The 72,089-nt window shown below is 35.2% G+C and overlaps 1 long non-coding RNA gene and 1 pseudogene across 1 annotated transcript; one reads left to right on the top strand and one right to left on the bottom strand.

Moving 5' to 3' along the window:
• Nucleotides 1–33,569: 33,569 nt before the first annotated feature.
• On the bottom strand, nt 33,570–54,778 carry LOC129035091 (uncharacterized). The gene is made up of 3 exons (XR_008502103.1): nt 54,703–54,778; nt 53,727–54,175; nt 33,570–33,902 (listed from the first exon to the last, which is right to left on the bottom strand). It is a non-coding gene; the product is annotated as an uncharacterized LOC129035091 (long non-coding RNA).
• Nucleotides 38,228–38,785, top strand: LOC129035090 (large ribosomal subunit protein uL11-like; annotated as a pseudogene).
• Nucleotides 54,779–72,089: the final 17,311 nt, after the last annotated feature.

Genomic DNA, 72,089 nt, shown 5'->3' with positions numbered 1-72,089 from the left:
AATTATTTTATACAATTTTTAAATTTAAAGACTGACACAATGCAGTTAAGGGGGAAGACAAAGCCCAAATAAAGAAGAATATATGTATGCAATCAACTTCTCCACCAAAGGCAGGCATTCTTAACATTTTAGTGTAGGTCTTTCCAGTATCTTTTTTGTTCATTATACTTTTTCTTTGAATCAAATGGTAGCACTTTTTAATATTATTTAATAGCAATATTCAGTATGTATTTTCTTATGATAAAACACACTTTCATTCACAGACATCTACAAATTCAACTAACATTTACTGAACTCTTTCTATGTATCAGGCACTGGGTTAAGCACTGGGTCTATGAGGATGAGTGAGAAAAACAGGCCTAGGCATAGCCTTCATGGTGCCTAAAATTCATGGAGAGAGAGACATTAAATAAGTAAACAAACAAACAAATTAATCAACAAATACCCTGTGAGCCAACATGCTATTATATATGGTATGTTCTTATTTTATTTTCTTATTGTTTATTGAGAAATACAATTTATTTTTACATATATCAATTATTGGTGAGTTCAAGATCTACATGTAATAAACAAAACAATAACTACCTGGTAAATGGAGTAAGTACAGTCTACCCTATCTCTTCTACTGAATACAGCTATGAAACTTGGACAGAATATGTGAAGATGAGAACTCTGAAAAGTAAATAATATAAGGCAGATGAGAAAGATGACCAGAATTTGAAATATCAAACTGGCAGTGGGTTTTACCCAGAAGGCACTGGATCACAGATCATAGTATGGAAATCACAGAGAGGGAAAAGTTTAGGAAAATAACCATAAAGTTGCTTATGGATGCCTGGGCTCACTCTCCATCTGTGCATGAATGGATCTAAGCTTAAGCATACCAAAAACCTTGAGAATTAAACTAACAGATAGTCCACTGCCCAGATTCCAGACTGGCCACTGGGGCAGTGCACATAGAAGGAAACATCAAAATGGGGCATTACTGTTTGTATTTAATCTCACAGTTAATATCGGAATGATACTGCAAAGGCTTTGAAACTGAATTGACAAGCGAACAGAAAGTGTGTCAGAACTGGTGAACTGACAAATCCGAATAGCTTGCCAATACAAAAATTATCAACATTCTCTATATAATTCAAACAAGACTCAGAGTCTCACATCATATGCAATGTATCCAGAATACAATCCACAATTACTCAGCATTTGAAGATCCAAGAAAAGCTCACAGAAGCCAGAAGAAAAATAGAACAAACTGCAAGAAAAGAGGTGTCAGCCAGGCGTGGTGACTCACACCTCTAATCCCAGCACTTTGGAAGGCCAAGGCAGGTGGATCACTTGAGCTCAGGAGTTTGAGACCAGCCTGGGTGACATAGTGAAACCCTGTCTCTACAATTTTTTTTTAAAAAGATAGCTGGGTGTGGTGGCACATGCCTGTAGTCCCAGCTACTCAGGAGGCTGAGGTGGGAGGATAGCTTGAGCCTGGGAGTTTGAGATTACAGTGAGCCAAATGGTGCTACTGCACTCCAGCCTGGGTGACAGAGCAAGACCCTGTCTCGGGGAGAAAAAAAAAAAGAATAGAGGAGAAAAAGAAAAAATCTATCAACTCAAAATTCCACATTCAGTAAAATCACTCTAGCTGAAATTAAGACACACTCAGATGAAGGACAAATAAGAGAATGTATTGCCATAACACCTTCTCACAATGAAGTACTAAAGGAATTTGTTTAAACAAAAGAGAAATAGTGCCAGAAGAAACTTAGAACATCAGGAATAAAGAAGGGGTAGATGTTCAATATATTGACAAATATAATAGCTTATCCTTCTCTTTTTGAATTTGAAAAATATATTTGATGATCAACTTCTAGCAAGACTTAAAAAGAAAATTCTGATGTACAAAGAAAAAACAGAGAAGACAAAAATTACTAATATAAGGCATAAAACAGGGGATGGCACTATAGGCACATCAGACTTTAAAGGAATACAAAGGGAATACTATAACCAATTTGTCCATATAAATTTAACAACGTAAACGAAACTGACCAGTTCATCATAAACCACAAACTGCAACAGATAACATAGATAATCTGAATAAACTTATTTGTTTAATATCTTTCCCCCAAATATCTTTAGACCTAGAGTATTATAAGTAAATTGTATGAAACATGTAGAAAAGAAATAAAAAAATAAAAAGTAGAAATAATAACAAAACTACACAATGTGTTTCAGGAAACAGAAGAAGGAAAAACACCTACTACTAATCTTCTTTTTTTTTTTTTTTTTTTTGAGACAGAGTTTCGCTCTTGTTGCCCAGGCTGGAGTGCAATGACGTGATCTTAGCTCACCACAACCTCCTCCTCCTGGGTTCAAGTGATTCTCCTGCCTCAGCCTCCCAAGTAGCTGGGATTACAGGCATGCACCATGCCCGGCTAATTTTGCATTTTTAGTAGAGATGGGGTTTCACCATGTTGGTCAGGCTGGTCTCGAACTCCTGACCTCAGTTGATCCGCCTGCCTCGGCCTCCCAAAGTACTGGGATTACAGGCGTGAGCCACCATGCCTGGCCAACATCTGCTAGCCTATTTTATGAAGTCAGCACTACCCTGAGAGGAAAACCAAAGATAGTACATATTTTTTCATGAACATATATACAACAATTTTTGAAAAAAAAATCTAATTCAGCAATATAGAAAAAGCATTATACACTATAAGCAAGTGAAGTTTATCCATATTATGGATTACTAGTTCAATATTCAAAAATTAGTTAATGTAATCCACCATTTTAACAATCTGAAGAAGATATGATATCATAATGGTGAAAGACTGAGTCCTTTGCCTCTAAGATCAGAAACAAGGGAAGGATGTCCACTCTTACCATTCATATTCAATGTTAGATTGAAAGCACTTTCAAGTTTAACAAAGCAAGAAGAGAAATAAGTCATACAGATTGGAGAGGAAGACAATGTCAAGGAACCTGAAAGCAAACAAACAAAACTCCTAGGAATAAGAAATGATTTTAGTAAAGTCAGAGGACACAATGTGAACACACTAAGATCTATGGTATTTCTGTGCAAAATATTAAAAGAACACTTAAAACTCAACAATAAGAAAACAACCCCATTAAAAATGGGCCAAAGACCCTAACAGACAACTTATTGAAGAAGACATAGAGATGGCAAAGTATATGGAAAGATGGTCAATATCATATATCATTAAGGAATTGCATATTAAAACAATAAGACACCACACACCTTTTAGAATGGAAAAGAAATGTAAACACCAATGACACCAAATGTTGGCAAGGATGTGAAGCAACAGGAACTCTAGTCCATTGCTTACCTTGTGATCCAGCAATCATGCTCCTTAGTATTTACTCAAATGAGTTGAAAACTTATGTTTACACAAAAACTTGCACACAGATATTTATAGCAGCTTTATCTGTAACTGCCAAAATTTGAAAGCAACCAAAGTATCCCTCAATAAGTGAATGAATAAGTAAATGGTGGTTCATTCAGACAATGGAATATTATTCAGTGTTAAAAGGAAATGAGCAATCATACCATTTCCATGTAAAGACATGGAAGAAACTTAAATGCATATTAGTAAATGAAAAACAATCTGAAAAGACTATAAAATTGTATGAGTTCAACTGTGTGACATTCTACAAAAGGCAAAGCTACGGAGACAGTGAAAATATCAGTGGTTGCCAGGGGTTGGGAGGAGGGAATGATGAATAGGCACACCCCAGAGGTTTTTAGGGTAGGGAAACTATTCTGTATGATACTTTAGTGATGGATACATGTCATTATAAGTTTTTTTCAAACCCATAGAATGTACAAAAAGAAGAGTGAACCCCAATATAAACTATGAACTTTGGGTGGAAATTATGTATAAATGTAGGTTCATCAGTCATCACAAATGAATCACTCTGGTGTGGAATGTCAATAGTTGGTAAGCTGTGCATATGTGGGGACAGAGAGTACTGTATATGGGAACTCTTCTACTGTTTTTTCAGTTTTGTATGGACTTAAAACTGTTTTAAGAAATAAAGCATATTAACAAAAAAACTCAATGGTCACATTAAGATTAAAAATGTCTACTCTTTGAAAGACATAATTAAGAAAATAAAGATGCAAGTCACAGAATAAGATAACATATTCACAGTTTATATATACTTCTGTCAAATATATATATATAACTATATATATTTCTGTCAAATATATATATATATATTTGGCAGAAGACATATTCAGAACAGATAAAAAAACTCTTAAAAGACAATAATGAGAAAAGCAAACCTATAAAATGGGCAAGGGCTGGGCATGGTGACTCTTGCCTGCAATCCCAACACTTTGGGAGGCCAAGGCGGGAGGATCACTTGAGGCCAGGAGTTTGAGACTGGCCTAGGCAACATAGCGAGACCCTGTCTCCACAAGAAAAAATAAAAAACTAGCTAGGCATGGTGATGCATGCCTGTAGTCCTAGATTCTTGGGAGGCTGAGGCAGGAGGATCACTTGAGCCCAGGAATTTGAGGCTACAGTGAGCTGTAATTGTGCCACTGCGCTCTAGCCTGGAAAATAGAGTGAGACCCCATCTCAATAAAATAAAATAAATAAAATGGGCAAAACATTTGAACAAACACATTATAAAAGAAGATAAAGTGCCCAATAAGCACATAAAAAGAGGCTGAACATCATTAGTCATCAGGATATGAAAATTAAAACCACAATAAAATATACCCCAGAATGGCTAAAATTTAAAAGGCTGACAATATAAAGTGTTTGCAATTATGAGGAAAAATACTCTTATACATTGCTACCGGAAATGTAAAATGGTGCAGCTGCTTTGAAAATAGGTTAGCAGTTTCTTATAAAGTTAATCATTTATGTATGACCGAGCAATTTTATTTCTAGATATTTACTCACAAAGACTTAAAAACAAATTTTCATAGCAGCTTGACTCAGAAGAGCTAATAAATGGAAATAATCCAATGTTCATTAACAAGTAAACAGATAAACAAATTATGGTATGTAACAAAATGGAATATTACTTAGCAATAAAAATAAATGAACTAACAATATATAGAGAGCAACAGAGATGAGTGCCAAAAACATTATGCTATGAGCAAGAGACCAAACACAAAAGAGTACTTATTGTATGGTTTCATTTATGTGAAGCTCTAGAAGAGATAAATCTAATTTGTAGTGATACAAAGTGAATCAGTGGTTGCCTATGGCTGAAAGTTGGGGGCAATAACAGGATAGGGGAGCAGGGGAATTTTGGGATATCAGATATCTTCTATGTTTCAATTGTGATAAGAGTTACATCAGTATATAAACTGGTTAAATTCATTGGAAATATACAAAGTGTATGCATTTTATTGTATTTAAATCATTCTGCAACAAAGTTAATATTTAAAAACTCAATGGTTTTACTGAGACTCTTGCTTTCATGATACTAAATACACCTTAAATTTGAGCAACAAAATAATTTATTGGCTTACATAGCCAAATATATACTTTATATACTCATACTATAGGAAAGGCAGGCGGGAAGCCTACCTCAAATAAAACAAGAATCAGGAACTCAAGTATTGACAAAACTCTCTCCATTTCTCTTCACAGGACTATCTCTATCGCTGGCCTTGATTGCTCAAGATGGCAGAAACTAGGACAGCTGACAACTCCTGGACTTACATTCTCATGGATTCATCAACCAGATAAAGATCTTTCTTTGGGGGTCAAATTTGAAAAATCTGGAGAAGGACTTCAACTGGCTCCACTTGAGTCATGTGGCTATCTCTGGATGGACCACTGTAAGGGTTTAGGGTACTATGATTGGCTCAGATTGAGGTAACTGGTGACTTCCTAACCAAGCATTCTGATGAGAAAGACCAAGTTATATAAGAAGAAAGAGGATGCTTTTAGAATATAAATTAAAACCAGAAGCAAAAGAGACTTTTTATAAATAGAAAGAAATAGTATAAACAAGGCTACTGAATCATTTAAAACTAAAAATCCATTCTTATTTATTTTTCCGACAGTGAATATTACAGAAAAATATTTTAAATTCTCGAAGCCAGTGTCTAGCTGAGACAACAAATTCATAAAGCATTTATTTCCATCTCTAAACTTCTTATTTACTAAGAATCTGGATATTTTATACCACCAGAAGTTGATCAGGCTTTTTTACTCGTGTTATGAAGGAAGAAAACAGTTGTTCCTATAATCATAAAATTGCTCAGTTCAAATAGAGAGATGAACCCACTGGGAACATCACTAAGTCCCTTCTTATGTGCATATTGTAACATTGTTACACTGTTGGATTCCTCTTCATAAGTTGGGTTACATTCACTGCAGATGGTACATCTGACTTTAGAGCAGGTGTTGTAGCAGGCCTGGCCCACAGCATCCTGATGCTTATCACCTGGACAGTTTCCAGCCACAGATTGGTCTTTGAGTTGTTGAGGAGATTGTCAGAGAGATTGATAGTGTGAGCCATATTGGAATTACCCATGATAAATGACACGATTTCCTCCACTCTTCTCAAAAGACAAGTTGTGAATCACAAGACTGTTCAGCTAAACTTGATGAGTACCTCTTTCCACGTGGAAGTTGCCTAAAAACACATTTACAACCAGACTTGGGTCACCTGCACAAATCAGAGCATTTAAGATCCAATGACTCACTCTTGGAATATGGAAATCAACTAACTGAGTATAAGATTTGTAGACCTAAAAGATAGTTTTGGTAATTTTTTTGTTATTTATTTTGCCAACTATTACCTGTTTTATGTTTAGTACTGTGCCAGTTAGGTTAAGCTAAGCTGAAGTAACACATAAAGCCTGAAATATCAGTGTTTAAACATAATGCAATTTGTTTACTCATTTAACAGTCAGATGATATTGCTGAAGTGGGAGGGAAGGACCAGTAGTAGAATCTACACCAATTAGTCATTCAGAGACATGTTTCTTTTAATCCTAATGCCTCTGAATTCAATACGTCCCTTGAATAACTATCGGAAGAGGAAGAAGATGACAGATTATATGGGAGAGATTTTTATGGGGCAGATCTGGAAGTAATATTTATCATTTCTACCATATTCATTGTCTAAATCTGGATTACACATTCCAAATTTAACTGCAAAGGAACAGAAAATGTGGTTTAGCTGTTTAACCAGGAAGATGAAGAATAGGGAAATGGATATTGGTGATTATTAGCAATCTTTGCTACACAGGCACTGCAGCAATGCAAATGGGAAAACAGCAAGTTGATTGAAAACTGAAATTTACTGGAATGAAGTCAGTGATTTTTCATCTACAAGGAAGTCTCATACTTTTATTTATTTCTTTATTACTACTGGATAAAATTCTCTTCTTAGAATGGGTAAAACTATTTCTCAAACCACAAAAGTAAAGTATGTAAAAATCTCCAAAGTTTCAATATTGTCAGCTCAGCTATCATAGAGAATGATATGTAATTTACCCACTTAAAACATTCTTTAAACAGAAGGCAAACTAAAATTCAGTTAATAGACTTAACAAGAGAGAAAAGGTGCATTTAGAAAATTCTCAATTAGGCCGGGCATGTTGGCTCACACTTATAATCCCAGCACTTTGGGAGGTGGGGGAGGGGAGATTATTTGAGGTCAGGAGTTTGAGACCAGCCTGGCCAACATGGTGAAACCCTATCTCTACTAAAAACTAAAAAAAAATTAGCCAGGTGCTGTGGCCCACACCTGTAATCCCAGCTACTGGGGAGGATGAGACATGAGAATCACTTTAGCCTGAGAGATGGAGGTTGCAGTGAATTAAAAAACCCAGAGAAACCAGTAATACTATTTTTTTATAATAGCTAAATTACACATAAATTTAAAAAATATTAAAAATAATCCACAATCAAGAAAAAATATCTGTATTCTTTACTTCTGTTCTCTTTGTTGTCCCCTACCCCAACCCTCTGAAAGTAGGAGCATAGGCCGGGCGCAGTGGCTCACGCCTGTAATCCCAGCACTTTGGGAGGCCGAGGCGGGCGAATCACGAGGTCAGGAGATCGAGACCATCCTGGCTAACACAATGAAACCCCGTCTCTACTAAAAATACGAAAAATTAGCCGGGCGCGGTGGCGGGCGCCTGTAGTCCCAGCTACTCCAGAGGCTGAGGCAGGAGGATGACATGAACCCAGGAGGCGGAGCTTGTAGTGAGCCGAGATAGCGCCACTGCACTCCGGCCCGAGCGAAAGAGTTAGACTCCGTCTCAAAAAAAAAAAATAAATAAATAAATAAATAAAAAATAAAAAAAAAAAATCAAAGTAGGAGCATAAGTGATTTACTTATGGCTAAATATGGTGAGAAGCTGGGAGAGCAGTTTACTTCTGAAATGTCGGAGGAGACCTCGATCATGATTGCTGGGGCCTTGATAATTACATGGCAGTAATGTCCATCCTAGCCCAGACTTTATCCACCGTGGTCTTCCTGGACTCAGGAGCTAAATGGCTCCACTCATCATCCCCATATCAAACCTTGTAGTGATGTACTTTTCCTGGCCTGATAGGTAATTTACCAACTTTCGTTCATTCATTCATTCATGGTAAGTTGTGGGGTTTGTTTTTAAAAATTCTATTTTAGGAAAAAGAGAGAAACAGGGAAAAAGAGACAGAGATACCAAAGAGAGATATCATTCAAGAAGTGTATATATGAATACATTACAGACTTAGATTTCTTATGCAAATTCAATCCACTACTAACAAAATACAATAGAGTATTATGCCATATTTACCAAGTGCTCATTTTTCAAGAAGCATTATTCTAAATGCTTTAGAACAGCAGTCCCCAACATTTTTGGCACCAGGGACTGGTTTTGTGGAAAACAGTTTTTCCAGGACCAGGTGGTGGGGGATGGTTTTGGAATGATTCAAGCGCATTACATTTATTGTGCACTTTATTTCTATTATTATTACATTGTAATATACAATGAAATAATTAGACAACTCACCATAATATAGAATCTGTGGGAGTCCTGAGTTTGTTTCCTGCAACTAGATGGTCCCATCTGGGGTTAATGGCAGATAGTGACCGATGATCAGGCATTAGATTCTCTTAAGGAGCATGCAACCTAGTTCGCTCGCATGTGCAGTTCACAACAGGGTTTCCCCCACTATGAGAATCTAATGCTGCTGCTGATCTGACAGGAGGCGGAGCTCGGACAGTAATGTGAGTGATGGGGAGTGGCTGTAAATACAGATGATGAAGCTTTGCTTGCTTTCCCGCCACTCACTTCCTGCTGTGCAGCCTGGTTCCTAACAGGCCATGGACTGGTACTGATCTGCAGTCTGGGTGCTGGGGACCCCTACTTTAGAATGTCTAACGTGTGTCTAACATTACTTGGCATCACTATTATCTCCTTCCAAGGCCTCCCCTGAATGGCAGAAATGAAGCTGGGAGATGTGTTTCCCAGAATCCTCCTTTCTGTAAGATTCCTGGTTAGAGTTTGTAAATTATAGGAAACTGAAACCAATTAGGAAGATGTAGGTGAAGGAGCTCTTAGTCTCCAAAGGCTGATCTACCCAGACTCATAGACTTCCTGATGAATCCTTGACAGCCACCTGCTTTGCTGCTACAGACAGAAAAATTGATAAAATATTCTCAAAGATTCTGAAGAATTGCAGCAACTTCTCTTAGAAGTTTTATGAGAACTACACTATTTGTTGCTTTAATATGAGATCTTCAATGATTGCTTCCCTGACATTGGAAGCAGCTTCTTGCACTTCTAGTGTGGGTTTGAGGGTCAATAATCATGAAAGTCTCTATTTTGATATTAAGCACTTATTATCCAGAAAACATGTGATGACTTCTGTTTTACTGACCACACATTACTTTGATATAAGTAATCAAAATCATTTTGTAAGATAGACATATTAGCACATCACCTACATTTTTTCATATGAAACAAAAGCTTAGAAATGTAAATATCTTGTTAAAGTTTTCACAGCCAGAATTCAAACTCAATATGTTAACTCCAGAAATTATGCTTTTCCTTGTAATGTTCTCTCAATAAAGTCAGCACCGATGACAGATAGAATTTTATAATAAAAGAATAACTCAACAACATTAAACATGTACCTTCCTAATCAGCCACCATTCCTCTCCTTTTTCCTTAAAAAAAATTAAACCCCTTCTAGAGCTTCTTTTCCACAGTATCAGTATTAATGGTTTGCATTAGCTTTCTCATTAATCAGCCACCATTCCTCTCCTTTTTCCAAAAAAAAAAAAACAAGAACTTTCTAGAGCTTCTCTCCTACAATATCAATATTAATGGTTTGCATTAGCTTCCTCATCATGTCTACAATCTATCAAATTTATTGGTAAATGTTGAACTTTCTAGACTCCTAGATTTGCTCATAATCACCTTAAACTATTGAATGCTAAAGCATTGTAGTTTCTGCTTAGTTAGTAGTTACAACTCTGAATGCAAATAAAGAATCTTACTTTTTTCAATAGTTGTTTCTCACAGGAAATTGCAATGAGCAATTAAGCATGGCAGAATCACAAACTAAGCTGGAAGATTTCATGAGAAGAATGTTTCAAAATTTAAAAAAAAATAAAAAGACAAAATAGAAAAATTTTATCATGTAAAGTAATCAGGACAAAAAACAGAGTTCTCAACTTAGGAGAGGTATTAATAATTTGGGGGTCACTTTAAATTACCATTCCTTTAGAACATTATTCTTCACTTTTCCATTTCCTGGAAGAATGAAAAATAAAACACATGCAAACTTGAATTGTATGCAAGAAAACCTGTTCATTACAAGCCATTGATCATGTGTTTGTGGATATAATTTATTATAACAAGATTGTATCCTAGCTCTTCTAGAAGAAATAGACACAGAGTTGAAGAACTTTTTTCTCTGAGTCCCATAATCGGAACCTTTAAACAAAGTTATAATTTTAAATTTAAATATTTAAGTTTAAAATATTATTAAATATTTATTTAAATATTTAATTATGTAAGTTATTTTAAATGAAAATTTCAAATTTAAATGTAAACTTATTTTAAATTAAATTATTAAAATTATTAAAATATTTAATTGTTTAAATTATTTAATATTTAAATATCATTAAATAAAATTTAATATTACTCCTTAAATATTATGAATAGAAGCTTCTAGGATGCTTATGACTGCAGTTATAGATAGGATAAAATCCTTCCTTCCAGATGAGATGAATCCGTTATTCTAATTTATTTTCTTGTGCTTTATGATTTTTTCCTTGAAGTCTCCTGGCAGACTTTCATTATTCTCCTCATTTTAAAAAATGAGGACATTGAAACCCATACAAGTTTGCTCAGAATGACTGAGAATCCAAGGTAAAAGTACACCCAATTCCATTTCTCTCACTAAATCCTCATCAATAATGCCATAGGAATACTGAACTAATGGAAAATAGCCGTACACAAGTGGAATACAGAGAAAATATTTGCCATACAACTTGAACCAAAAAAAAAATGTATTTATTCATCAGTTTATTTCTTATTTGTCACATGCAATCATTTATTCAGTTTTCAGCTCTTTCAAAAATAAATTTGAAGTGGCTTATGCCAACATCACTCCATTAAAGAAGTCCTAGATGAGTTGATGTTAATACCATCCCACGTTCATTAGATTACTATTATTGCCTTTTCCTAAAATTGATTTTGATGGCAAATGTATTAAAGCACTTGCAATGTGAATCTAAAATTCCAAATGTTAGTATTTACATGTTACACTTGAACTAAGCCTCCTATTTCCTCATCCCGATAAAGGAATGAGGCTAGTTCATATTGTGCCTTTGGGAGAACAAGAAAAATTCTTCCTCTCTGGAGAGAGGCAGGCATATGTTTGGAAGGCTGGGCAGGCAGTCAAAGTCATGGTGAGTATTAAGAAAAATGTGCCTCTTCTTCCTGGTGGATATAGGCCCACATCAGGTGTTTGGCTTGGCAAGCAGACTATGAGCTGTGTTGTAGCTCCCACTCACCCCGACACTGGGTGCTTCAGTGCAAGGTATTAATACAACCAACACAGATACAAGTAGTAATTACATAAGCACCCTTCTTAGCCCTCAGATCTCTGATTCTGCATTACAAAATATCACGTTTTTTTTTTTTTTTTTTTTAAGAATGGAATAGATTGTTAACTTTTTTCTTGTTTTGTCAACTACTTACTTGTAATATTTTAAATTTTACATTCTCTTACCATTTAGAGGACAATTTCTTTGCAAATGAGCCCTTTTCTGAGCCCTTTGATAGTCATTGGGAGTGTTATTCGTTTGTTCACTTTTTGCTCCCTCTCTCTACCTGATTTCCTTAGATAATTATCCCAAGTCGTACCTACTTTCCATTTCCTCTCAAACCCAAATTCTTCCATCTTCGTCACTAATAGCCTCTCATTTTACTTAAGTGAAACAATAGTACAATCATAAATGAATCTTAATTTCCTTCTCTTCTAATTTAGAATATCTCTACATTAGTATTCTAAACATTCCTTTTCTGTGTCAGAATTTTTGAAGTTTACTTTTGAAAACTGAACCACCATGTTTATTATTTGTTTTGTGTTTTTTCCCCAGGTTTATTATTTGAATACAAATGTATTAAGTGCTCATGTTTGCAGGGTCCTGTGCTACCTGCTGGGGGAACATTGGTGAAAGATACTCATGTGTTCCTTCATAAATACACAATCAGATGGGGAAGTAAACAAGGACTAGGCAATTGATGATCATATAGTGTAAAAATTTTCTCTGACAGAGGGATGGAGTATTGTGTAAGGACAAATCAGAGACATCCACACCAGATTTGGAATCAGTAGTAGTTTCTTTTTTTTTTTTTGAGACAGGGTCTCATTCTGTCACCCAGCAGGCTGGAGTGCAGTGGGGCAACCATGGCTCACTGCAGCCTCAACCTCCCTGGCTCAAGCAATTCTCCCAAGGAGAAGCTCCTTAGAGAAAGGATTGATCCCTCAAGAATGAAGAGGAGATGATTGAGCAGAGATAACGGAGGCAGGAGTAGTTTGCACATTCTTGGGAGAGGGAGGAATGGGTTTAAAGGCCTGGAGATAAGAGACATTGTGATTGGCCTTGAACATAACTCAACAACAGAAGAGAGCAGGCCTTCATGGTGCTAAAGGGAATTCTGTGTATTGAAGCATGGAACACTGTTGAAGAACAGTAATAGAAGAAAAAACAGAAGTAAACAGGGATAGATAACTCACGGTTTTGGAAGCCATTACTAATTATAGTTTTTTACTGATAACTTGATTTCAATATTACAATCTTTTTACCATTTTTTAGCAAATAGTTTTCAAGCCTCTATTATGTATTAGAGTCTATTCTGTGCTAGACATTTAAGATACATCTACAATATGCTAGATTTTCAAGATACATCAGTGAACAATAGAGCAAAATAGTCTCTGCCCTTTTGAAGCTTATATTTAGCAAAGAAGATGCAATATACCTAAGAAAGCATAGAAGTATGAAGAAAAAGAAAAAGTAGAATAGAGTGAGGGGGTTGTGAGAGGCATGAAGTTGTGTTTGAAATGCACAGCTGTGGATTGGCTTCATTCACTATCTCTTCCCTGTCTTTCTGTGCTCTCTAGTTTAATTGAGAGCATCACTGTCCACCCTGATACCGATGTTAATGCTCATTGGTTGCTAAAGTCTTGGGACTCTGCTTCTCCTTTTGTATTCTCATTGCCATTGCCCTACACCACAGCATCCTGTGCCCTCATTCAAATTATTCAACAACTACCAGTCTGTTGGTCTCCATTATTTCTCCATTATAAATTCTTCTTCATCCTTAATCAGAGTCTTCATTCCAAATGACAAGTAGTCATGCCACTCCTTTGTTCAAAAACTTTCCCACCTCTATAATGTCTACAGATAACGGTCCTGACACCAAGTATGGCATTTAAAATCCCCCAAAGTCTGACCTCTGACTGGCTGTGGAGCTGTCTTCTAAAATTTTTCTCCTGTAGCCCACCAAGCTAATAAAGCATTTAAGCATGGACTTTTCCTTCTTTTGGATAATATTTTGCCTATAATGTTTTGTCTTTTGTGTCTCCCTCTTTCTCCTCATCATTGTATTTTTGTAGTCAAAATCTCCTCTATCTCTAAAGCCAGGTCACATTTGCCTTCATTGGTGAAGAGTTTCCTGTATCTTCCCAGTCATTCTAAATAAGTGTTCCATTTTCTGTTCTCCCATGGAATTGTGTTTTTTTCCTTATGGCATCCAAGTCTTGTAGTTTCATTCTGAATAATTCTGTCTGTAATTGTTACAGACAGAAGACAGTGCAGTCATTAGACTGTAAACATGCTCAGGACATGGACCTTCCCGTTGCTCTTCCCCTGGTTTTCCTGCCATAATTATGGCTCAATGTTTTCTGTAGAGTAGGGGCTCCATGAGTGTTGAATTTAAATTCATTTTCTTAAACTCTGGTTTAGGCAATATTTTATTTTGGAGGTCAATGTGTTAGCGATCTCATTCATAGAATTAACATGATGGATAAGAACATTTTTAACAAGCATCTTTTAATAATTACAAATGCCAGATTTCATCAGAAGCCTAGAGCAAGTATTATCACTGTGAGACAAAATAAATGCTACATGTGTCAATATTTACACAAGCAGATTACAACAGTGTGGTCTCATCAGTTCAGCTATTGTGTCTTGTGAGCTTAACTAAATTTCAAGCTCCATAAGGAACTGCATTTTCCCCTGAAGTTATTAAAGGGTAGATTTCTTTTAATTAAACTCATTTGCATGACTAAATTAGATTTAATTACTCTCATTAATTTCACTAATACCTCTCTCTGATTGGAGAAGGAGAATTTTTATAATTGATTAAAATAGGATGCTCTGGCCTTCTCCATTGATCCTGGAGAATAGTTCTAATTTATGCTTTTAAATGACTAGGGAAAGACATTTTTTTTGATCTGGTGCTACTGCCAATACTCTTCATGAACCTGGGATGGACACACAACCAATCTGCTCCTTAGCTTCTCCCTCTGATAAGCACTGTAGTACTGATGGTAATGATACTTCTTTTGGCCTATCATGCAAAGGCAAATGACGCTTTCAATGCGGAAGTGCTTGAAACATTCATATAGATTATAAACCATGAATATTATTGAAATCATTAATGTCAGAAATTAAAGCTTTTGTTTTAAATGTTTTCTAAAAATGAAGTTCCTCTTTGCCTTTTGGATGGTAATCATTGTTTTCATAATTTTAGATTATCAAAGTTTATTATTGTATTCATTCATTCACTCATGCCTGCATGCATTTATTCAGTGTAAATTTGTTTTCATGCAATATTACAGACATGATGACTGTCATTGGACAGAATTAGATAAACTCTTAACAAGTCTAATAAAACGTATTCCTCCCTCAGGAGTTCAGTCTTGAGAGAGAGAGGTTAATATGTAAAAAAATACATTTTGATAAATGGAATAAAAAAATTGCATACAAGGTTCATGGTTGAAAAGGGGAAGTTTTTAACTCAGCTTGAAGTTACCTAAAATAGATTTTATGAGATAAATGCATTTAAAAAGATAGGAGAGGAAAGTTATTCTAGGACAAAGGAATTCTGTGTTCAAAGGCACTCAAACAAGAATAGAATGACATATTTGGAAAACTCTAGATTACTTTGGCTTAAGTTTTGGCTTAGAGCATGAATTGACAGGGAAGGAGTTTGGAGAATAACTCATCTTGGGGGTGATTTGGCTTAAAGCAGGTAAGTAAAATGAATATATTTATGTATTAGAATGATAATGAAATAGCAATATGGAAAGTAGATTCAAAGGAAATAAGTCCAGTTAGGATATTCTTCAGTTCAAAGATAACATATACCTGTAATAATGTAGTAACAATAAATTTGGAGAGAAAAAAACAAATGTAACATATTTCATTGGTATTTATTTAGCAGATAGAATTGTTAGGCAGAAGTTTAAGGTATCTTCTATGTTTCTGCATTGGATGATATTTTAAGTAGTGGTAGCATTACCAAAAGCTTAAGAAGATAAATATGTTTAGGGGTGTGACTAGAAGGAATTCTAATTCAAGTTTTGGGGATGTAATTTTGAAATGAAGACGATACATTTGTCTGGGTCCTAGGGTAAGGGTATAGAAAAAAGTTCTAGATTTGAGAGCTGTAACTGAGGTTTTCATGTGTTGTTTTGTTTTAAATCTACTCTTTACTTTCTTTTGTGAAATGCCCCTTTCCTGAGTTACTGATTCTGGTTTGACTATTAAAAGGCCATGCCTCTCGCTCTGATGGTGGAGGGCACTTGAATCAAGTCAGGCCAATCAGAAAACAAACATAGGTACTGGTGAGGATGCTGGAAGAGAGGTGGTCGTGTTTTTTCCAGTGGGATTACTAGCTGTTAGAATAAGTAAGCCCAGAGTAACTGGTGGTGTCTTTGTTTCTGTATAGGTAAAGTTTGCAGATGAAGACAATACAGAAGTTAAAAAGCTAACAAAAGAAACAGTTCTGCTGATATTTTTGCACTACTGGATCCAACCAAGCCTTTAGTTAACTTTCTCCTTAATGTTTTAGACATGTGAGCTAATAAATTTTGAGTTTCATGCCTTATGCATGTTTTTATTTCTGTTACTTGTATCCAAAAGCATCTTAACTAACTCAGAGGTTTTCACCAAGTGAGCTGTAATTCACATGGGAGGAGGAGTGTCATAGCTCAGGTCAGGGTGTGGTAAGTGAGGAGAGAAAAAGATTAAGATAAAATAATCAGAGGAAACGTGAGAATTGAAAGATAGATGGAGGGAAAGAATCCCACAAAGAAAGGTAGATCAATTAAGAAGCCTAGCAAAGAGTAGTATGATAGAAGCCAAAGAAGTAAAGAAAACATCACGAATAGTGGACTGTCATAGGGAAGAGATGAGATCATACTAAATACGACAAGATATATCAAAATGTCTGTCTGATTCAGCAATCTGAAGGTCATAGATGACTTTAGTAAGAACCGTTTCAGTAGAGTGGTGGGTGCAAGACAGATGGAATACGTGTGAGAAAGTGAAGTCAGAGAACTGATTTTGTCTCTCAAGAAGATTATGTGTAAAGGGGCAGTGGGAGATTGGGCTTTGTCTTCAGTGAAATGCATAGTCTTTCTAAAGGCTAGAAAGAGGTTTTTTTTCCTAAGTTGGGAAAAGCAGCACCTGTATAAGTGCTAAGAAAATGCACTATTTTTTCTTCTGTCCTTTCTTGTTTAAATATGGTACTTTTTACATGGCTTTTACAAGAAAACTTGTGGTGATTACCAACATAAAATGCCAACTAGATAAGAATAGTGACAAATATAAATCAGAGGCCTGCTGGTTTCTTTCATTCACTTATGTAAGTCCTAGAGGTTTCCCATATTCTGATGCTTCAGTTTTCTTTCATACTAAAAAGTAGAAAATCTTTTTTTAACCAAAAAATGCATACTGAGACATAGAAAATCATAATGTATGCCCTGTTTCCATATCATAACACATATAGGAGCTAATGACTGGCTCCTGCAAATATTTTCAAAACAATGCTCTTGATTTCAAAACCTGTGCTTTGTTACTGAACAGAACTGTTTTCCCAACAGAGGATTGTCATTATTCATTTTAAGATACCCGTGTTTGCTGAAGTTGATATAATATGATTTATCTCAATAAACTAAGCCCAAAGCTTTGCATTATTTGGTGCCATTTCTACTCATTAAATGTGATATTTTTAATCTCTCTATTACAATGTATAAGTAACATTTATCAAACCACCTAGGATATGAATCTATTTGTCAGTTTCTTGCTTTTTAAAATATAATAATAATAAACATAGAAAAGAAACATTTAAAAATAAAGCACTGTATTGCTTCTTAAGTAAGGCATCACATTGTTAATAAGTGGCCTAGAATTGTACTCATTAAAAAGAAAATTCTCAAATATTGCAGTAAGTAATAATGTACTAATAGTCATGTCTGTCTCTTCCAGCCTATTAACAAAATCTAGGGTATAAGCCAAAATAACTCACCACAATGGATCAATTTTTGGAGAGTTAAAAAGCCTATCAGCATTCTGGATGTAGACACCTGATTCCTAATCAGGAAGTGCTTTGAGGTGAGCACCTTCCCTTTCAAGCCTGCATTTGGGTATTTGGCTTGGGTGTACACAGTCATAAAAGGGAATGTGTCATGAAAAGAAATGGAAACAAACAAGCCACAATATCAAAAGGAAGAAAAAAATACCACAAACCACACTTTCACAGTCCTCTATTTATACTAGCACATTCTGGGAAAATCACTCAAAAACCTGTTACTAATCATTTAAACCTTAGGCTGTCGACATTTTTCTGCTTTGCTAGCCAAATAGTCATGTGCAGCAGCCAGAGGGTTAAAGAGCCAGATTTCCTGTCCCATACTGTAGCTTTGTGTGAGCAATATGGAGGACCCCATCATCGCTGCAGAGGCTCCTGTTGAACATGAAGAGGTCTATCCAGGCAAAAATATGTGCAGCCTTCTGGGCCAGATTTGCTCCGGAAGGGCTTCTGAGTTGGCTGTGCAGTGAACTAAGCTGTCCAGACCTGCTGTTTTGCAAAGGCCAAGATTCTCCCTTTGTGCGTCTACTTCTTCAGCCACCAGATCATACAAAGCCTACTTTCCCTGGGTCCAGACACTCTACACGATCATAAAAAAGGTCTTTGTTTTGTATCAGGAAATAAAATACACAATTTAATATAAATTTGATTATTTAGATTTTGGTAGACTGAAGACAAACATTTCAATATTCACATTGAAATAAAATAAGTGAAACCGAACAAATAACTAGATAGTTCTGGGATTTAGACTGTGGAAGACAACAAAATTTTCTATTACTTGATTTAAAAAAATACTTACAGTCTGTCAATTACGCAACAGTTTTATTTCCAGTGGCCTAGGCACAGTGCTATATTTGTATTATTTTAATGGAAGATTTATGATATGCTGATAATAAGTACTGTATCCTATGTCTTTAATACATACATTAGGAGAGTTCATTGTCAAGGGAATGGGAAATTAATGCTCTCAAGACCCCGGTCACACATCATGATTGTACTTTGTGACTTGGAGTGAGAATTCATGATTTTAATTTTCTCCAGGCTCTGCTCATTTGACTTGTGCTCATCCCTGCTTAATAAACAAGATAAGGACAAAAATACTTAAAGTCAGCAATATTTTGTGGACAATTATTAGTATTTTTCACTTCATAAAAAATCAAAGTTCAAATTCAGTTTGACAAGAGACCCACCCACACTACCTCCTTCTATGAAGTTCCTCATTGACAGTCTGAAAATCTAGTCTCTTCTGCAATAAGAGACAACAGAAACCTATAAAAACAAGCAAGAAGTCTGTGTCACACGCAGGCTATAGCTGAGGACTGCTCTCTTCAATATTCATGTGATTCAGTCATCGCGAACAGAAATTTGAAAGTACACCTTGCAGGTGAAAACAAAACCAGTGAAACATTTGATTTGTCTTTGACATCTAAATATCATATCTTGCTTGTTTGGAAATCTGACTAGAGATCGACAATACGTCCTCTTGTAGTCAAAGCTCAGTGATGTAGAGGAGGTGAAGTTTGACTCAGGATTAACATAAGCCACTGTGGGTCCTTGGAGTCAGACTCAAAAACTTAGATTCCATCATGCCCTTAATTATCAAATGTGTTTCCTGTGAAGAAAGAAGTACTGTTTAAAATGTTTGATAATCTGACAAGGCCATAAGGCTTAATGGAATCGATGATTACACACAGATGGACGATTAACTCTCAAGGTTTAACGTTAAAAAAAAAAAGAAACTGTGCTGGATTGCTACTTAATGGAATTACACTGCCCATATGGAAAAGAACTATACCCTAAATATACCCAGAATGATGGAACAGGTGGCAGAATCTGGGCAAGACTGCTTGGAATGCACAAAAGCATTCTGAACTTGCAACTGCCAGAAAAGATTCCCCGAGAAAAAAAAAAAAAAAAAGAGGGGAATCTTTGAAAGTGTGTTAACTTTTCTACATTTTGGAAATATGAGTTGCAAAAATAATTAGAAAACTGAAACCCAAAGTACATTTTTTCTAGTAGGTCTTTTTTCTATACTATCTTTTGGAAACCTACACACTATGACTGAGGTAATGTTACGATGCATGAATTAGTATTTAGCTTCTACATAAACTCAACAAGGGCAGAGACCATTTCTTTCTTAGTCATAGCTTGATCCTTCAAAAAATATACTTGAGGAAAGGAAATTAAAACTATTAGCAAAAATAGTTTTAAATGAAGATTGGCCATCATTTCTGAATTTCATATTCTTTACTAATGTTTTACATCCCCCCTTCCATGAATAAACAAGAGCTGCATATGTGAAAATAGTGGCAGGATATGAACAGAAGTAAGCATTTACATATAAATGAGCAAATGATAAGGTAATATAATTCCAATTAAGAAACTACTGCTGATAGAAGGTAATTTATTTGTGATGTTTTGCTCCAACTCGGCAGGGTTTTTATTTTGAATATTAATAACCTTTTAGATCACACAGACTCCATCCTTCATGGACATAGAGGGGCATGAGGATAGAATTTGGAAGTCCTTAGTAATAATAAATTTAGCAGGGAAGTGGCCCTGAGCACTTACTATGTGTAAGAATTAATTTATTTATATGCATCTTTTTATTTAATTCTTAATATAGCCCTTTGTGTTGTTTCCCTATTTTACCAATGAGGAATCTGACATTAAGTAGCTTCCTAAGGTCACAGAGCTAGTAACTGATAAAGTTGGGACTAAAATAAGAGACCAGTCTTGTCGAAGTCCTTTCACATATAACCATTTTTGTCAATGCCTATTTAGCATGATCTCTCCTTGCGTCTGTGTTACTTCTCCAGTTTTGCACATGCCTGAGCATTCTTGGACTCTTTCTTGTGCCTGATGCCTTCCATAAACATTATGGATCCACACTGTTTGCCAGGTCTCTGTTATTAAGATCTTTAGAAAAGTCATAAGCATAGAAAGACAAGAGAACCCTACCCACAACAAAATAGTTAACCACACACACACAAAAAAATACTAAATGATGAAATGAGTGTAAAGAAGCTTTACAACATTTAGTTTCTCTTCCGTAAAGTACTAAGTTCTTTTTTTAAAATTAAATGTTAAATTCTTAAAAATATTTTGTTGGTGTCTCTGTTTTATTGATGCATGTAGCATATGCTTATTATGCCTACTGGATAATTCAGGAAAACTCTACCCCTAGGTCTACTAAACAATTCTTGGTATGGACTGAATATTTGTGTTCCCCAACCCCAAATTCATATGTTGAGGCCCTAACCCCTATTGTAAGGGTATTTGAGGGTCAGGCGTTTGGAAAATAATTAGGTCATGAAGATGGAGCCCTCATCAATGGGATTAGTGCCCTTACAACAAGAAACATGAGAGATATGATCTCTCTCTCAAACATGTGAGCATACATCAAGAAGGTGGCCATCTGCAAACAAGTAGGAAGCTCCTCACCAGATGTCAAATTTGCTGGTACCTTGATCTTGGACTTCACAGACTCCGGAACTATGAGAAATAAATGTCTGTTGTATAATCCACCTAATCTATGGTATATTTGTTACAGCAGCCCAAGGGAAAACCATTCTGAAAAACTGGAAAATAATTACCTTGGTTAAACCAATCACTGCATTTCGTCATATAATTTTGGCAAATTAATACTTTTAGATCTCTTTTATGACTCTACCATGAAAGTAAAACACACTTAATTGTTCTCCCTAAAAGTAATTTTGACATAATCCCACAGACCAATTGCCTACTAAGATTATAGACACAACTTCTTCTAACTGCTTGATCCTTAGCATTCCATATGCTTAGGATTTTTTATACATTTTTATATATGTATACGGTTAAAATATTTTTTTCAGACTTTTTTCCCTACCCAGAGAAATTTTATCATTGACAAGATACAAGATAAAACAGTGAACAGACTTCTGGTCCAGTGAGAAGACCTCCTTTTAGTCTTTAATATTTTATTTTCTGCTAATTAGTTGTAAACTTTTTTCTCTTATATGTTCCAGGCTTCCATTTTTCTCTTAGGATACTTACCTTCATTATGTCATAGGAATTACAAGACAAATTAAGAATGAAATATGGAAAATTACTTCAAAAAATGTAGAGTAAATGAGCTGTTGAAAATTGGGGACAATATGCTTTCCTTCCTCACCGTATACTGCACAGTATAGATGTTCAGTCAGCCTCTATCACAGATAAATGAAAATAGCTCTTATCCAAATAGGTTGTAAAAAACTTGAGAGTAAGGGGCTTACCTTACGGTGGGGCCACAAAAAAATGTTGCTTTTGATAAGGGATTATACAAAATACAATGACTAGAGTAGTATAGAGTGCAATGAAATCCAAATATTTTAGGTAGAAAATATATGCACTTTCTTTTGCACTGGGACTATGGACATAGTACCCTTTGTTATTGTGGGGATTTTATTTTTTGGAAAATAAAGAGTATTTTATCAAGGTAATATAAATTATTTATGCTACTATCAAAGTTATTTTGTGCCTATCTAGAAATCTTGAATTTCTAGAATTCCAGAATTTCTAAAACATTTTGAATATCAATTATAGTCTTATTTTTCAATAATTATTATAGCCTCCAGCTCTACATAAGATATTACTTCCATTTCCCAGCAAACAGCTTACTGTTTTGACGATGTAGAGTAAGGGAAATACATTGGTAGAAACTAGTGTTGAATCATATCTTTATCTTTTTAGCAATTGATAGGTGTACTTTTAATAAGATAGATAGAATCACTATTTAATATCCTTAAAACATTTAGTATTTCATCACACTGGACATACTTTGAAAATTTCTTATTAGTGGTTTTTAAATGGTGGGCTTGTTTTATTTATTCATTTTTGATACAGTGTATTTTTTGCCTGATAGATACTCAGTCTTATGATTGAAATGAAATCTTAAAAACTTATCCTAGTCCAAAGTGGCTGTCTCAAGGAAACTATTACGCTACAATATTTAATGCAAGATTAACTAATAAGGAAAATCCTAAGGCAGCCTGTGAGATGAAAATCACCCGAGGACTCTTCCCAAGAGTAAATGGGTTGATAGAAATGCTGCAATAGCCCAGATAGAGACAACGGAAATAATGGTATTCCTTTGAGACTGATAGCAGGCTCTCTATTTAAAGGCACAGTTTTCACACTGGGAATTTCAACACATTTTGCTTTTGTTTCTGTAGATCTAACCATGGTCCTGAAAATGATCCTAATCACTTACTTCTTGGTTGGTCCAAGTATATGACTGCCTCACTAAAGGCCAAATAGAAGAGAAAGAATGGTGATTTGTCCACTGGATGGACTTCAAAACTAAGAAAGTAGAAGTGGTTTTTATGGTTTTATAGAAATATCATCAGAGAAGATGAGAAATTGCAGGCTCTGGAGAATACACACACACACATACACATTCAGTCAGTCAAGGAACAGAGGGTCAAGTAGAATGAACAGTACCGTCCAGGTTCCCTATCATCTATAGAACATTATCACACATGGCTTTTCTTAGCAGGGCCGAGGAAAGAATATTTACAAGATCACAGCTACTCAAAACCCAACATGGCAACTTCCAAATATACGCCGCTGGAAAGTATAGGAGTGGAGAAAAATACAAGAGCTTAAAAATGTTGGTTTTTGATGCTTTTGAACCAATTCTCATGGGGATTTACACCATACCCTGCAAGACATATCTCAGGCATTTCTTGCGCGGAATAAGACTTTCCCAACAAACAGCATAATAGCTTCAAACCACACATGATGGAAACAACTTTATCTTGATTGTTCTTCCTTATAAGACATCAAAGATGGAACAGAGCAGAATAGTCATGACACAGATGGAAAAAAAAACCAAAACATAATCATCAGTGCTTGTTTTTACCATCTTCCACCTAAATGTTTTCTTACACTGTTTTCTTTCTGCTTTCTCCCCTTTCCAGGCTCTGTTATCCTCCCTACACTCCAACTATACTACTCTAATTTTGCATTTGAATGTCTTTATGCTTTGGTTCTAAATCTTCTAAAACAGGCCCTGATATTTCATATTTAGATGTGTATGTATATAGTCTCATTTTTTTACTTACCAGTGTTCTCACACACACACACACACACACACACAAGATACAGAAAAATGAGAAGAAGGAATATCTCAATTAAATCATGATTAGCAACTTTTCAAAGACAAGGTTCTAAATGTCAGATCCAGGGAAGTTGGCATAATAAAGTGTTCCTAATTTTAGTTTCCATTGAAGGTGAGCGGTCTGTGGCTACAGATTAACATCCCTCTCTAATCAGAAATATCTGAGACACTTTTTATTCAGGTATGCCTAGTCCTTTTTCTGTAGATGATTCTAGTATAGCTTTATATTTCATGAAAGTCAGTCTATGAAACCTATTTCTGAACCCACAGTAGTAGTCCCTTAGATAGGACTTCTCTTCACTCAATCACCAATACATACACAATTCCAGCATTCTTTAATTCAAAATCTGGATTTTTTTCATCATGTGACTCCAGTGAAACTGGTGTTTCACAATAATCTACCCAAGTTATATGTTCAATACCATTCACTTACATCTGAATGATCTGTTCTATAACCATGAAGGATACCCAGAATGCATTGTTACAGAGAAGCAAGACAAAATCAAAATACTATGAGCCCTATCACCCCCTAAGGCCCAATTTTAGGCACATTAAAGGTTTTGTATATATTTAAAATATTCATTATTCTTTATTAAATCACTTTCAGAATTCCTTATTTTCCCATAGCTTCTGGGAACCAGTTGCATAAAACTTAGCACAAAATTCTTGTACAAATTTACCCTTGTGCCTTTACTGCCAATCATTACATGTCCTGTTGACATACTAAACCAGACATGCCATTTAAATAGTAAGCTATCATAAGAAATATATTATACAGACTTTTATCTTAATATAATGTCATCTATATGTTGCTGTGAACCTGGATTTGAAAATATAATAGGATGGTCATTCTAAGGCAAGAGCGAGAGGGAAGTATAAGGTTTTTACAGGTACCTTCAAAAGCCTAATTCAAGCTTAAATGTGGTGACTGACAAATGTTTATTTTATTCTTTAACTGAAAGCTATTCTGGGGTTTATTTTGTCATTTTAGGGGTCTTCTTTTTGTTAATTAAACCATCCTTTTAGAGAGTTTTTAAAATATTTGTTTCTTTGTCAGCTATTGGTTATTAAATTGTAGTCCTCAACTTATGACTGCAGTAACAGATGTCTCCCAGTTAGAGTGAGGTCAGAAGGTTCCTTTTGAATGACTGTAAGGAAAATACACCAGTACAATAGAGCAAAAGGTATGTATGTCCCAGACAGCTGAAGAAGTCTGCTCGGGATACAAAGTAGAGATAGGGCATTAGTGCACTTAATCACTTTTGTGTTTGGCCTAAAATAATTTAATGATTAACTTAGAAACCAGGGAAACAGTCATAGAAAGTTGACAGTTTTAGTATGATACTGGCTCGGGTTTGTCATATATAGCTCTTATTATTTTGAGATACATCCCATCAATACCTAATTTATTGAGAGTTTTTAGCATGAAGATTTGTTGAATTTTGTCAAAGGCCTTTTCTGCATCTATTGAGATAATCATGTGGTTTTTGTCTTTGGTTCTGTTTATATGTTGGATTACAATAAATTATAATAAATTACAAATAAATTACAATAAATTACAAATTTATTGATTTGTGTATGTTGAACCAGCCTTGCATCTCAGGGATGAAGCCCACTTGATCATGGTGGATAAGCTTTTTGATGTGCTGCTGGATTCGGTTTGCCAGTATTTTATTGAGGATTTTCGCATCGATGTTCATCAAGGATATTGGTCTAAAATTCTCTTTTTTGGTTGTGTCTCTACCAGGCTTTGGTATCAGGATGATGCTGGCCTCATAAAATGAGTTAGGGAGGATTCCCTCTTTTTCTATTGATTGCAGTAGTTTCAGAAGGAATGGTACCAGCTCCTCTTTGTACCTCTGGTAGAATTTGGCTGTGAATCCATCTGGTCCTGGACTTTTTTTGGTTGGTAAGCTATTGATTCTTGCCTCAATTTCAGAGCCTGTTATTGGTCTATTCAGAGATTCAACTTCTTCCTGGTTTAGTCTTGGGAGGATGTATGTGTCAAGGAATTTATCCATTTCTTCTAAATTTTCTAGTTTATTTGCATAGAGGTGTTTATAGTATTCTCTGATGGTAGTTTGTGGTTCTGTGGGATCAGTGGTGATATCTCCTTTATCATTTTTTATTGCATCTATTTGATTCTTCTCTTTTTTTCTTTATTAGTCTTGCTAGCGGTCCATCAATTTTGTTGATCTTTTCAAAAAAACCAGCTCCTGGATTCATTAATTTTTTGAAGGGTTTTTGTGTCTCTATTTCCTTCAGTTCTGCTCTGATCTTAGTTATTTCTTGCCTTCTGCTAGCTTCTGAATGTGTTTGCTCTTGCTTTTCTAGTTCTTTTAATTGTGATGTTAGGGTGTCAATTTTGGATCTTTCCTGCTTTCTCTTGTGGGCATTTAGTGCTATAAATTTCCCTCTACACACTGCTTTGAATGTGTCCCAGAGATTCTGGTATGCTGTGTCTTTATTTTCATTGGTTTCAAAGAACATCTTTATTTCTGCCTTCGTTTCATTATTTACCCAGTAGTCATTCAGGAGCAGGTTGTTCAGTTTCCATGTAGTTGAGCGGTTTTGAGTGAGTTTCTTAATCCTGAGTTCTAGCTTGATTGCACTGTGGTCTGAGAGATAGTTTGTTACAATTTCTGTTCTTTTACATTTGCTGAGGAGTGCTTTACTTCCAAGTATGTGGTCAATTTTGGAATAGGTGTGGTGTGGTGCTGAAAATAATGTATATTCTGTTGATTTGGGGTGGAGAGTTCTGTAGATGTCTATTAGGTCTGCTTGGTGCAGAGCTGAGTTCAATTCCTGGGTATCCTTGTTAACTTTCTGTCTCATTGATCTGTCTAATGTTGACAGTGGGGTGTTAAAGTCTCCCATTATTATTGTGTGGGAGTCTAAGTCTCCTTGTAGGTCACTAAGGACTTGCTTTATGAATCTGGGTGCTCCTGTATTGGGTGCATATATATTTAGGATAGTTAGCTCTTCTTGTTGAATTGATCCCTTTACCATTATGTAATGGCCTTCTTTGTCTCTTTTGATCTTTGTTGGTTTAAAGTCTGTTTTATCAGAGACTAGGATTGCAACCCTTGCCTTTTTTTGTTTCCATTTGCTTGGTAGATCTTCCTCCATCCCTTTATTTTGAGCCTATGTATGTCTCTGCACGTGAGATGGGTTTCCTGAATACAGCACAGTGATGGATCTTGAGTCTTTATCCAATTTGCCAGTTACTGAATGGGCAAAAACTGAAAGCATTCCCTTGGAAAACTGGCACAAGACACGGATGCCCTCTCTCACCACTCCTATTCAACATAGTGTTGGAAATTCTGTCCAGGGCAATCAGGCAGGAGAAGGAAATAAAGGGTATTCAATTAGGAAAAGAGGAAGTCAAATTGTCCCTGTTTGCAGATGACATGATTGTATATCTAGAAAACCCCATCGTATCAGCCCAAAATCTCCTCAAGCTCATAAGTAACTTCAGCAAAGTCTCAGGATGCAAAATCAATGTACAAAAATCACAAGCATTCTTATACACCAATAACAGACAAACAGAGAGCCAAATCATGAGTGAACTCCCATTCACAATTGCTTCAAAGAGAATAAAATACCTGGGAATCCAGCTTGCAAAGGATGTGAAGGGCCTCTTCAAGGAGAACTACAAACCACTGCTCAATGAAATAAAAGAGGATACAAACAAATGGAAGAACATTCCATGCTCATGGGTAGGAAGAATCAATATCGTGAAAATGGCCATACTGCCCAAGGTAATTTATAGATTCAATGCCATCTCCATCAAGCTACCAATGACTTTCTTCACAGAATTGGAAAAAACTACTTTCAAGTTCATATGGAAACAAAAAAGAGCCCACAATGCCACGTCAATCCTAAGCCAAAAGAACAAAGCTGGAGGCATCACACCACCTGACTTCAAACTATACTACAAGGCTACAGTAACCAAAACAGCATGGTACTGGTACCAAAACAGAGATATAGATCAATGGAACAGAACAGAGCCCTCAGAAATAATGCTGCATATCTACAACTATCTGATCTTTGACAAACCTGACAATAACAAGCAATGGGGAAAGGATTCCCTGTTTAATAAATGGTGCTGGGAAAATTGGCTAGCCATATGTAGAAAGCTGAAACTGGATCCCTTCCTTACACCTTATACAAAAATTAATTCAAGATGGATTAGAGACTTAAATTTTAGACCTAAAACCATAAAAATCCTGGAAGAAAACCTAGGCATTACCATTCAGGACATAGGCATGGGCAAGGACTTCATGTCTAAAACACCAAAAGCAATGGCAACAAAAGCCAAAATTGACAAATGGGATCTCATTAAACTAAAGAGCTCTGCACAGCAAAAGAAACTACCATCAGAGTGAACAGAGAACCTACAGAATGGGAGAAAATTTTTGCAATCTACTCATCTGACAAAGGGCTAATATCCAGAATCTACAATGAATACAAACAAATTTACAAGAAAAAAACAAACAACTCCATCAGAAAGTGGGCAAAGGATATGAACAGACACTTCTCAAAAGAAGACATTTATGCAGCCAAAAGACACATGAAAAAATGCTCATCATCACTGGCCATCAGAGAAATGCAAATCAAAACCACAATGAGATACCATCTCACACCAGTTAGAATGGCCATCATTAAAAAGTCAGGAAACAACAGGTGCTGGAGAGGATATGGAGAAATAGGAACACTTTTACACTGTTGGTGGGACTGTAAACTAGTTCAACCATCGTTTAAGTCAGTGTGGCGATTCCTCAGGGATCTAGAACTAGAAATGCCATTTGACCCAGCCATCTCATTACTGGGTATGAACCCAAAGGATTATAAATCATGCTGCTATAAAGACACATGCACACGTATGTTTATAGCGGCACTATTCACAATAGCAAGGACTTGGCACCAACCTAAATGTCCAACAACGATAGCCTGGATTAAGAGAATGTGGCACATATACGCCGTGGAATACTATGCAGCCATAAAAAATGATGAGTTGATGTCCTTTGTAGGGACATGGATGAAACTGGAAACCACCATTCTCAGCAAACTATCGCGAGGACAAAAAATCAAACACCACATGTTCTCACTCATAGGTGGGAATTGAACAATGAGAACACTTGGACACAGGAAGGGGAACATCACACACTGGGGACTGTTGTGGGGTGGGGGGAGGGGGGAGGGATAGCATTAGGAGATATACCTAATGCTAAATGACGAGTTAATGGGTGCAGCACACTAACATGGCACAGGTATACATATGTAACAAACCTGCACATTGTGCACATGTACCCTAAAACTTAAAGTATAACAATAATAAAATACAAAAAAAAAGGAAGTTGACAGTTTCATCCATGTAATTTTCTTTTAAAATGTATTTCACTCATGTTAGCAAATAATACTAGGTAAAGCACTGTCCTTTCATATCCCTTAGAACTGTTACTGTAAAAGTATTTATTAGCAAAATTGAAACTGTCACTTCAGATTTCACTTATACATTTTCACATAGCTCACCTTCAATGTGATCCTATATTTATGCCTGTCTAAGCTCAATGTCTTTCAATATTTACTTATTCAATTTAACATTTACTGAGTACCTTTTTATGCCATAAAACATACTGGAACGTGGCATCTGCCTTGTGTCTTGAGGATGCTATATAAAGAGATAGATAAATATAGATATAGATGGGAGGATTGATTTATAAAAATAAATGCAGAAATGAATATGTAAAAGTAAATATAATAAGGTGATAATACAGTGTGGATATTTAGAGAGTACAGAGCTTATTTTAAAATGCTTTTTATTTTAATATATTTATCTTGTTATTTAACAACTATTTGTAAGCCTGGCAATACAGTTGTCATAATTCATACATATTATAGAAACTTCAAAACAGAAATGATTCCTAGATTCTGTTCAGTGTTAGAAATTGTTATTAGATTGAAGGCCAATTCATGTCTTATGGAACAGCTCCATTTTCAGAAACTCACAAAAAATGTCTACCAATCAAATCCCAAAGAAGATCCAATCATTCATTTATCTTGAAAAAATAAAACTTGCTCAGTTTAAGCTCTTTTATACTATACTTTTTTTCTCTAATTCCAGATTATTTCTATTATTTTTTTCTCCAAATATAGTTTTTTTAATTTACTTTTTTTGTTGTTTTGGAAATAGCTGTGTTTTCTTTTCGACAATCTGAAAGCTGATTCAGGTGCTTTACTCTCAAATGAAAGGTCAGCATTTCTAGATTTCCCTCACGGAATTTTCTAACATTGTTATCTATTTTGTTTCAGTGTTAGGAGTTCTCTGACAAAGAATTAAAAAAACCAACCAATCCTAGGACATAGGGCGAAGGGAAAGAGGAGAGAGGCTAACTCTTTCTACCATTTGCAATGAAATCTCTGCTAAAGCTTCCTAGAAGTTGGTATGCCCAGTCCATCAGGAGTCATATTATCTGATACTCTCCAAACTGAAATCTCGACTTCTTTATTACTTTGTGAAGCTCCTACAGCCACGTTTGATGAATTATCTGAAAAGCTATTAATAGGTTCATTCTGAATCCACCAAATAATCACATGTCCTGTCACAAGTCCATCAACGCTGGACTCATTGAAAATTCAAATCATAAATTGCTTGCCAGGGAAATATGTGATCTATTTTCAGTGTGTGCTGGTGTTCAGTAAGATGCTGCAAAACTAGAAATAGAACATCGATTTTTAAATTGAACATAATATTTTCTTGAGCCACCACTAGATTCAATGCACTGCAAAAAATGCAATTATGAATAAGACAAGCCTAACTCTCAAAGGTGGAGATTTCGAACTCATAGCACAGAATGTGTTTTTAAGACGTGTGTTAAACAATCCTGGACATAATAAATGGTAGAGAATTTTGGTAAAGGGAGAATGAAGGGCTCATGGGTTCAGGGTAAAAAGGCAATTAAAGAAAGCTTCAAACATAGGTGACATTTGGGTTTGTCTTCAGGGAAAGACAGTGAGTGGAGAATATTTCAAGCAGCAGAAATCAAATGAGCAATAAAAGTAGAAAAGTGCAAATGCCTGATAAACATTTCCTGAATGAAATGGTCCTAGTAACACTCGAATCTTTTTTCTTTTTTTCCTTTTGGCAGTGGTAAGGATTTCCCCATCTTAAACTCTGGATTTTGGGGATGTTGAGTGTATTTTATCACTTTTTATAACTGATTTCCACAGATAAAGTGGTTGTTTCCCTATCTATCCATCTGCTAATCAAGGATCATTTTGGAATTAAGTGTGAGGAAAATTTTTTTAAAAAAGGAGACCATGAGGCTGTGTTACATCTTGAAGTGCATTAAAATCTAAAAACAAAAAATAGGAACACACTCCAAATGACTCATTTGTTTTTCAGTATTCCAGAACTTAGTGACAATAACTGGCAGTAGAATAATTTCACAGTGTCATCCTGGTGGAACATAGGGTTCTCATAAGAATACATTTCTATCTCCTTCAACGTCACTATTAAAATGACTTATTTGTTTCTGATTAATTAGGACCCGGTTTCTTCCTTCTTGGCATTGTGTTTTTCCTCCTGTTCGTCTATCTGGACAGGCTAGATCTGCGTGGGCATGTACCAGTTTGTGAGATTCTGGATCAGAACTCAGTGGCTTTGCAACAGTGATAAACCTAACTTCTGGTAACTGTGAATTTGTGTTCCAAAGTGCCACAAACCGCACGGTGAGATGCCACAAAAAGGAGCAGTAACTAGGTCGAGTTTTTGGCAGTCTCCATGGAGCAGTAGCTCCAATACTGGCATGCCAGTGATTAAATAGAACTAAGAAATATTTTTTCCTTATCTTCCTTTAGCAGAACAAAAGAGCTCAGATTAACTGATGGGGAGTGCAGAGGAAAAAATAAATCTTTTTAGAGAAGAGGAGTATAACTGCCAACTATCTAAAATCTAATTATGTCCGGTATGAACAGAACTCAAATAAGGGTACATACCATGGGTATAGCCAGAATGTGTGTGTGTGTGTGTGTGTGTGTGTGTGTGTGTGTGTGTTGGGGGAGGGATTTCTCCTAGGATGGGGCAGAGGTGAGTCTTCTCTTGCTTTCCCACAATGCTGTCATAGCCTATGGTTTGCAGCTGTCAACAAAGTCTTCAGAATAATGACATTTCCCTAGTACTCTTCCTTAGATCATCATTAGGTAAGTGCTAAGACATTTGCTATTTTGGAAAAGCAAAGCAATGTGCTAGACTTGGTAGTATAACATTGAACTCCAGGAGAGTCTAAGCCTCCTTCCTGGGAGCATGATAGGAAGTTCACTGTAGCGCACACTAACCATAAGTGTCATTGCTGTTCATATTTTTCATATTTTCCCCATGCAAAGATATACCCAACTCTCTAATTCTGAGTGTACTCTTTCCAATGAGTTCATGACTCTCAATAATTAAAAAATAAATATGCAAGAAAGCAAAAGACTAAAACAAAACTGGTGAGCAAACAATTGAAAAAAAAAGCATTGAGAAAGCTAATGGACATGCTTTGTAAAATGCCAGAATTATTACCTTTCTGTGTGTTTAGAAAAGAAATTATCTTAAAATGTAACTAACACTTCTTTCTCTATTCATCCTAGTGAATCCAGTCGACAGGAATTAGCACTGGGAAGAAACCCAGAAGGTTTGAAATCCTGTAAGAAAGAAAAGTATATTTTTAGAATTATGGTAACAGCTGCTAAGAAATGTATTTCTATTTTGTAGTTAGTCTGAGCTGCCTAACATAAATGTGTGGTAGAAAAAAGATAACAGAGATAAGGCAAGTGGAGAGAATTATAGCAAAGTGAACACTATCTTTGGTTGTTGTTGAAGGAAAAATTGAGTACTAAAGATGGCATTTTATCAAAATAAAACTATATATTGTACATCTAAGAGCTAGAATTAGATGTCTATCCTCTCCCTCTCTCTCTCTTTTTCTCTCCACTCTTCTCCTCCCGTCCTTGTATTTCTTATCTATTTTTAAATCTTTTCCTAATGGAATCTTAGGGAGTATTAACATAATAATATTGATCTCATTAAAAATCACCTTCTAATGTTCCCAAATCTGCTACTAACTGTCAAATACACAATCTATCAAAATTTTACATTAAAAATAACAAAGATATTTAAATAAAGCTCTAAGAAGTCAATTATTTTGCAAATGACTAAATAAAAATTTTATTATTGTTTATTTTCTCATGCAATTTTTGTTTCTTAGATTTTATTATTAAAGTATAGGGTAAGTACAAATAAAAATAAAAATGCATTGCAATTTCTTCACATAATGAAATGGGTATAATATTTAATATTTCGTCTTGCCTGTGATTGGGTTTGTTAAAAAATAGTGACATCGGCCATGCGCAGTGGCTCACGCTTGTAATCCCAGCACTTTGGGAGGCCAAGCAAGCGGATCATGAGGTCAGGAAAGCGAGACCACCCTGCCAACATGGTGAAACCCTGTCTCTACTAAAATACAAGAAAATTAGCCGGGCGTGGTGATGTGCGCCTGTAGTCCCAGCTACTCGGGAGGCTGAGGCAGCGGAATCCCTTGAACCCAGGAGGCGGAGATTACAGTGAGCCGAGATCGTGCCACTGCACTGCAGCCTGATGACACAGCAAGACTCTGTCTAAAAAAAAAAAAAAAAATAGTGACTTCACATATTTGGGAAATGTTTAAATATTATCAAACATAATATATATTTGTGTTATGTTTCTACCTCTTGGGCTTATTTTGTCCTTGGATTTGATAGAAAGGGTCACTTCTCCAAATGAAAGAAAATAGATGCTTTTTCTTTGGGGATTTTTCAATCTAGTCTCCACTGGGAAACAGCCTGGGCTTGGTATCAAAATGGCATAATGTGCATGTGGTTTGTTACCTAGGGGCTGCTATAGAAATTTAACTTATTGTCTCATAAATTAACTACATTAATAACATACATATTGTTGTTATGGTTAGTAACAATTATTAAATGAATATCTGGGAGGGTCAATGTTTTACAGGTTGAAGAAATCTCAAAAAATGCTCTTAAATAATTATTCCTTGGTCTAGAATAACACATTTTAATTAGTCCTTAATTTTGCTCTCCTAGATTTTCCTGGAAATATTCTATGGCTTTTTCTATTTTACATACACACATATAAAAGCCAGCACACCATATTTTTCTCATTCATATCCTAGAAGATGAAACTTACCATCATTATCAATAGTTACTCCTTCTACTCCCTTCCCCAACAGCTCAAATTTATGTGCTTTTTCTCACTCCTTTTCTCTTTCACTGTGTCCTTCTTGTGCTATGCTGTTCTGACCACCATAACTTTTACAAGGGAAAAATAAGTGGCTAAATAGCATTGGGACCTTTGAAATATTGAGAAATAATGATACATACATCTGCATGCACAAAATATCTATTTTCAGATATACACTTTATGAATCAGAGAGAAGAGGATGAGAAAATAATATTCATCATGGTGAAAAGTTTGAAAACTGAAAGATTGGTTGAGAGATCAGACTTATTTGAAAAGAGCAGATTTTTTAAATGGCAACAATTCATTTAAAATTGCCACTGTTTAACTGTTTTTCTTCTCTCCCTAAATCCCTTCTCTTCACTGTGATGTATTCCATAGATCTGAAAGGGTACTCCTCATAGGATTCAAAAGGTTTTTGCAATTTGTTTAACACATAGCCCACCTCCAACCCCCATACCACAACTTATTCCAGATTTTACAATGTTATTTTTCTCCTCTATTGGCAACTATTAAAGAAAAATAATTAATAATAATGTTGTTTGTATTTGACCATGATATATGCCCAGGAGCCACTTAAAAAATATTGTCATCAACATGGTAGCCTGGGATAAGATGATTATAGGGAATCTTTGCACTTTATTGTTAGAACCATGTCTTACTCTTCCTTATACTCACAGCATCTATCAGAAGGACTAACGTAGCAGGAGATAGTCAAATATCTGTTGCACTAAATTTTATTTAATTTTTTATTTCTCCTTTGAAATATAAATTGAACATTTCAAGTTTAATTTTCCCAATCAGTACTGTTTCTGAATTCCAAACATTTTCTCCCCAAATTAGTTACATGATATAACAGAGACCAAAAAAAAAAAAAAGTATAAAAGCTGGTCAACTGAAAGCCAGTTATGGACATTTGGTTGTTAATCAAAACATTATCTGTTATGTATTGAGTAATTCTATATGTTAGGGACTGTTTTAAGTGTTTTACATATTTAACCTCATTTAATCCTCAAAACAAAAGTATAAGGCAGGTATGATTATTATTTCTAATTTATAGATGAGAAAATTCAGGCACAAAAAAGATAAGCTACTTGCCCAACAGAGAGAGTCAGGATTTGAATCAATGAAACCTAAATAGAGAGTGAACAAATTTAAAACTAGACTTTCAGGTTTATATGACAACCTGGGACAAATTTGATTTTGATTTCCACAGTAGATAGTAGTATATATTTATATGGTATAACAAATTTGGTTTCCACAGCAGATAGTAACATATGTTTATAATACCAAACAGGACACAAAGTTTAATGATTTAAACTTTCTTGTTCTATACTGTTCTGACCACCATAATTTTTACAAGTGAAAAATAAGCAGCTGAATAGTATAGGGACCTGTGGAATATTGAGTAATAATAATAAATCTGCATGCACCAAATATATATTTTCGGGAATACACTTTATGAATGAGATAGAGAGAAGAGGATAGGAAAATAATATTCATCATGGTGAAAAGCTTGAAAACTGTAAGATTAGTTGAAAGATCAGATTTATTTGAAAAGAGTAGATTTTTTAAATTGCCACAATTCTCTTCTCCCTGAATTTGAGTCTCTGCTACTTCTCCCATCAAGAAATTCTATTTCTCCATCTCTTGAATTGAATCTTGTAACTTGATTTGGCAAATAAAATGTGGTCAAAAGGATTTGCCAGTTCTGAGCCTAGGTTTCAAGGAGTTTTCCATGATTCCACTCTTGCCCTTGGAGCCCTGCAACTACCATATAAACAAACCCTGCCTACCCTGTTGGTTGTTAAGAGAAATGTGGTCCAGTAGCACCATCACTCCACCCAACAACCAGCCAACTCCCAGAAACAGAGTCACCTAGATGACCTGCTAACTAAACATAAATGCATGGGCATGTCCAGTCAAGATCAATCAGGCCTGGATCAGATCAACACAAAAGTCCATCTGATCCATAGACTTGTGAAAAGTAATACATTGTTATTATTTTAAGGATCTAAGTTTTAGAGTGGTTTGTTATGCAGTAATAGGTAATGATACAGCATGTATTACAATGACTTAGATATTGGTAGTGCTGTTTTAATGTGAAAATGTGCTTGGTATTTTCCTGGAATGTCATGACTCAATATCAGTCATTTTTAACTGTTTAAACTTTTTTAACAAATCAAAATGAAAAGAAAATTTGCTTATCTGAGAAATTTCAGCTTTGCTGTCTATGGCAGTGGCATTACCCATAATGATTTGTCATGCAATTTTATTTTCAAAGCCCCAAATTAATTACAAACATGAAACAAATCATGGTGTTAAGACATACATTAAAAACAAATTATGATCTCAAAATGCATAATTTACAGCTTGGAAAATGAATTGATTAAACTCAAAGTGCATAAAAATAATTGGAAAAACTGAGGACTGAACAAACCATTGACACTGTTATCTAACTGAGCAGAGAATAATGTATAATGAGCAAAAATCACAGCCAAAAAAAATCAATCGTCGTAATTAAATCATAAGAACCTGGGTGAAGATAGGTTGAAATTCCAATTTGGGAATATCTCTATATTACAGTGATGGGCACAAGAAATCAAATCCCATCTTTCCAATAAAGTCAAAATAGAAACTATAATATTGGCATCAAAATCAATCATAATTTTTTAAAAAGATATGCAATAGATTTTACATATTAAAGCAGCACTATACACACGTAAGTAATTTAAATGTGCTCTATCAGTTATCTATTACCATTTATTCTATTCTTTTCATGTTCTTTTGACCTGCCTTTTGTGAAATGTATACATATAAAATGTATTCAAGATATTATCTATAGATCAGAAATGATAAGAAAATAAAGCAAATAACACAGCATTTTTTATACCAAATAATATTTTGTTCTAAGCTTTTTAGATTGTTTAATACCCATTTTAAGAATGATGAAGATTTGAATTTTAATATTTAGAACTAATATTATAGGCATTTAAACATATATGATGGTCAAAGAGTATGTTTCAAGCAATTGTCTATATGTTAAAGTTTTTAGGTAGCCAAATTTCCATTTTATGGTGTATAAAATGTGTTATGAACAACTTCACACAGAAGTTCAACACAAATAAAACATTTAATCATCATTGTTTTCATAACAACCTTCAATTCTGCTTATATTTAATATTGAAAAATTGAAGTAGACCAGGTTATTCAGTTTATCCATAGAAGTTTCTATGGGCTCAACTTTTTACCAAAAAATTAAAACTCCATATTTGGGTCCCCTTTGGTCAGAGTTTGGCAGCTTTTCAGAGGAATTATATCACTAATTCACCCATGCCTTCATTTGGATTCGCCCCATAGCACTTGGAAACCAGATCTTATATTCAGGTACTTTATTCGGGATTCATTCAGGCAGGAAAAGTGAGTGAATGGGGAAAGTGAGCAACGAAGGGTGAAAAAAAATCAATAAATAGACACGGATTTACATTTTGCCATTGTTAGCAACTGGGACTTAAGCTTTCTGGAATTGAATTATGTGGAGAGCAGTAAAATCCTGTGAACTAGCTGGACTCTCAGTCCCTGTGGAAAAACTTGATAAACTCCAAGCGTTATTTGAAGTCAAGAGTTATAAGAAGACTCTCGGCTTTCGGCTCGGAGGAGGCCAAGGTGCAATTTTCTTCGGTTGTCCCGAATCCGGGTTCATCCGACACCAGCCGCCTCCACCATGCCGCCGAAGTTCGACACCAACGAGATCAAAGTCGTATACCTGAGGTGAACCGGAGGTGAAGTCGGTGCCACTTCTGCCCTGGCCCCCAAGATCGACCACCTGGGTCTGTCTCCAAAAAAAGTTGGTGATGACGTTGCCAAGGCAACGGGTGACTGGAAGGGCCTGAGGATTACAGTGAAACTGACCATTCAGAACAGACAGGCCCAGATTGAGGTGGTGCCTTCTGCCTCTGCCCTGATCATCAAAGCCCTCAAGGAACCACCAAGACACAGAAAGAAACAGAAAAACATTAAACACCGTGGGAATATCACTTTTGATGAGATCGTCAACATTGCTCGACAGATGCGGCACCGATCCTTAGCCAGAGAACTCTCTGGAACCATTAGAGAGATCCTGGGGACCGCCCAGTCTGTGGGCTGTAATGTTGATAGCCGCCACCCTCATGACATCATAGATGACATCAATAGTGGTGCTGTGGAATGCCCAGCCAGTTAAGCACAAAGGAAAATATTTCAATAAAGGATCATTTGGCAAAAAAAAAAAAAAAAATTAAAAAAAAAAGAGTTATAAGAAGATAAAAGAAAAGGATGAATGACCTGAACAACAGAACTAAAAACGTGATCTACACATTCTAGTAAACTACTTATTTGCTCATTTATTCATTTACTTATTCACAAATCCTATTTCCTAAGTACCGATTATAAGGACACTTATCAAAGTCTTTGGTGATTAACTTAATCTTATTCTTGCATAGGAGACCTATAAACACATATTTTGCACTTTATTAAAATATGTAGAGTAATGTGATTCCTGAATTTATTCATGCTATCATTCAAACATTGTTTAGTGAATAGCTTTACAATTGTGGGTTGTTGTTAAGAAGTGTTATGAAGGTAATTCAGGAGAGAAAGGATAGTGTTTTCCAGAAGTAATGTTGATAAAATTGGCCCTCCATATGCAAAAATAAAAAGCCTTCAAACTGTGCCTCATATCATACACAAAAATTAACTAAAATGGATTATAGATCTAAATGTAAAACTGCAAATGATAAAAGTTTGAGAAGAAAACTTGGACAAAAAATCTTTGTGACTCTGAATTAGGCAAAGTTTTTTCAATATGATGCAAAAATAATGATCCCTACAAATTAAAAGTGATATATTGGATCTTATTGCAATTAAAAGCTTCTGCTTGTCAAAGCAACTTCAAGGAAATGAAAAGCCATAGACTAAAAGAAGATATTTGCAAAGCATATATCTGATAAAGGACATATATACAAAGTACATAAAGAACTCTTAAACACAACAATAAAAAGCAAACAACCCAATTAAAATAAGCAAAAGATTTAAATGGACACTTTACTAAAAAAGATATAATAATGGCAATAAGTACACAAAAAGATGTTCACATGATTAATCAACAGAAAAATGCAAATTAAAACAATAATGAGATATGGCTACACACCAGTGAGGGTGGCTAAAATAAAGACTGATCATATTACGTCTTGGGGAAGGTGCAGAAGAACTAAAACTTTCGTACATTGCTACTAGGAAAGTAAAATGGTAAAACTACTTTGGAAAACAGTTTGTCAGTTTCTTAAAAATTGAAAAATATAACCCCCATATTACCCAAACAATCCAATTCTAGACATTTTCCCAACTCAACAGAAAGCATACATTTATGGAAAGACTAGTATGTGAATGTTCATAGTATTAAGAGTTTTATTTGTAAGAGCCAAAAATTGGAAACCATTCAAATATCTATTGACAAGTGAACAGGTGAACAAACTTTGTTATTTTCACACAATGAAATGTTATTAATACTTAATAATAAAAAGGGATGAACAATTAATGCACACAACATGGATAAATCTTAAAATTATTATGCTGACTGAGAAACTTCAGTATCTGCTATATGATTCCATTTAGCATCTACTATATAGTTCTACTTACATAAAACTATAGAAAAGGCAAATGATCTATAGTGACATAAGTTATATCAGTGGATTCCTGGGGAGAGGGAAAAAGAGTGGGAGTGGGTGGAAAGGAAAGACTTAAAAGGAACACTAGGAAATGTCTGAAGGTAATGGATATGTTTCCTATCTTGATTGTAATGATTGTTTCACAGGTGAAAACATTAGTCAAAAGTTATCAAATTGTACATTGTAATTCATTATACATTAACCATATTTCAATAAAGCTGTTAAAAAAAAGAACCCTGTTCTGGCATAGGTTGTGTCAAGCATATATGGAAATTGTAGCCTTATTGGTCATAAGAATATTAATTGCCCAAATTGAAAAAAATCTAGATGTGACTAAATCTGAGTGCAGGGCAGAGAGGTTGTCCTGAGAAGGGAGTACCAAATGATACAGTTGAAAGAAACATCACAGCTAGAAGACAGTGGTAAACTAGGACTGAGGCGATAAATGAATGGCCCCAAGAAAAAATACAATCTAGTTGAGACACATGGGATTCATCCCTCTCCTGACATTTAATATTTTCCTCTGTGCCATCTTTGGCTACTGTCACCTGCCCCACATTACTGCTACCAAAATTCTAAATATTGCCATTTCAAGTGAATGATTGCTTTTTCCAATGTGCAAAAGAATATGCTGGCAATATGAACATTTCCACAAATGCAAATAATGAGTTCTTTGTTTTAGAATTTGAAATCAAATTTGGTAAGTAAATGTGTTAATGTTCAGGGAACTTTATGTCTGAGATGATCATGCTACTATAAAGACACATGCACACGTATGTTTACTGCAGCACTATTCACAATCCTATGCAGCCATAAAAAACAATGAGTTCATGTCATTTGCAGGGACATGGATGAAGCTGGAAACCATCATTGTGAGCACACTATCACAAGGACAGAAAACCAAACACCTCATGTTCTCACTCATAGGTGGGAACTGAACAATGAGAACACTTGGATACAGGGCGGGGAACATCACACACTGGAGCCAGTTGGGGGGTTGGGGGCCGGGGAGGGATAGCATTAGGAGAAATACCTAATGTAAATGGTGAGTTAATGGGTGCAGGAAACCAACATGGCATATGTATACATATGTAACAAACCTGCACGTTGTGCACATGTACCCTAGAACTTAAAGTATAATAATAAAAAACAACAACAACAAAAACCACATTTGATCACTCAGCTGTCAAGTTGAATACTTCCTATCCTCCTTTCCAAAACCAGTAAGTTAAAACTATTTAAATGATTTCCTGAAACACTGTGGTCAGTAGTTGCCTCTGGAGAGAGCGTTCATTTAACATAGGACTGTAAAACTTTAAAACCAATCCATGCTTCTTCCTGGCATATAGCTTCAACACCCATTTCTCTTACAGCTAAAGCTCTTTCTTCAATTTAATTCGCCTTCAGACTCTTTTAGACAGAGTGCTATACCATATTTTGCTGTTAAATCATGAAAAATGATAGAATCTCTAGCCTTTTGCAAGAGTCATTGTCAAATTATGCCCTCAAATAGGTAATATACAGCTTGAGTCAGTAATTTCGACTATTTGTATGCATTTCAGGTTTGCCAATTACCCTTCCAAGCTGTAAATTGCCTATTTTGAGAGCATAATTTGATTTTTAATGTTTGTCTTAACAGCCTGATTTGTTTTGTCTTTTGATTTGTTTCACATTTTAGTAATTAAATTTTAGACTAAAAATGTCTCTCCTAAAAGGAAGGTGGAGTTTGGAAGCCTTTGAGAACTACAGCCATTTGATACTGATATAAATTTCTGTCTAGAGTCATAGACCTTAAGCAAAAAATGCCAGGCTCCATTTTCTTTTCTTTGGAAAGAAGTCATCACTTCTTTTCCAGGAGATATGCTATTTTGAGTTTCAAATGCACACTCCGTAACTCCCCAAATATAAATACACATGAATTAGCAAAATTGGTCCTAAGAAATATACTCAAAACAGAAGTGATATTTTTCAAGGCATCAGTCTGAAAATAAAGACTAAAATGTGTCTTGGGGTTATATAAGTGTATTTGTTCTCAAGTGTCTTTTGAATTCATTCTGCATATTTAGCCTACTGACAAAAACTGTAAGGTGAAAGCAAATCTCTGGTTCCCAGACACTGCAAAAATTCTGTTACAGTTACTTGGGAAACACTAACACTTTTCACTTAGATCTATAGCCTTTAATACGCTCAGTAACATTTTTAGTTAGTTCTGTGGGATGCAACAAGTTTTTCCTCTTATACATCTTTTTGAGAATGAGTGTGGCAATGAAAAAGGTAACCAAAAAGTAAGATGTGTAAAAGCATGAGAAGGAGATCATAGCTGATGGAGAAGGGAGAAATAAGGGACACTCAGGAATAGAAATTGGAAATAAAATTGGAGGGTAAAGATTTCCATGACTTGTAAAACATGTGAGGGAACCTCTCCAAATCATTTAATAATTCCCTAATGACACCAAATTGCCAAACTATAAAAAAGTTTGATTTCTGCTCTATTTTTGCAAGAACATGGAGTACCCAATGTCTTATAACTGGTGGGCAAATTGAATTAGAGGTTTGTTTGTTTTTTACATTTAATGTCAATAATACATTCATGAAAGACAGAGTTTCTTTCCATTTGCAATATGTAAAATGTGCATAAATTATAAAAAGAGAATGATGTCTGAATGTATCGCCTGTTCTAAATGCGAAAAACTTTCTATATTCAATTACTATTTAGAAGTATTGGACAATGTAGATAGGAGAGAAGAGCAATTAAATGGTTAATTATCACTCTAGAGCACACATGTTCTCCTGGAACTATGTGTTGGATATTTAACACTTCAATTTACCAAATTCAAACATTCCAAATAAAAAGTACTTGTGTTTGGGGAGTTGGGAGTGAATTTGAGATGTTTTGGGGGATGGCTTTTTTTTTCCACAGCTACTTGTTTTATGACGATTGTAGATTCACAGAGTTGTAAGAAATAATTTCGAGGAATCTCATCCATATTTCTCCAGGTTTTCCCAAAGGCAATATCTTGCAAAATTATAATACAATATCACAACTGGGATACTGACATTGATGCAGTAGAAATACAGAAACTTCCATCGCCACAAGGATTCTTCATGTTGCACTTTTATATTCATACCCATTTTTCTTCCACTCACTCCACCCCCTTTAATCCCTAGTAACCACTAATAATCTTCTCCATTTCTATAACTTGATCATTTCAAGAATATTATATAAATGAAATCATAAAGTATGTAACTGGAATCAACTTATTTTCACTCAGCATAATTCTCTAGAGATTTACCTGGTCGTGGCACGTATCAGGAGCATTTTCCTGTTCATTGTTGAGTAGACCACTATGGTATGGATGTACCATAGTTTAGTCATTCATCCATTGAAGGACATCTAGGTGGTTCCAAATTTTTTCCTATTACAAGTAATGTTGCTGTGAACACTACTAATGTACAGATTTTCATGTGAATCTAAGTTTACATTTTTCTGGAATAAATGTCTAGGAGTACAATTGCTGGGTTTTATGAAAATTGCATGTTTAGTTTTTAAATAAACTGCCATACCATTTTCCAGAGTGGTTATCCACTTTACATTTATGCAAGTAAATATGAATGATCCTAGTTTCTCTGCATCCTCACCAGCATCTGGTGTTGTTACAATTTTTTGTTTTAGACATTTTAATAGGTGTGTAGGGATATCTTCTTGTGGTTTTAATTTGCATTTCCCTAACAACTAATGATGTTAAATATATTTTCAAGTAATTATTTTTCAACTTTATAGTATTTGGAAAAGTGCCTGTTCATGTCTTTTGCCCCCTTTCTAAATGGATTATTTTCTTAATTTTGAGTTTTGAGATTTCTTTATATGTTCTAGACATAGGATAGATACTAGATTCTTGGGAGATTTCTGATTTGCAAATATTTCTCTTAGTTTGCAGATTGTAACTCTTTGCATAGCCCCAGATCCCAAAGACTTTAAGTTTTATAGTTTTACATTTTATATTTAAATCCATAATCTATTTTGAGTTATTTCAGTTTAGAGATGAGGTTTAAATTGAAGTTTTTTTTTTCTTTTTTGCTGGAGATTTTAAATAGCTCCAGTACTATTTGTTGAGACTCTATCTTTGTTGATAGATTTATTGAGACTCTATCTTTCTTCTGTTTTATTTCTTTTACAACTTTGTTAAAAATCGGTTGCATTTATTTATATAGATCTATATTTTGGGTTCTGTATTCTGTCCCACTGTTCTATGTGTCTATCCCTCTGCTAATACCATACAGTCTTGATTACTGTAGCCATATAAGTCTTGAAATCAAGTAGACTGATTTCTCCCATTTTATTCTACTTTTTCTAAATTGTTATGGCTATTCTAGTTTCTTTATTTTTCATATAAATTTTGAAATAATCTTACCTATATCTATAAAAGTATTGTTATGTTTTGATAGAAATAGCATTAAATCTGTATATCAATTTGAGGAGATAGGAAATTTTTAGCATACAAGTCTCTTTCATATCTTTGGTTAGAGTTACACCAAAATATTTCATTTTTTGAGCAATTGTAAAGAAAACTGTATTTTTAATTTTACTGTACTTATGTCTATTGCAAACAGAAATTTGATTTTTGTAAGTTAACAGTATTCTACAACCTTGCTTAACTCATTTATTAATTCTAGAAATTTTTTGTACATTACTTTGTATTTTCTACATAGACCATGCTATCTGCAAATAAGTACAGTCTCATTTCTTTCTTTCTAATCTGTATGACTCCTTCTTCTCCTTCTGTTTCCTTCCTGCAGTGGTTAAAACTTCCCATACTATGCTGAATAAGAGTGGTGGCAGCAGATAAGTCCCACTTGTTAATAGACTTGGGGAAAGCATTTAGTCTTTTACTATAAAGTGTAATTTTAGCTGCAGATTTTTTTGCTTCACATATTTTGCAGCTCCATTGTTTGGTTTATATGCATTTAAAATTGCTACACCTTCTTGATAAGTTGATCCTCTTTATCATTATGCAGTCTCCCTTTCTGTGTCTGGTAATTTTCCTTGCAGCAATGTCTATTTTATCTTATAATAAATAGAAATATTCCTGCCTTATTTTGATTAAGGTTTGCATGATGTATTAGTCTGTTCTCTCATTGCTATAAATACCCAAAACTGGGTAATTTATTAAAAAAAGAGGTTTAATTGCCTCACAGTTCTGCAGGCTGTGCAGGACTGTGCAGGAGGCATAGTGGTTTCTGGGGAAGACTCAGGAAACCTTTACTCATGGCAGAAGGCAAAGTGGGAGCAGGCATCTTTACAGGGGGCCAGGACAGGGAGAAGAGAGAGAAGGGGAGGCTACACACTTTTAAATCACCAGATCTCTTGATAACTCCCTCTTGCCACATCACCACCAAGGGGGATGATGCTAAACCATCGGAAAGTACCCCCATGATCCAACCACCACCCACCAGGCCCCACCTCCAAAATTCTGGATTGCAGTTAAACATGAAATTTGAGTGGGGATACAGAGCCAAACCATATCACATGATATAGATTTTTTCCATTACTTCACTTTCAACTTATCTATCCTGTTATATTTGCAGTGAGTTTCATGTAGGCAGCATATTGTTGATTCATATTTTTAATTCACTCTGCCAATCTCTACCTTTTAATTGTTATATTCAGACTATTTCTATTTAAAGTAATTATTTATATGTTAAGGCTTAAGTCTGGCATCTTATTTTTCATTCTGTTGTTCTTTCGTTTTCTTTTAAAATGTTACTCTCTTCTTTTTCTTGCCTTTTTGAGGGTAAACTGGAAGTTTTTTAAAACTCTATTTTTATTTTATCTGTACGCCATTTGAATGAATCTCTTTGTATAGTTTTTTACTGTTTTCTCCAGGTAGTATATATATGCTATATATATATTATATGTATATATTATATAAATATTCTATAGATAGATGATTGATCGATTGATCGATTGATTGATTTCTCTAGTCATACTTTTACCATAAGCCTAGTGGTCACACACTCGTAGTTTTCCTTTACCTGAATACATTTTCATTTCTCTTCAGTTTCTGGCAGATATTTTCAAAGAATATAGAATTTTCTTTTCTTTTCTTTCAGCACACAAACATGGAAATGTTCCACTTCCTCTGTCACAGGTTCTGAAGCAAACACCATTGTAATGTCAGTTTTTTAGTTTTTTTTCACCTATAAGGTGACATTTTGATCTTGATGCTTTCAAGATTTTTAGTTCTTGTCTTAAGTTTTTAATTATTTGTTTATGATATGCCTTGATAGGAGTTATTCAGAGATTTATCCTGTTTAAGTTATACTCAGCCTCTTAAAGTACACATCTTTACCCAAAATATGGAAAATTTTCAGCCGTTATTTTTGAATACTTGTTCCATTCCACCCACTTTTTCCTCCCCTTCTAGGACTCTGATTACATAAATTTTAGATGTCTTGTTATAATTCCACAGATCTCTGAGGCTCTTTTTATTTTGTTAACTTCTTTTCTGTATGATTCACATCAGGTCATTTCTGTTGTTCTAATGTTCTTTCCTCAAGTACAATGAGTCTTTCCTCTGATCCTTTTATTCTGTTATTGAGTCCACTCATGTTCTTATTTTGATTATTGTATTTTTCAACACTAAATTTTTTACCTAGTTCTTCTTTATACCTTCTATTTCCTTATTGAGAATTTCCATTTATTTTATTTGCTTCAAGTGTGTTCATAATTCCTTGTTAAAGATTTTTTTTTGTTGTGACTGCTTCAAAATTTTTGCTAGATAATTGTGAGATCTCTAGCATTTTGGTTTTGGAGTCTATTAATTTTTTATTACATATAAGTTGAGATTTTTCTGGTTCTTGGTGTGATTAACAATTTTGTAATGAAACTTGGACATTTTAGACATATGTTATGAGACTGTATATTTTATTTAGACTTTCTGTTTTAGCTGGCTTTCTCTGATGCCACTCCAGCAAGAGAAGAGGTGAAGGGGATTGCCTCATTACTTCCAGACGGGGTTAGAAGTCCAGGTTCCTCACTCAGCCTTCACTGACACACAAGGAATGGTGGCGCCCTCTTTGCCATTGGGTGGTGGTGGGAGTTTGACATCCTACTAAACCTTCACTGTTACTTCTCTGGCTGGGAGAGGTAGGGGTGCCTCACTACTGTTCCCCAGATGGCCAGACATGGGAGTGACAGTGAGATTGCCTTCTTACTGCTGGGCAGTAGTGAAAGTCAGTGGGGGAATGAGCATCTCATTGCTGTTAAATTAGAGCAAAATTATAGGCTTCCTACTCAGCCTTCTCTTACACAACTGCAGTAAGAAAATTGGGGTAACTTGTTTTATCTTGACAAAAATGACCGTGTAGGGTCCCCATGTGATCTTTGCTAGTATGGGTGGAGTGGGGCCACAGATTTTTCTGTGGTGTTTAGCTGAAGTACAGTAGCTTTTCTCTAAAACATTTTTGTTATCCTGCTAAGCACCTTTTGAGGCTTAACTAAAGAGAGAAGGCTTTTGTTGAAGCTGGGTGTTTTTTCTTTGTTGCTTTTGTTGTTGTTGTTGTCGTTGTTTGTCTTCTACCATTTGTGTTTCTTGATTGCTGTTTACTTCAGGTCCAAGTCTAGGATATATGGGGCAATAAATACCTACATACATACATTCACATGAAACTCACCACCATGTACTTCCTTGGGACTCAAAGTCCCTAACTGGTCTGCCTTCCTTTCTCCACATTTCAAAGTCTTCTATTTGTTTTGCAAATAATTTCCAGGGTTTTTGTTTATTTAGTGAGAGGAATAGGAAAAATTAAATCTATTTTATTGGAGGCTATTTTTAAATAGCAAGTACTGAACACCATTTTTTCTTGTCGGTTTTAAGTTACTAAAGGAGTATGAATCCCTTTACCAAATTGTTTTGATGGTAGAATCTAAAAATCATTTTGGTCATAATGCATTAATCAAAATAGATGCAAATGCAATAATTGCAAGTGAGAAATTCACATTAATTTATTTATATCAATAATGTATTCATATTATTTTGTCTTGAAACGGAGATAATTTTAGTAATATTTTAATACTTGACATTTAAGCTGAAAATTAGAAATAAAAATAAGTCAGACCCAGTTGCCACACATAAAGCAAAACAGAAAATTATCCCTTTACCTGGGGCTAAAACTTTTCTTCCTCCTAATATTTTCTAAATTTCTTATATCATTTGTAATATATTCATAACTTAAGCAAAATATCACACTTTAGAATTTGAAGAGCCTAGCAATATAGATGAGGCAAAGAGACATTTTCTCAATCAACTTGGTGTTTGGATAAATCCTAATACTCTGAAAACCTAGTGTTAAAGTGAAACTGCACTGTCCATTAAATTTCATGGAAGATAATATGAAGAAAAAACAATAATTTGTGTTATTTGTCACAGATACGAAATAATTATGAGATTTTACAATCTTGTAAAATATGCTTCTACAAACTGCACAACTTCTAAAAAGAATGTATAATTTCACAATATCTTAACAAGTATTATTTCAAAGTCCTCCTAAAAACAAACACAGATGTCTGAAGTGATTTCAACAGCACAGGCCAAATACCCTACTATTGGTAGGCTAGTTTAAGTATCTCCTCAAGGATTCTTCCATTTAGCTTAACTTCTGAAGGACACGAAAGTTCAAATAAAAGGGAAGAATGAAAACAATTATGCCAGGATACACTATGTTACTACAGAGAAAAGACAGCCAGGATCAGTTTAAAGAGGTATCTGTATTTAATATAGTTTGTGTAAATAACACTAACTTACTGCTATAGCCTGAACCTTTGTGCCCTTTCCATCCCAAAATTCATATGCTGGAACCTAATCCCCAGTGTGGTAACCTTAAGAAGTTAGAGCCTTGTAGAGGTGATTGGGGCGTGAAAGCAGAACTCTTGTGAATGAGATTACTGTAAGCTAGTTTGCTCCTTTCATCCTGTGAGGACACAGTGAGAAGTTGGTAGTCTGCAACCTGGAAGAGGGCCCTCACCAGAACTTGACCATGTTGGCACCCTCATGTTGCACTTCCTACCCTCCAGAAGTGTAAGAAATAAATTTCTGTTGTTTATAAGCCATATAGTTTATGATATTTTGTATAGCAGCCTGAATGTACTTAAACACTTATATCTTGACTATATAAGTGGTTTTCCAATAAATGAAGCATTGTAAGCATCACCTTATCCTCTTCAAACTCTATTGTCTTACATAAATACAGATGTTTAGCATTTTTCACTTCATTTCCTCTATATATTTCTTGCCTCAGCTTAATGGAAGAGGCAATGTGCTATAAGGAAGCCATGAAGTAACAGTTCAGTGTTTTGAGAGGTTAACCTCCTGCTTCTGTGCAGATTATTTTATCATTAGCAAGCCAAATAAGCCATTCTCCTTTGCTTAGATAAAAGGGGATTGATAATAATAATTAATGATAAAAACAATAACAACAAAAACAACTACTACTAAAACAATGGTCTGCCTGCCTTAAAAGCATTAGCTTCTCAAATTCTAGAGCATACCGCAGGTTGTTCTTTTTATGGTACATGCTTATAAAACAATCATCTTGATTCTTAAATATGAAACCAGTCTCATCCATAGCATTGTCACTGATACAAGTGCATTTTATTTGCACTTATGTAGCATGAAATAGTGCATGAAAGCCTTTTATGGTGATAAAATAACTTCTTAAGTAGGGTGAAAAGGGAAAACTGTTAACTTGGGTTCACAGGACTAATGCTCACATATAATTGTATCTATATATGTCCTAGATGCTGTGATCCCTCCCATATGTGTAATCCTCCTGTTGATGTCATTCCAAAACACTATGCTCATGTTACAGTATCTCCTCTACATCCTTATTGTAAATTCACATTCTGAGTTAGAGCAGCTGAACATCTAGTCCTCAAACAGCTGACTCCAATTTTTCCTTCCCTGTCCATTCCTGCCCTCACGGTCATAAGATGGGCACATTCTTTGCTCCCAAGAAAGATGCTTGCCCCTTGTTTTGTAAAACAAAAAACAAATAAAGAAACAAAAGAAACTAAATAACACCTCCTTGAAGATAAGATATACTGGAGAAATGTTTGTTACATTGAACTAAATTGCATTCCACAGAAGATAGAAGAGGGTATCATGAATGTATCAAAACAACTAAGTTAAACATAAAATAAACTGCAAATCTTTTTCATGCCTGAATCTATCTTCTTTTTTTTACTTTTCCCTCCTCACCAAAATACTGAATGGGAATGAAACAATTCAGATATCTAGATTAATAAATCCATAAAATTTTAAATTTTCTATCAGTATGAATAAATTAAAGCAAAGCAAATAATGGGGAGAATTTTTGAACATGTACTCTAGAAGTGTTTTGTTATTTCTATATCTGTACATTTTATAATTTATTGAGTTTCAATATTTTATTGAAAAATATATCATGATTCAATCTAGCAAAGTTTTAGAGGGTGGCATGCCTCCAACATAGGACTCATTGATTAGTTTAAGCACATCAGAGACTGTATCTTCAGTTGTCCCTCAGTATCTGTGAGGGATTGTCCCAGGACATCTGTCCTACACTGCGCTGCCCCTGCAGAATACCAAAATCCATTGATGCTTAAATACCTTATATAAAATAGCATTGTATTTGCATATAACCAACTCACATTGTCCCCTATAATTTAAATTATCTCCAGGTTATTCATAAAATGTAATACAATGTAAATGCTATGTGAATAGTTGTTATACTGTATCATTTTTTATTTTGTGTTAGTTTTATTGGTGTACTTTTTTTTTCTGACATTTTCAAAGGCATGATTGATGGAAAACATGGATACAAAACCCATGGATATGAAGGACTGACTATACATTTACAATGCTTGAGTATAATAAAAACATAATGATGCTTCAGTTTAGAATTTCGATTTTAGCATCTATTTCCTAAGATGAGAAGAAAAAAAATATATCTTCCTTTGCTCTGAGTGGTTTCATCTTTTCTTTGACATTTTGATAGGAAAAAAAGATTTTTAACTCAATTTAATAGTTGTAGGAATATGCCTACTAATAATTGTACTGACTTCTCCAGAACAAAATGAATTGTATATCCAATTCTCTTCAAACTGTCATGCTTATCTCAGTGTGTATGTGTCGCTATAAGATGAGAAAGCCTGTCAACACCAACTTCTTCCTTCTAAACAAGAACACTAGGATGTTCATTTCTGGTTGAAAATTTGGATTTCTGAGCTGTCTCCTTCCCTTAACTCCTACCCTCCAACACAGAACATGCCTGACATCAGACCCTTACTCCTGAGCCTTTTCCCACCTCATTCACCTGACAGCCTCCTCCACGACAGACATCTTATCAGACGTGACTGATTGCTGTAATCTGTACTCTGGGCAGCCATTAAGCAAATTACCTGAATCATTGCAAGGATTAGTCTCATTAACACATGATTAGCATCAAATTAAAATAATGAGTGTTTAACTTCTGATGTCTTCCAGTTGTTTGAACAGCTTGATCAGCCACACCAGGCTGGCAGGGAGGTGGGGGTGTCAAAGAGCCACAGAAAAAAAGGGAGGCAGCACTGTGCAAGACATAATACAGCTCACCAGTAGAATGAGGCAAGATCAGACTCAAACTGTCTGGATGAAAGGTTTCTTCCAAACAGCAAAGATGCCAGGTCCAAACAGAGGTCTCTCTCTCTCTCATTGGCACTGTACTCCTAACCATTCATCTGAATCAAGGCTTTACATACTAATGGTGCACAACCTCACCCGCTCCACATCCTGGATATTTTCTTTCCGCTGGGCTTCCGTGTCTCAGGAGCACAGAATGCAGCTTTTCTCTTTCCTTTTCAAAACTTTATCAGACTTAAGACCCCTAATGTGCAGGGAGTATGGTAGACTGAAGATCAGAGCACAGATCCTCCTGAGTTCCCACATTTTTCGCTGGAAATGGCTGACCAAATATCAAAACAACAGAAGGCTTGCATCAGCTCTGGAAACTATGAAGAATATCATCCACATATAGAAAGTTAAAATAATCTGCTAGATCCTACATAGACTGGTCCCAACTTATGATGGTTTGACTTATGGTTTTTTGACTTTAAGATGGGTGTATAGGGGTATTAAATGCATTTAGACTAATGATACTTTTGATTTATGATGGATTCATCCAGATGTTACCCCATTGTAAGTCAAGGAGCATCTGTGCCCATGTCAAAGATTTTATGGAAGCCTAAAGGAACAACTCACTTTTGTCCTACCTGTGGAAGATCAGCATTTATGGGAAGTAGGCGGGTAGCTTACAGTGACCCTTCCACTCCAAAACTTCGGGCACCTTATCTGTCCGGTGATGGTCAAGACAATCAGAGAGCCTGGATGAGCTCTTTTTGCCTGAGCTAGTGAATAAAATAAAGGGCTGTTGTGATAAATTTCTCTATCATTCCCTTGAAAAAGATTAATATGAGGAGTGTAATGTTATGGAAGAAACAATCTAAGATGAGGAAAAAAATGTGAAGATAAAAATCATTGCTAATATAAACACCCACAGTTAGGTATTTCAGGAGAGGAAGACAACAAATCATTTCCTCTACTCATCTTAGGTTCTCCAGCAGAGGCCCTGTGAATTAGACTAGCCAAAGACAGATTAATTAGAGACAAACAAGCAGAAGTTTTCTCAGTGGCTTTTAACAATAAATAAATAAATAATAAAAAATAAATCGTATTCCAAAGAGGCATGTTTTGGAGTGATATATTCCAGTACCCCTCAGAATACATTTCTGTCATATAAAATAATCCCATGAACCATAAAGGAACAAAAAAACAGAATGTCTGTAGATCAGACTTTATTTGCAATATTAAATGCTAAGAAAAACAAAGGAATGAAATAATGTTTACAGAGCTTTGGGCAGAAAAGATTGAGATCCAAGGAATATTAGTTAGAAAAGCTCATATTCATATGCTAGAGCAACAGAAAGTTGTTTTTAGAACTAGACTGAGAGGCAATGTCATCTAAAATTCTTTGTGGAAAAAAACTATTTGACTAGTCACTTAGGTCAACTAAGAAATAAATATAAATAACTCAGCAAATAGAATTCTTAGCTCTATAGAGTGATTAGCTTTAAAATTTCAGATGTAGTACTTACAAGATAAAAATACTTAATATTAAGCTAATAATTAATAATAACCTGGATCTGAAATCTGAGATTATATCAGCAAAACAGTGTGAAGGAAAAATAGAAATGTGAAAATTATGCCAAATGTGTCATCTGAGCTGGAGGGATGTGAATGATAATAGTTACTGTTTTACTCTGTTCATAGACGATGAGAGAAAAATAGACTCAAGTAAGTTTTTAAAATGCTTAAAATTTAGAAAATTGAACTTTCTGTGTATCTGTATTAGTCAGGGTTCTCTAGAGGGACAGGACTAATAGGATAGATGTATATATAAAGGAGAGTTTATTAAGGAGTATTGACTCACACGATCACAAGGTGAAGTCCCACAATAGGCCATCTGTAAGCTTAGGAGCAAGGAAGCCAGTCCAAGTCCCAAAACTTCAAAAGTAGGGAAGCCAACAGTGCAGCCTTCAGTCTGTGGTCAAAGGTCCAAGAGTCCAAAAACTAAAGAACTTGGAGTCTGATATTCAAGGGCAGGAAGCATCTAGCATGGGAGAAAGATGCAGGCCAGAACACTCAGCCAGTCTAGTCTTTCCAAATTTCTCTGCCTGATTTTATCCTAGTTGCACTGGCAGCTGATTAGATGGTGTCCCCCCAGATTGAGGGTGGGTTTGTGTCTCCCAGATCACTGATTCAAATATTCATCTCCTTTGGTGACACCCTCACAGACACACCCAGGAACAATACTTTGCATCCTTCAATCCAATCAAGTTGACACTCAATATTAACCACCACGGAATCCTTTCCAAATCCCTAAAAGAAAAAAAATAATAATGTAGTCAATATAATAAACAACAGCTAGAAAAGAAACAGGTGAGAAAAATAGAGAATCTCTGACAAGATAAAAAAGAATAATATAATTAGTGTAAAACGGTTTAGTAGTTCAATTAAAAACTAAAGTCTCTCAAATTAACACATTATTTTAAAATCTTTACTTAATAGAAAAAGACCAAAACTTAAATGTCAGAGAAGTAGTAAGAAGTTTTTTAAATGGCAGAAATATATCATAAATACAAAGAAAAATAAGGAAATAATAGCAGTCATAATGTAGAATAAAATATAATTCTAGATAAAATTGGTGAAGAATCACACCAGGAACATATCAGAAAAACCAAAAGAATTCACAGACCATTTGAAATAAGCAGCTTGCCACTGGAAACTCCATAAGACTGCCAAAAAACTGAGTGCCTGAAGTGTGAGAGGGGGAAATCCATCTCCAAACATACATCGGCCCTGGAGAACCTGAAAATCCAGAAGACGGGAGAAGAGTTTAAACTTACCTAGAGCTGAAATGAATTTAGAGAGCCCAGCGAAATAGAGAAGTAAAAGAAGAAGTGGGAAAAGAACTGCAGGCACTCTCGGTCCCCAGGGAAGCCAAGGATAGCCATTTCTGAATTTATCTCACAGGGGTCCTTGAGGAGGGCAGCCAGTGGAATTGGGGAAGGTCCACAGGGAGAAGGAGACTTCCAGCTGAACTTTGTAATAATTTCCAAAGATGACAAATTTTCCTGGGCAGAGTCCAGGGGGTTGGGGTGTGGGGAACGGGAAGTACAGATAGGAGCACAGAAGCAGCAACAGGAAGGGAAGGGTGAGGACTGAAAGCCATGCTTGCTCTCGCAACAGGGAGGCTTGTAGCCTGGGGCAGGATCTCAGCCCCGTGCACCCGAGGCCTGGATATAAATTGGGCACTGTTGGCTGCTGGGGGAGTATGGCAGGAATGAGACTGGCCTTGCTGGTTTCATGGGAGCTGGGTAAGGCCTCTCACTGATGGCTTTCCACCACTTCCCTGGCAACCTGTAGGAAGCAGCAGAGGCAGCCATAATCTCCCATGGAACATAACTCCATTGGCCTGAGACACACCCTATATCCCTCAAAGTGGCCACTGCAAGCCCAAGGAGAGTCTGGGCTGAGACCTGCCTAACCCTGCCCCCACCTGATGGTTTTCTCTACCCGTCCTGGTAACCAGAGACAAAAGATATAAACTTCTGGGAGCTCTATGACCTCATCTATTGCCTGAGATGACTGAATACTTACCCTGGCCAACTTAGGGCAAGCCTGTATCCCCCTTCTACTACCGCAGCTGATGCTCTCTTGAAAGTGCCACCTCCTGGCTGGAAGTCAACCAACTCAAGCCATTACAGCAACTTAGAACAATCCTACTCCAAGAAAGGAAAAAACACCACTTGTAACACCCTGGCTAACCAGAAGTCCTGAGTCTGTCCACATGACAGCTTCACTGCTAGCAAACCAGCATTCAAGAAAACCTGCACACTAAACAAACTACAACCAGCACTCACACAGAGTCCACTTTGCTCCCCTGCTACCTCCACTAGGGCAGGCACTGGCATCCACAGCTGAGAGACCTGAAGACAGGTCTTCACAGGATCACATCACAGGAATCTTTGCAGACACTCCCTAGTACCAGCCCGGAGCCCAGTAGCTCCACTGGGGGACTAGACACAGAACAACAATAACAATCACTGCAGTTTTATTCTCAGGAAGCACTATTTCTAGGGGAAGAAAAAGAACACCACATCAAGGGATCACCCCACAGGAAAAAAAAATCGGATTAGCAGCCCTTGAGTCCCAGATCTTTCCTCTGAAATAGTCTACCCAAATGAGAAGGAACCAGAAAAACAATTCTGATGATATGACAAAGCAAGATTCATTGACACCCCAAATGATCACACAAGCTCACCAGCAATAAAAAACAAACAAACAAAAAAAAAAAACAAGGTAGTCAGGCAACAACTAGCAGGATGAATAGAACAGTACCTCACATCTCAATAATAACATCGAATGTAAAAGGCCTAAATGCTCCACTTAAAAGATACAGAATGACAGAATGGATAAGAATTCACCAATCAAGTATCTGCTGTCTTCAAGAGACTCGCCTAACACATACAGACCCATATAAATGTAAGGTAAATGGATGGAAAAAGATATTCCATGTAAATGGACACCAAAAACAAGCAGAAGTAGCTATTCTTTTATTAGACAAAATGAACTTTAAAGCAACAACAATTTAAAAAGACAAAGAGGGACATTATAGAATAATAAAAGGACTAGTCCAACAGGAAAATATTACAATCCTGAATACATATGCACCTAAAACTGGAGCTTTAAATTTATAAAACAATTACTCCTAGAATTAAGAAATGAGATAAGAGGCAACACAATAATAGTGGGTGACTTCAATACTCCACTGACAGCACTAGACAGGTCATCAAAAACAAGTCAAACAATGGACTTAAACTATGCCCTAGAACAAATGGACTTAGCAGATATATTCAGAACATTCTACCCAACACCTGCAGAATATATGTTCTATTCATCAGCACATGGAACATTCTCCAAGACAGATCATATGACAGGCACAAAACAAGCCTCAATAAATTTAAGAAAATCAAAATTATATTAATATGCTCTCAGACCACAGTGGAATAAAATTGAAAATCAACTCCAAAAGGAACCCTCAAACCATGCAAATACATTGAAATAAAATAATCTGCTCCTAAATTATATTTTGGTAAACAATGAAATTCTAATGGAAATTTAAAAATTACTTGAACTGAATGATAGCAATAACACAACCTATGAAAACTTCTGTGATACAGCAAAGGCGATGTTAAAAGGAAGGTTCATAGCATTAAATGCCTACATCAAAAAGTCTGAAAGAACACATATAGACAGTCTGAGGTCACACTTCAAGGAACTAGAGAAATAATATCAAACCAAACCCAAACCCAGCAGGAAAAAAAAAAAAAAGAAGAAGAAGAAGAAGAAGAAATAACAAAGATCAGAGCAGAACTAAATGAAATTGAAACAAAAAAATACAAAACATAAATAAAACAAAAAGCTGATTCTTTGAAAATATAAATAAAATTGATAGACCATTAGGAAGAATAACCAAGAAAAAATGGGAGGAGATCCAAATAAGCTCAACTAGAAACATAAAGGGAGATATTAAATCCAATAACACAGAAATACAAAAGATCATTCAAGTCTTCTATGAATACCTTTACACACACAAACTAGAAAACCTAGAGGAGATGGATAAATTCCTGGAAATGTACAAACCTCCAAGATTAAACCAGGAAGAAATACTCTGAACAGACAAACAACAAGCAGCAAGATTAAAATGGTTACAAAAAAAATTTGCCAACAAAAAAAAAAAGTCCAGGAACAGATGGAATCACAGCTGATTTCCATCAGACAGTTAAAGAAGAATTGGTACAAATCCTACTGAAACTATTCCAAAAGCCAGAGAAAGAGGAAAGCCTCCCTAAATCATTCTATGAAGCCAGTATCATGCTAATACCAAAACCAGAAAAGAACATAACAACAACAACCAAAAAACTACAGACCAATATCCCTGACAAACATAGATGCAAAAATTCTCAACAAAATACTAGCTAACCAAATCCAACAGCATATCAAAAAGATACTCCACCATGATCAAGTGGGTTTCATACCAGGGATGCAGGGATGGTTTAACATCTGCAAGTCAATAAATGTGATACATCACATAAACACAATTAAAAACAAAAATCATAAGATCATCTCAACAGAAAGATAAAAAGCATTTGACAAAATCAAGCATGTCTTTATGATTAAAACCCACAGCAAAATTGACATAGAAGGGACATACCTTAAGGTAATAAAAGTCATCTATGACAAACCTACAGCCACATTATACTGATTGGGGAAAAGTTGAAAGTATTTCCCCTGAGAACTGGAACAAGACAAGGATGCCCACTCTCACCACTTCTATTCTTCATAGGATGAGAAGTCCTAGCCAGAGCAATCAGATAAGAGAAAGAAACAAAGGCATCCAAATCAGCAAACAGGAAGTCAATCTGTCACTTTTTGCTGATGATATGATCATATACCTAGAAAACCCTAAAGACTCATTCAAAAAGCTCCTAGACCTGATAAACAAATTAGGTAAAGTTTCAGGATACAAAATCAACGTACACAAATTGGTAGCACTGCTATATACCAACAGCGACCAAGCTCAGAATCAAATCAAGAACTCAACCCATTTTACAATAGCTGCAAAATAAATAAAATACTTAGGGATATACCTAACCAAGGTGGTGAAAGACCTCTACAAGGAAAACTATAAAACACTGCTGAAAGATATCACAGATGACACAAACAAATGGAAACACATCCCATGCACACGGATATGTAAAATCAATATTGTGAAAATGACCATACTGCCAAAAGCAAACTACAAATTCAGTGTAATTCCCATTGAAATACCGTCATCATTCTTCACAGAACTAGAAAAAACATATCTAAAATTTATATGAAACCAAAAAAGAGTCTGCATGACCAAAGCAAGACTAAGCAAAAAGAACAAATCTGGAGGTATCATATGACTTGACTTCAAACAATGGTACAAGCTTATAGCCACCAAAACAGTATGGTACTGGTATAAAAATAGGCACATAGACCAATGGAATAGAATAGAAATCTCAGAAATACAGCCAAATAGTTACAGCAAACTGATCTTCAACAAAGCAAACAAAAACATATTTATTTAACAAATGATGCTGGGATAATTGGCAAGCCACATGTAGAAAAATTAAACTGGATTCTCATCTCTCACCTTACAGAAAAATCAACTCAAGATGGATCAACTACTTAAATCTAAGACCTGAAACCATAAAAATTCTAGAAGATAACATTGGAAAAACTCTTCTACACATTGACTTAGGCAAACATTTCATGACCAAGAACCCAAAAGCAAATGCAACAAAAACAAAGATAAATAGATAGGGCTTAATTAAACTAAAAAGCTTCTGCACAGCAAAAGAAAGAACCAGCAGAGTAAACAGACAACCCACAGAATGGGAGAAAATCTTCACAAACTATGCATCTGACAAAGGACTAATATCTAGAATCTACAAGGAAGTCAAACAAATCCGCGAGAAAAAAAACATGTAATATCGTCACAAAGTGGGCCAAGGACATGAATAGACAATTCTCAAAAGAAGATAAACAAATGGCCAGCAAACATATGAAAAAATTCTCAACATTACTAATGATCAGGACAAAAAAAAAAGATAAATAAGTGGGAGTTAATTAAACTAAAAAGCTTCTGCATAGCAAAAGAAAGAATCAGCAGAGTGAACCGACAACCCACAGAATGGGAGAAAATCTTCACAAACTATGCATCTGACAAACGACTAATACCTAGAATCTACAAGGAACTCAAACAAATCAGTGAGATAAAAAAAAGTAGTATCATCAAAAAGTGGGCCAAGAACATGAATAGACAATTCTCAAAAGAAGATATACAAATGGCCAACAAACATATGAAAAAATTCTCAACATCACTAATGATCAGGGAAATGCAAATTAAAACCACAATGTGATACCACCATACACCTGCGAGAATGGTCATAATTAAAAAATCAAAAAATAATAGATGTTTGCTTGGATGTGGTGAAAAGAGAACAGTTTTACACTGCTGATGGGAATGTAAACTAGTACAACCACCATGGAAAACGGTGTGGAAATTCCTTAAAGAACTAAAAGTAGATCTACCATTTGATCCTGCAGTCTCACTACTGGGTATCTACCCAGAGAAAAAGAAGCCGTTATATGAAAAAAACACCTTCACACACATGTTTATAGCAGCACAATTCACAATTGCCAAAATATGGAACCAGCCCAAATGCCCATAAATCAACAAGTGGAGAATGAAAATGTTATATATCCACACACACCATGGAATACTACTACTCACCCATAGAAAGGAATTAAATAATGGCATTCACAGCAACCTGGGTGGAGTTGGAGACCACTATTCTAAGTGAAGTAACTCAGTAATGGAAAAACAAACCTTACATGTTCTCACTTATAAGTGGGAGCTAAGCTATGAGGGTGCAAAGAGGTAAGAATGATACAATGGACTTTGGAGAAGAGTGAAAGGGGGTTGAGGGATAAAAGACTACACATTGGGTACAGTGTATACCGCTTGGGCAATGGGTACACCAAAGTCTCAGAAATCACCACTAAAGAACTTATTTATATAACCGAACACCTCCTGTTCTCCCCAAACCATTTTTTTTGAAATTCAAAATTTGAATATTTAAATGTACTTACTCCGTAGAAGAGACTTTCTATGCACTGGAAACAGCAATTAATGAAACAGAAAGTGATCCCTGCCTTCATGGAACATTTTACTGATTTGAATAGATGATGATGATCACGATGATCATGATGAATATAGATACATAGATAGATAGAGAGATGGGTGCAGTTCTGCAGGCTAGAAGTCCTAAACCAAGATATTAGCAATGCCATGTTCCCTCTGAAACCTCTGGGAGAGGATTCTTCCAGGCCTCATTTCAGCTTTTGGTAGTTCCAGGCACTTCTTGGCTTGTGGCAACATCACTCCACTCTGCTTCTGTCTTCACATGGCTGTCCTCCCTGTATGAGTTTGTCTTTTCTTCTTCTTATAACAACAAGTCATATTGAATTCGCCCCCTCCCCCGCCCCACCGACAACCTAATCTTAATTGCATCTGCAAAGATTTTATTTCTAAATATGATCACATTCACAGATACAGGAGTTAGGACCTCAGAATATTCTTTGGAGATACAAAATCTAACCTATCATACCTCTCAAGAAACTAAACAAAACAAAATAAAGCAAAAACACTGGATTAAACCAAAAGAATAAAAATATAAGTAATAAGTAAACTTGAATCAAAACCTCATCAGCTAGAAAATAAATGTACAGTAAAGAAAAATAAATAAAACCAAAAATCAGTGCCTCAAAAACACTAAAAATTCCACTGACCTCTAGTAAGACTGAAATGAAAAGAGAGAAATCACAAACACCATACAAATAATAAAGTGATAGTAAGGATACAGAAAAAATACCTTATGCCAATAAATAAAAAAATTAAATGAAATTAAGAAATGCCTTGAAAAACAGCACCTGAAAATTATAAGAATAAATTAAGAATCTAAATAGTCCTACATTTACAAAAAATTAATTTCTAATTAACACTCTTCCCTCAAAGCAATCTCCTGGCTCAGATGACTAGTAAATTCCTCCAAAGATTTAAAGAAGAACAAAAGTCCAACATTACATGAAACCTTTCAGAAAAGAGGAAAATTGAAAACACCTCCCAAATTAATCTTGATACTAAATCCCAAATAAGACAATAAAAGAAAGTTAAATGACAGGTTAGTTTCTCTAATAAATGCAAATGTAAAAATTCTAAATAAAATATTAGCAAATCACATCCAGTGATATACAAAATAGAACACATATCACAGGCAAGTTGCTTTTATTCCGGGAATGCTGGATTTGATTAACATTAGATATCAAATTAATGTTATTCACTACATTAAGAGAATAAAGGATGAAATATACAAGATCTTGCCAATAATCATTTGATAAAATTTAACACAATATGAGTTTTTAGAAATCAGCATACTAAAAAGTAGAGAAACAATTTTTAATCATACACATACTTGTTGAAAATTTGAGATTACTCTGGAGATTGTGAATTAAATATTGATACCCACTATTACCAATTTTATTGAATGTTGTAAAGAAGACCAGGACAGTGCAATAAGGCAAGAAAAAAAGAAAGAAAGAAAATAAATAAAACTATCAAGATACCAACATCACCTTTTTTTTTTTTTTTTTTTTTTTTAGATGGAGTCTCATTCTGTGGCCCAGGCTGGAGTGCAGTGGCATGATCTTGGCTCACTGAAACCTCCGCCTCCCAGGTTCAAGCAATCCTGTGCCTCATCTTCCTGAGTAGCTAGGATTACAAGCACGCGCCATGATGCCCTGCTAATTTTCATATTTTTAGTAAAGACAGCATTTTGCCATGTTGGCCAGGCTGGTCTCAAACTCCTGACCTCAAGTGATTTACCTGCCTTGGCCTCTCAAACTGCTGGGATTATAGGCATGACAAATATCAAAATACTTAAGGATAAATATAATAAAAGATACATACAAATGTTATTCTAAAAAGTATAAAATAATATTGATAAAAATTAAAAATCAATGATAAAAATTAAAAATCAAAGCAAATAAAGATATCATTTGACTCAACAATTCCACTCTTAGACATATATTCAAGAGAAGTGAAAACAAGTGTTCATGTTTTCATGGACTTACACATAGATATATATCTTGGCATTTCTTATAGTAAGCAAAAAGTGAATAAAACCCAAATGCCTATCACCTGATGAATGTGTAAAAAAAAGTGATATATCTATACAATAGGATATTATTTGGTAATGAAAATAATAAAGTTCTGATACATGCTACAGCATAAATGAACCTTGGACATACTATGCTGAATACAAGAAGCCAGTTACAAAAGCCCATATTATAGAATCTAATTTATATGGAATATTTAAAACAAGTGAATTGATAGAAACACAAATTAGACTGGGGTTTCCAGGGACTAGATGGAAGGTCATGGGAAATGACCTGTAATGAATGGGTGTGTTTTCTTTTGGGGTAATGAAAATGTTCTAGAATTAGATAGTTATGATTATTGTAAAAGTTTGTGAATGTATTAAAAACCACTGAATTGTATACTTATGTAGATTGTATGCTAGGTTAATTATAGCTCAGTAAAGCTATTATAATAAATAAAATGAATTATTTTATTTATTTATTTATTTATTTTTGAGACAGAGTCTCACTCTGTTGCCCAGGCTGGAGGGCAGTGGTGTGATCTTGTCTCACTGAAACCTCTGCCTCCCAGGCTCTAGCAATCCTCCCAGTTCAGCCTCCTGAGTAGGTGGGACTACAAGCATATGCCACCACACCTGGCTAATTTTTGTATTTTTATTAGAGATGGGGTTTCACCATGTTGGCCAGGCTGGTCCTGAACTCCTGACCTCAGGTGATCCGCCCACCTCAACCTCCCAAAGTGCTGGGATTACAGATGTGAACCACCACGCCCGACCTAAATAAGATAAACTATATACTATGATTACGGATTAGAAAGCCAACTATTTTAAAGATATCAATACTTTCAAATTAATCTATAGATTTAATGAAATTCCAATCAAAATTCAAAAAAATTTTAGTAAAAGTGGATGATATTCCTAAAATTTATAAGAAATATAAAGGATCAAGAATACCCAAGACGTTGGGAGGCCAAGATGGGCGGATCACCTGAGGTCAGGAGTTTGAAACCAGCCTGACCAACATGGTGAAACCCCATCTCTACTAAAAATACAAAAATTAGTTGGGCATGATGGTGGGCACCTGTAATTCCAGCTACTCGGAAGGCTGAGGAGGGAAAAAGAATGGCTTGAACTTGGGAGGCGGAGGTTCCAATAAGCTGAGATCTCAGCACTGCACTCCAGCCCTGGCAACAGAGCAAGACTCCGTCTCAAAAAAAAAAAAAAAAAGAAAGAAAGAAAGAATAGCCAAGAAAATCTTAAAGAAGATGAATAAAGCTGAATGACTTACACTACCAGATATCAAGGTTTATTAAAAAGCTACAGTAATTAAGACAGTGTGGCATTGTACAAGTATAGAAAAACAGGTCAATAAACTTTAATAGAAAGTAAACAAAAAGATCCACATGTATTCAGTCATTAGATTTATGGCCGATGTAAAACTGCAGAGCAGTAAGGAAAAGATTGAGGTTTTGTCCATAATGAGTCCATCAGATGGCCATATAAACATACATTTTTACCCTTACATTATATGAAAATCTGTTCCAGATACCCTCTACATCTATATGTGAAAATGGGACAATTTAAAAAAATCTAGGTGGAAAAAAACAGAAACCTTTCCGCATCATTTTAGAATAGGCAGAGATTTCCTTAACAAGAAATGAATTACAAAGGGAAACAAAAATAACTGTACAAAGGAAGAAAAAATTGGATGTCCTCATGAAAAAGAATGTAATTGTACCCTTATCTTTCACCATACCAAAAAAAAAAAACCTCAAAATAAATAAAAGACTTAAACTTAAGGCCCAGAGGAAAAGGAAAAAGCTTCTTAACATTGATATTGGCAGTGAATTTTTTTAAATTATACTTTAAGTTTTAGGGTACATGTGCACAACGTGCAGGTTTGTTACATATGTATACATGTGCCATGTTAGTGTGCTGCATCCATTAACTCGTCATTTAGCATTAGCTATATTTCCTAATGCTATCCCTCCCCCCTCCCCCCACCTCAGCACAGTTAACAAAAGCAACAAATAAAAAGACAAATAGGATTGCATCAAACTACAAATTTCTGCACAGCAAAGGAAATAAGCAAAGCCTTGAAACTCAATGTACAGAATAGAAGAAAATACATGCAAACCATATATCTGCTAAAGAGTTAATATATAAAATATAAAAGGAATTTATGTAACTAAACAGTAATAGAACAAAAACGTGATAAAAAATTGGTCAAAGGACATGAACAGACATTTGTCCAAAGAAGACATATAAATAATCAACAAGTATATAAAAAGGTACTCAACATCACTCATTATCAGGAAAATGCAAATCAAAACTACACTAAGATATCACTCCATGCTTTTTAGGATGGCTATTATTAAAAAGACAAAAGATAAGTATTGGCAAGGATGTTGAAAAACAGGAATGCTTGTTGGTGAGTATGTAAATTGGTACAGCAATTATGAAAAACAGTATGTAGGATTCTCAAAAATTAAAAATAGATCTACCATATGTTCCAGCAATTCCACTAGTGGGTATATATCCAAAGGAAATTAAATCAGTATGTCAAAGAGATATCTGCACTCCCATGCTCATTTCAGCATTATTCACAATGGCCAAGTTATGGAAATAATCTAAATGTCCATTGACAGATGAACAGATTTTGAAAATGTGGTGTGTGTGTGTGTGTGTGTGTGTGTGTGTGTGTGTGTGTGTGTGTGCGTAATGGAATATTATTCAGTCTTAAAAAAGAAAAAAATCCCCTGCTATTTTCAACAACATGGATGAACCTGGAGAACACTGCTAAGTGAGATGTAAGACACAAAATGAAAAATATTCCATGATCTCACTTATATATGTGATTTAAAATAGCCAAACTCAACGAAGCAGAGTGTACAATGATGGGGGAGGGGGAAAGAAGGAGGTCATGATCAAATGTACAAAGTTTCAATTATGAAAGATAAACAAGTTCTTGAGATCTACTACTGTAGAGTTAGTGCCTTTATCTAACATTAGAGTATAAATACTTGAAATTTGCTAAGAGGGTAGATCTTATGTTCAGCGTTCTTACTGTACACAACAATAGTATTAGTAGTAGTAGTACTAATAATAAAGGTGAACGGAGGAAACTTTGGGAGGAAAAAGATATGTTTATGGACTTGATGGTGATTATTGTTTCAAAGGTGTATGATTATCCCCAAATTCATCAAGTAATATATATTAAATATGTACAGCTTTTCACATGTCAATTGTCTCTCATCTAAGTGATTTTTAAAAACTTACACAAAATTGTTTTGGTTATTCTAATTACTTTGCTTACCCAAATACATTTTAGATTCAATCTGGTAATTTCATTCAAATATATTCCTGAATATTAGTTGTGATTGTGTTTAATCTATAGATCAACTTGAAGAGAATTGATACTTAAAATTCTAAATCTCCCACTCCATAAACACAATATATTTCCCCATTTATTTATTTTAATCCTTCTATCAGTATTTTGTTATTTTCTGCAGAGATTCTGCATATTTTGCAAGATTTATTCATAACTAATGATTTTTGTTGCTGTTACAATTGGCACTTTATTAATTTTAATTTCTAATCTCTTATTGCTAGTATTTAAGAACATAAACATATATATAATATACATATCTTACCAGTAAAGGTAAGTGGATGGACACATATAGTAACCTGTATTATTATAATTTTGCTGCATAGAATTTAAATGACAAAAATATAAAAATTAAACCTATGTTAATGAACACACAATACATAAAGATGTGATTTGTGACATCAATAACAAAATGGCAAAGTGAAGCTGTAAAAGAAGTAGTTTTTGCATGTAATTGAAGTTAAATTTTTAGCTGTTTAAAATAGACGGCTATAATTTTGAGATGTTTATATAATTATAATAGCAACCACAAAGAAAACATCTATAGAACACACAAAAAAGGAAATTAGAAGATAATCAAGGCATATCACTACAAAAAATCAAGAAAACACAACGGAAGGCAGAGTAAAACCAGACAGAAAGTACAAAAAACTACCAGACAATACAGAAAATAATTGACAAAATGGCAATAGTAGGTTTTTCCCTATTGGTAAATGTAATGGGCTAAACTTCCCAATCAAAAGGCATAGACTGGCTAAATGCATTTAAAAAAAAAATAGAGTTTAACCATATGCTGACTACAAGGTATTCACCTTAAATCTAAACACATACGTTGAAAGAGAAAAAATGGAAAATGATTTTCAATGAAAATGGAAACAAAAGAGAGCAGGGGTGGCTGTACTAACATTAAACAAAACAGCAAGGCAAAAACATTTATAGGAGACCAAAAAAGAATATTATTTAAAGACAAAATGGTCAATTTACCAAGAAGATTTAAAAATCATAAATATTTATGCACCAAGCCTCAGAATTCCTAAATATATGAAGCAAACTCTGACAGAACTGAAGGGAGAAATAAATAGCAACAAATTTATAGTAGGAGACCTCAATACTCTACTTTCAATAATGGATAGAACAATCAGACAGAAGATCAATAGGAAATAGAGAACTTGAATAATACTGAAGATTAATTGTACCTAACAGATACATACAAAACACTCCACACAACCACAGCAGAATACACATTGTTCTCAAGTTCTCCAATAAAGAGCATATATTAGCCCACAAATAAGTCAAGAAATTCAAGATTGAACTCATACAAAGCATCTGTTCTTACTACAATGGAATGAAACTAGAAATCAATAGCAAGAGGAAAACTGGAAAATCCACAAATATTGGAAATTAAACAGCACACTCCTAAACAACCAATGGGTCAAGGAAGAAGTTCCAAGGGAAATTTTAAAAATGCCTTGAAATAAATATAAATGAAAATATAGCATACAAAATTTCATGGGATGCATTGAAAGCTGTGCTAAGAAAGAAGTTTATAGCCATAAATAAATATATTAAAGAAGAAAAATCTTGAATTGATAACCTAACTTTACATTTCAGAGAACTTGGAAAAGAACAAACTAAATCTGAAACTAGCAGAAGGAAGGAAAAATACAATTTAGAAGAAAGATAAATGAAATAGAGAACATTAAAAAAATCAACAAAGTAAAGAATTGGTTTTTTGAAAAGACCATCAAAATTGAAAAACCTTTAGCGAGATTAACTAAGAAAAAAATGAAGACAGAAATAACTAAAATCAGAAATAAAAGAGGGGTCATTAAAACTGATGCCATAGAAATACAAAGAATCATATGAGAATACTATGGACAATTATACACCAATAAATTAGATGACCTTGAAGAAATGAATAAATCCCTGGAACACAAAATTTGCCAAGATTTGTCCTCAAGAAATAGAAAATCTGAACAGACTAACAACTAGTATGGAGATTGAATCAGTAGTCAAAAAACTCCCAACAAAGAAAAGTCCAAGACCAGTTGGCTTCACAGAAGAATTCTACCAAATATTTAAAGAAAAATTATCACCATCCCTCCTCTAACACTTAAAAATATTGAAGAGAAGGAAATACTTCCAAGCTCATTCTATGAGGTCATCAGTCTCCTGCTACCAAAGCCAGCCATAGACACTACAAGAAAAGGAATCTACAAATCGATAACTGATGAGCACTTATAAAAATACTCAACAAAATACTAGCAAACTAAATTCAACAGCATATCAAAAGAATGATACACCATTATCAGGTGGTATTTGCTTCTCGAATGCAAAGCTGGTTCAACAAATGAAAATGAATTAATGTAATACACTCCATTAATAGAATGAAGAGCAGAAACCATGTGATCATCTCAGTGGTTGAAATTCTTCACAGAGCTAGAAAAAACTGTTTTAAAATTCATATGGTACCAAAAAAGAACCCAAATAGCCAAAGAAATCCTCAGCAAAAAGAGCAAAGCTGGAGGCGTCATGCTACCCAACTTCAAACTATAGTAGAGGGCTACAGTAAGAGTTTTGCATGGTACTGATACAAAAAACAGACACATAGAACAATTGGAACAGAATAGAGAACCCAGAAATAAGACTGCACACCTCTAACTATCTGATCTTCAATAAGCCTGACAAAAACAAGCAATAGGGAGAAGATTCCCTATTCAATAAATGGTGCTGGGATAATTGGCTAGCCATATTGCAGAAGATAGAAACTGGAACCCTTCCATACACCATATACAAAAATTAACCCAAGATGGATTAAAGACTTAAATCTAAAACCCAAAACTATGAAAACTCAGAAGACAACCTAGGCAATGCTATTCCAGACATAGGCACAAGCAAAGATTTCATGACAAAGATGCCAAAAGCAATTGCAACAAAAACAAAAATTGACAAATGAAGTATAATTAAACCAAAGAGCTTTTGCACAGCAAAAGAAACTATCAACAGAGTAAACAGACAACCTAAAGAGTGGGAGAAAATTTTTGCAAACTATGCATCTAACAAAGGTCTAATATCTGGCATCTAAAGGGAACTTAAACAAATTTACACAAAAAAGCAAACAATCCCATTGAAACGTGGGCAAAGGGCCAGGTGTGGTGGCTCACACCTGTAATCCCAACACTTTGGGAGACCGAGGCAGGCAGATCACGAGGTCAAGAGATTGAGAACATCCTAGCCAACACGGTGAAACTCCGTCTCTACTAAAAATACAAAAATTAGCTGGGCATGGTGGTACACACCTATAGTCCCAGCTACTCAGGAGGCTGAGGCAGGAGAATCACTTGAACCCAGGGGTCCGAGGTTTCAGTGAGCTGAGATTGCACCACTGCACTCCAGCCTGGGTGGCTGAGCAAGACTCCGTCAAAAAAAAAAAAAAGAAAGAAAGAAAATGGACAAAGGACGTGAACAGACATTTCTCAAAGGCAGACATACATGCAGCCAACAAGCATATGAAAAAACGCTCAACATCATTGATCATTAGAGAAATACAAATCAAAACCACAATCATATACCATCTCACACCAGTCAGAATGGCTATTGTTAAAAAGTCAAAAAATAACAGGCAAGGTTGTGGAGAAAAGGGAACATTTATACACTGTTAGTGGGAATGTAAATTAGTTCCACCATTGTGGAAGACAATATGGCAATTCCTCAAAGACCTAAAGACAGAAATACCATTCATCACAGCAATCCCATTACTGGGTATATACCCAAAGGAATATAAATTGTTCTATTATGGAGACAAATGCACATGTATGTTCATTGCAGCACTACTCACGATAGCAAAGACATGGAATCAACCTAAATGCCCATCAATGGTAGACTGGATAAAGGAAATGTGCCATGTATACTTTATGGAATACTATGTAGCCATAAACAAGAATGAGATCATGTCTTTCGCAGGGACATGGAAGGAGCTGAAGGCCATTGTCCTTAGCTAACTAATGCAGGAACAGAGAACCAAATTCCCAATGTTCTCACTTATAAGTGGGAGCTAAATGATGAGAATACATGGACACATAGAAAACAACACACACTGAGGTCTTCCTGAAGGTGGAGGGTGGGAGGAGGGAGAGGATCAGGAAAAATAACTAGTGGGTACTAGGCTTAAAACCTGGGTGATGAAATAATCTGTACAACAAACCCTCATGAATTTAATTAAAGTTTGCTTAAAATAAAAAAGTAAAAATAGTTGACATTTATTTGCACTATTGAAATCATTGTATAAATAAATATGCATGTTTTCCATTTTTCCCCTGAGACAAAAGGAAGAGATGAAGCTATAAAATGTCTCACTGGTCAAAACGTAATTGAATAATTTTGGTTCCCATTTATATTTAGAAGAAAGCCACATATCCTTCTTGCCTAGATTGTTTCTGGTTCAGTTTCTCCAGAGAATAAATCATGTTTCCAGAGAGGTGAATGAGTGTTAATTGCCTGCCTACATGATTGGAGAGAGGGTAAGGAGGGTGAAAACCTAGATTACCTATTATTCCATAAGTTGACACTCAAATGATATTTTTGATTCCAGTCTTTTCTCCAAACTTGCCTTCCCTGGAATCAGATGGTTCCAATTTTTTTTTTTTTTTGAGATAGGGTCTCGCTCCGTTTACCCAGGCTGGAGTACAATGGTGTGATCTTGGTTCTCTGCAACCTCCACCTCCTGGGTTCAAGTGATTCTTTCTCGTACCTCAGCTTCTTGAGTGGCTGGGATCACAGGTGCCTGCCACCACACCTAGCTAATTTTTGTGCTTTTAATAGAGACGGGGTTTTGCCATGTTGACCAGGCTGGTCTCGAACTCCTGACCTCAAGTAATTCACTCCCCTCTGTCCCCCAAAGTGCTGGGATTACAGGCGTGAGCCACCACACCCAGTCTGGTTCCAATTTTTGAGCTTTCCCTGGAATTATTCTAGGAAAATAGCTCACTTTTTGGCAGTATCCACAGCTGTGGAACACTTAGGAAGGATGTCCTAATTCTGCTAAATGATTTATCGTTCCCACAATCTAGTTGGCTTCCCAATGCCTCCTATTTTCTGTTTATTGTTTTCCTTGAGTTCTTAGAGCAAGCTTCAAGAGATGAGAATATAAAAGTACCTTCAAAATGGGTGTTTCCCACCATATCAATTTAAAATTGAATCTGTAATGAGTTGAAATAGTGGTTCAGTTTACCAAAATTCAATCTGAAAACAATGTTTTCAGCATATATATGGTACATTTCCTGGAAGCGTGCAGGACAAGCAATGATTCAGGAATGACTGTGTTTCAGAATTTAAAGAACTAATTTTTTTCTTTAATACAATGAAGGGAAAAATCAAAGCTTAGAACAATTAGTTGTGTCCAAAATCATATGACAGGGCCACGTTCAGGTAACACATATATTATTCACTGATCCAGTAGTCTAAACGGTTTTCTGTGATTAAACTGTTGTGTTATAGATCATAGTTTTTTTCTTCATAAGAATCAAAATAAAGCCCGATTAATTAATACATATGTGTTTTGTAAAACCTCTTCATCAAACATATTTAAATTAGCCAAGCAAATTGTTCTACATATCTTACCCATAAATTGTGAAAAGATAAAGATTGTATTTTGCTTGAAGGAGACAGATACAGGGATGGTATGGTGGGAGTGAACTGCATATCATGTTAATTCTTCTGGCTTCCCATACCTCTCTATTTCTTTGGGAGTACTGTTATTCAGTTGATAATAGTTTTAAGACTGTAAGTTTCTTATAGGCTAAGATTGACAGTCATTTCACTTTAAATTCAGAAGCAATTCTAATCAGATTATTTGAGATTCATAGGAATTATGTGAGTAATTTGATGATTTGTGGGTTCCCTAAAATTGGAAAAACAGCAAAGTTCTCTTTCTAATATGGACCGTTAAAAATGGTCATATCCAATTCGTTTTATGGGCAGAATTGTAGTCATATGGGTACATATAGGCAAATTACTTGAGTAGCTACAACAACATGCCAGTCACATTATTTAACTATTCACCAGAAACAATCTAAAAATCATAGGTGAGACATTT

This window comes from Pongo pygmaeus, chromosome 3, assembly GCF_028885625.2.
Source record: "Pongo pygmaeus isolate AG05252 chromosome 3, NHGRI_mPonPyg2-v2.0_pri, whole genome shotgun sequence".
Taxonomy (NCBI): domain Eukaryota; kingdom Metazoa; phylum Chordata; class Mammalia; order Primates; family Hominidae; genus Pongo; species Pongo pygmaeus.
Note: the sequence above shows the minus strand (reverse complement) of the source record. Positions and strands in the feature narration are given on the sequence as shown.